Source organism: Colossoma macropomum, unplaced genomic scaffold (assembly GCF_904425465.1).
Source record: "Colossoma macropomum unplaced genomic scaffold, Colossoma_macropomum, whole genome shotgun sequence".
Classification (NCBI taxonomy): domain Eukaryota; kingdom Metazoa; phylum Chordata; class Actinopteri; order Characiformes; family Serrasalmidae; genus Colossoma; species Colossoma macropomum.
This window is the reverse complement of record NW_023494786.1, coordinates 3,453,179-3,525,267: the sequence shown is the minus strand read 5'-3', so window position 1 is coordinate 3,525,267 and position 72,089 is coordinate 3,453,179. Positions and strand designations below refer to the sequence as shown.

The 72,089-nt window shown below is 38.6% G+C and overlaps 1 protein-coding gene across 2 annotated transcripts; it reads left to right on the top strand.

The window, feature by feature from the left end:
- The first annotated feature begins 23,459 nt into the window (after positions 1-23,459).
- Positions 23,460-52,250, top strand: LOC118798349 (NACHT, LRR and PYD domains-containing protein 12-like). Of its 2 annotated transcripts, XM_036557790.1 has the most exons (11): positions 23,460-23,575; positions 24,054-24,153; positions 24,268-24,715; positions 28,874-30,838; positions 37,251-37,424; positions 37,913-38,086; positions 38,591-38,764; positions 38,983-39,156; positions 46,803-46,976; positions 51,061-51,107; positions 51,493-52,250. In XM_036557790.1, exons 3-11 carry the CDS (start codon positions 24,309-24,311, stop codon positions 52,029-52,031), a joined length of 3,828 nt encoding a protein of 1,275 aa, XP_036413683.1. In that variant the 5' UTR covers positions 23,460-23,575; positions 24,054-24,153; positions 24,268-24,308; the 3' UTR covers positions 52,032-52,250. The 2 variants fall into 2 exon arrangements, with proteins under 2 accessions (XP_036413683.1, XP_036413676.1); XM_036557783.1 differs by having other exon boundaries at positions 24,054-24,715.
- Positions 52,251-72,089: the final 19,839 nt, after the last annotated feature.

Sequence of the window (72,089 nt, the reverse complement as noted above, 5' to 3'; positions counted from 1 at the left end):
AGCAGTGAGTGTAACAAGACTTTCTTGTATTAAAAAGTAGTTCATATCATCTGAGCTGTTAGAAGAACACAGGTTTGGTTCCTGACTTCTCGCTGCACTCGAGCCTCCAGCACACCTGATTTAACTTAATGAAGTACTGATTTACCAAAATACACTCAAAAAAAAGCTTCACACTTAACACTTCAATTCAGTAAGGGGTTGTTAATTATCTGATTAGTTGGTTGATCACTTAAAGTGTGTTGGAAGCTTGGAAAACACTCAAATGTGCAGCGCAGGGGATACAACTGAAATACAGTTGGGAACCACTGGATTAGATTCAGCACAAAAGCTACCATCAACCCAAATCTAAATAAACCGTATGCGAAGGATTAATCCTGAACTTCTACAATTATAGGGTACAGAGATCTAAACTAATACACAGAGTGGGTGGCGTCCCAGGGACCCTCTTCCTTGCACACTACTACAGTTTCCCTGTTCACACGTGTTCCACTCAAGAAGGACCTGATAATCAGGTTATTTGTTGGATCAGGTGTGCTAAAGCAGTGGGGTCCTGACAATTTATGTGCTAAGAGCTGATGCTCAAGGTGGCAGACCATGTTTGTAATTTAAGGCCAGTGCCTTCCAAATTACTTATGCTTGGTACATATTCTGACCACACACACAGAAAAAAACAGACCAAAAAAAAACCAAACAAACCGTTAAGTGTGAAATAAAGGTTTGGCCACAAATCCACCTCTAAGAGGCACAACAGCACATTTCAGTACAAGATCAGAGACCTTGGCACATTTGAGGAAATCTGACGTGTGCGAAATTGTATAGATGTTTAAAAGGTCTGAGCTGAACAGAGACGTAAGGAAACAAGACTTCTCTGTAAATACTTTGTACACTACATTCACTCCATCACTACTTTCTTCAGTATTATGACAAATATCCTCTCCAATCATAAATACATTACCTCCTATAGATACATTTATAGGTTTTCACTATGATTTTCTGACTAGCCCTCCAACAACCTATTTCTCGGAGTGATCTGGGCTCTCTGGCAAACTCAACTGGTATATGTGAACACATCTCTGACAGACGAGCTAACATCCTTTCAACTACATCTGCAGGGACACAGAACTGTAGAGGACCCCTGAGTAAAGGTCTAACAATGGCCAAACAGACGCAATGCATGTAATCAACATGAAACCATTCCATGGAGCGGATGTGGTCCTTCATGATGATGATTTTCATCAAGCATGTTTTCAAATGATTCATCTGTCCTTAAAGCAGAGGTTGTACAAGGGTATGTCATACGGCCATTAGTGTAAAACCCAGGTTGTGGACATTTATCACAGCCATAGTAGCCACTGTGACTCTTTGTGTTTTTAACAAAGGCTCTGGCTGGTGTGTCACTAATTACTGTGTCCAACTTCAGCTTTAGCTTTTTACCATCCAAATCAAAACCCTGCTTAAGGTCTCGCAGCTCATTGACAAAATCCTTAAGGAATTCTTTAGCTGAGTCAGGTTTTCTTGTGCCACAACACAAACCTATCAATACTGGCTCTTTCATGGGAAACCTACTAGCCAAGGTTAGGCCACAGTTGCATGCCAGAACTCTAAAACAAAGGAAGTCCATCTACGTTTATTTGCAAATTTAAGATGCAATTATCAGCAAGAGAGTGACTGGACTGAGAAAGTGTATTTCTAAGCAATGATAGAATCCCAAAATAGTGGTCCTGTCCCGCAGCCCTTTCCACATTGGTGTAATTAGTTTTAGTCTTAAGGAGGGTCCTTGCATCCTTCAGGAGATCAAGATGGTAAATGCGAGGTATGCTTAGCAGCGCTGTCAACTGTACGGCCCAGCTAGCGATAGCGTCAGGGGGAGAACTTGACTCATTAAAGATTTCATCACCAGAACTTGGTTCTGAATCTGACCTCTCTTTTGGCCAGTTTACTCCACCCAAAAGAGAACCCACAGAAGGCTCTAAACCTATGCCCATGTCCTCTTCCCCTTCACTTTCTGAGACTGGAGTTGGACTTTCTGCAAAAGGTTCCCCAATAACAGTTCTAAGGTCCCTCTCTACACTTCGTCCACAGTCAACAGTGAAGTTTTTACAGTCACCCCTAATTTGTCCAGGACGTCTATTTAGATCTACATGGATCCTCTGTCTTATAGCTGAACTGGAGATTGGGTCAGACTTTCTATTCATTTTATCTAAAAAGGACAATTTCACAGACACACAAAACAGATACAATATGAATCTATGAGGCATGAATCTGAAAAATATGACAATTTGTATTTGTATTTAAGTCTTCTTTCCTCTATAAAATGTAACTCTGTAAAATGTATTTGTGATTAAATTAGTTCAGGTCAGTTTAAAAGCACACACTGGTCAAAGTCTGAAAAGAGTCACTGTAGCAGTTTTGCCACATTCTTTATTATTATTATTTTTTTTTGAAAATTTGGGAAAATGGGGGAAAAAACCACATGAGGTCACAACACAGTGTGTCGCTACATCTCTATAAGACAAGCCTCCCCTTGTGGCACATTTTGCCTGGCAATATATAAAAACAGTGACCCTGGACTGTCGAGCAGCTGAAGTGTTAAATCAAGCAAGAATGGGGAAGAAAATCTACAATTAGTGTCCTCAGTGTCCGAACAATTGCTGAACATTGTTAAAAGGAAAGTTCATGTAACACAGTGGTAAACATGCCCCTGTCCCGTCTTTTTTGGAACATGTTGCAGGCATCAGGTTTAGAACAAGGCTTTATTTTAAAAATACTGAGTAGAAAATTAAACATCTTGTCTTTGTACTGTTTTCAAATTGAATTGCATATCATTGCTGTTTTTTATTTACATTTGTCCTTCTGTCCCAACGTTTTTAGAATTGGGTTTGTAAATCTGTTGCTCAACACATCTACTAGGTTAAGGGTTCACATTAAGTCGATGTACCTTTTCATTCTCAAACCCGATTTGAAGGATGAAAAATAGTATAAACACATAGTAAGGTTTTAACTGTTGAACACTTTCATTCAGAAAAACTCTATTTAACGTTCTATAAACAAAAAAGAAGTACTTTGTCATTTTAAGTACTGTTCATTTCTGTCATTATCTTTTTTGTTTATGCCGTAGAATGAAATCTAATTGAAATACTACAAGATAATGAAAAAGCATCTTTAAAAAATAGGACTGCACCTACTGAATCGGTACCAGCGCTGATACTGGCTCTTAAACATGATGGTGGACACCGACTCCACAAGGCAACTTCTGACTCGCACGTGAGCTCCTGAGTGAGTAGACGGAACTCAACATGTCAGTGGTGTTGGCTGACAAGCAGCACTAAAAATGCCCGTATCAAAACTATACCAACATAAACACAGAACCAATCAGTGAATATCCTTGTTGTTATGTCCTGCTATCAAGCGGTTCTGTGACCCTGCACAAGGTCAGTTAACCGTGTTGAGAAAACCGCACTGAGTCTGGTTTTTAAGTGTTCCTTATCAAAGCCATAGACTGTATATAGACTTATATATAGTCTATGGTCGAACTGTGTCTGTGTGGAAATGCCACTGGAATGGTGACCCTCTGTGCTCAGAACTGTTCAGCCCTGCAGTGGAAAAGAGGCCTTCGTGTTTGTGTCTTTAACTGTGTGAGAGGCTGTTTAAATTTAACTGTCAAATAAAGTAACAGTAAATATCTGATTGTGTATGAAGTTATTATTATGATTACCAGGAGAATTTACACAGTAAAGAAAATCAACACTGGATAAATTACTGTAGTTGATGATGATTTTAATGGTAGAAATGTACTAAACAGGTATCAGATCATTTATACAGTTTGAAGGCTGTGAATGTAATGTTTACTGTCTTAGAGCTTCACAACTATGAGTTAATGTAAGCTAACATTTAAGGAGCTGATGGTCAGCAGGGCTGTCACTAAAAATGACATTATTAATGGAGTAATTTACCAGTAATTTTTACTACTAATCAATACATTTGTGTTTTTAAAGGCTAAACCAAAGAAACAGACCTAATGAAACAGTATTAAACTCTGCACAGCCTTTAAAGGATTCTAAACTACTTTATCAGAAACACATAAACTCAGAAGCCTCATATAATAATCTAATCATGAAAAGCACATAGTTTAACACATTTACTTTTGTTGATATTAATTTTATTCTAACTTGATTCTACTGTTATTATAACTTAATTCTACCACTTTCTCAGCTTCTTAGTGTCCTACTGATTATATGAAAGCTGTAATGTTGTACAGGACTAACATTAGAGAACAGTGAATCAAAACGTTTGAACAGTAGGTTATGAGGTATCTACATAAAGACCTGCACACAGTCAGTAAATGAATGTGAAGTAATACAGTCCACTTTACTGGGACACTGTTAGTTGTGAATTGAAGTGTTAAAGGATTAGCGGTTATTGTTAAAAATAAGTTTAATCAATTTAATTGATTCTTTATAATTGGTTGTTGGGTTTACTTTAACCCAGGTTCCTAGATAATGTGTGCACAATTTTAATATTGTTTTGATTATTTTACTTCTGTCTGTGAACAATAGGCTATAACCTCATGTCATGCCATAGGACACATTTGCAAAATATATTGATTGGCAATATACTATTGTCTTTATGTAACCAGGCAGGCCAACACATTTCCCCCTGGATAACATCAAATAAACAACTTTATCATATTTCACAATATAACTGAAATATTTAATTCAGGAAGTTTGTTTCCAGAACTACAGGTTATAGTTTTGTATGTAGCTCCAGACTATGAAGTTTGGTCATAACATTAAAAAAGGTCTATGTGATTTTTCCAACTGGACAGTACTTTCAATGAACATACAGAAAATAATGATTGCAAAAAGTTTATTTATAAGAAAAGTAAAGGGGTTTGGTGTGAATAAAAGAAAGCTGGTAAAGATTATTTCAGAAGGAGCTATAAAGAGAAAGGAAAAAGCAGGTGAAAAGGACAAATGATAAAAAGTGTAAGTGATTTAACAAAGACCTGTAGATAATTTAATAAAAGGCCAAAGGTTAAGTGTGCTGTTTATTTGGTTCCTCAAATAAGCTAAACTATATTACTCCTCAGCTTCACAGTGTGTTATTAAGGAAATTTCTTTGGAAGTTATTTTAATTGGAGTGATCATAAATCATCTGTTCCTCTTAATTCCAATATGCAGTCATCTACAACAGGAGCTCCACCACAAGACAGACAGTACTGAGTGATACTGAAGCAAATCGCAATTATGGATAAATATTTTTATATTGTAGTCTATGAACATCTTTAGATGAACTGCAGAACAAAGTTCCTGTTATATGAGGAGCTCAACATCTATAAGGATGGAGCTCAGCTCATATAAAGGCCTGAGATCAGCTGTAAATACACTGCACTCCATAAGAAATGACATAGTGAATAAAACCATGACTATGAGGTTGAAGTGCAGACTACCAGCTTTAGAAGAGCTGTAAATGTGCTTCAACCAGTCTAGATGTAAATACCCTCAAATTAAAGCTGACATTCTGCTCTTCATCATCATCATTTCATTTCATTCAGTGTTCTGGATCACAGAGCCAAATAAACAAAACTGTATCACTGTTACTGCCATAAAACGTTCAATTCTCAGAGTGAAGGCTGAGGGAAGAGTGAAGGAGGAACCATATACTGTTTGATCAGCACCCATTCTTACTGTATGAGTTATAAAACTGATTATAATGAACAAACTGTATAATTTAAGGGAAAGAGTGATGGAAGGAAAGGAGAAATAAAAATTTCAGAATGGGGAAAATTAATCAGCAGGGTGAATCTTGGTGTAGCAGCAACAGATGCAGGTCAGTTTGACTCTCTGCCACGCTCGTCTGAAGAAGGCACTGACTCGATTCTTCTTCTCCGGTTTTGGGCCTTTAAGTCAGAGGAAAGAATGAGAGATATTTAGATTCTGTTTTAAATCTCAGCTTAATGAATTATGCTAAGCAGTGTTTCCCAAATCCAGTTCTAGAGACCACCTCTTGTTTTAACCTCTTAGTTTCATTACACACTTGCCTGACTTTGATAGGAAATATCGTCCCCTTGGAATTATAAGGTTCTATGTGACATTTGTGTCTTCTTAACATCATGTGAGGTGTTGTTTTAAGTTCTATTTTTATCTATTTTTGGACTCTTTATCTAGCAAACAAAAAGGTTTTATCTCCAAAATCAAACTCTAACTTAGTTCTAGAAGGTTCTATCTGTGAGCCAATCAGCACTTGTAAATACACACAAGAGCACCAATCAGGTTCTGCTTCTTAGTCATGTCACCGCTCTGCTCTGTGACTGCAGAAGTTTATAGAACTGTATGAAACATGGAAACATGTTGCTGAAACACTGCCTGTATTTTGCAGTTCTTTAAAAAGTTTTACTGTCTTAAATTTTATAAACATTACGCCTTAAAGGTAATTAAATAGTGTACATTTGAACTGATGGGGTCTTAATTACAACATAAACATTACTTTCATTCATTCATCCATCTTTTCTTTTTCTTTCTTCTCCCAAAATGAGACATTTTGGTGCATTAAAGTCAACATTTCTGATATAAAACAAAACCTCACACTGCCTTTTATTGACCTGCTACACTTACTTGCTCAGACAGTTTATTACAGTAGCTTGTTGCTGTCTAACCTAAAGAAACTTACACTAATAGTTCCTACCTAAAACTGACCTCTGCACTGGACAAAACATTTATCATTGACCTTTATACTTGATCTGCAATGCTTTTTAAATAAAAAAAAGAATATTTGTCATAACAAGAAATAAATGTTATAAAATAAATAAATAATAAAAATAAATGTCATAAAAATGTCATAGAAAGCACTAAATTTAACGTTCTGATAATGTAGACACTCTTTTACAACACTTATTTTACATTTTAAGACAAATTATGAATATGAGTATTATATTATGAGTAAACTGCTTGTGTTCCTTGAAAATCATTGCTTCTTTTCATGCTTGTGAGGTAAAACTTTATAAACTTTATAACTTTATAATAAATGAGATCTTAGGATTAGAATGCAAAATCTTTGAAGCTCCATATCTGAAAACTGCTCAGTACATAGACAGAACCTTATCATTTCAAGGGAACAATATCTTCTAGAACCCAGAGTAAGGGTCCATTTCTGGATGGAAAGTCATGAATCTGAAGATTCAGTTTCTGACAGACGTTAAAAAGAATTTAAGGACTTCCTTTTTGTGTAAAATGGAAATGCTACATTATTTTCCTCACAGTTAAGATATGCAGCAGTAAAACAAGCATTGAGAAAACAGTGTAATCAGCCTGTGAAGCTGGTTAGAATCAATACAGTAATATGCAGCCAATACAGTGCTGCTCCATGTCCATCATGGTTCTGAGTTTCAGCTGTATAGTGCTCTGAGTAGTGATGGACATTTGGAGTAATTTTGTTCAGAACTCTAACATTAATAAATATGAACAGTCTGAAGCTGCATTTGGGGCTGTAGTCCTAGCTGTGTTTATGTTCTCGCTCACAGAATGGATTAAAAAAGGCGAATGTAAGACCCCAGTGTGAAGATGTTCCTGATTGGTGGGTTATCGTCAGATTTGGGGTTAATGTGATTGGTTAGGTTTTAGAATCAGCTCTTTCACTCTGTACAGATTATAGTCTGAATGTCTGGCTGTGTTATGTGTATCGGTGTGGTTATGTTATAGGCTAAGCTATTATGCTGTCATTGTTGTGAGCAGAGCTCAAGCTTCTTGTGAGCTGCATTCATGAATGAATAACAACTTATTTAAACAAACAAAAACAGAAAATAATAACAAGATAGAAACCCAGATCTTTACCAGTTGGAACAGGATTCTCCTCAGTCTGCTTCTCAGAAAGGACAGTCAGGGGTTCCTCACTGTTTTTCTGTTTCTGTAAAGAGAAGATAAAAGTTGCATTTCAACTGTTCTAAAAGATGTGGAGATGAAATCAATGAATGAACAGCTCAACTTTTCATCATCAAAGTGGAAATCAGTGTAGTTTTCCATCCATCATAAAAACCATAGAAAACAGCTGATAAGAAAATATGAGTGAAATGATTCATACCTTAAAACTGAGCTTCAGTGTTTTGATCTTAAAAAGTCTGGATCTCTTCTTGGATCTAGGATCCAGATTGTCCTCCACAGATTGTAGGAATTTTCTTCTTACTGGCCAGTTGATACCGTTCTCCACAGAGTCTGATAGTGCCTCCCTGACCCTCTGAACAACACTCTTCACAACCTTTTTCGATCCAGATCGAAGGCTGTTGTTCAGATCAGCATCGTCATGGACAGATGTGACTGTCTCAAGTATCGTGAGGATGTTCATCACTAAAATCTCCCTGAGTTTAGCTTTGGCAGAGTCCAGGATCATTTTAGAGACCAGCTTGAGCAGAGATGTGTACAAGGCTGGCTTAACAGAGGGGTCAGCTAACTTAAACACCTCTTCAGAATAGTTCTTTAATTTGAAGGTCAGCAGGTTTACTACTGCTGAGGATGCAGCTGATGTGTAGCTTTCCACACTAGAAGATATTACAGGAGTTGTCCTCAATTCTGTACATGGATCCTTGGTTGCTTTGGAAATGACCATCTCTGAGGCCTCATTCATCAAGATACTGCTGACCAGCTTTGAGGCCTCAACCTGGAAAGCCTCACGGGAGGCCGAGTCATCATCCTCATTGATGCGATTAGAGAGGACTGTTTCCAAGATCCTCTCACAGTGAGGTTTTCCTTTTCTATAACTCTGTATATCACCACAACAATGGGGAGAAACACCTGCCTTAGGTTCCCAGCTTGTCTTAAAGGACTGTCCAGTTAAACTTATCTGGCCTGGGGTCTCCACAGCATCAGTCTCTGTATCTGAAGGTGGCTGAATCCTCCACAGATCAGGTGGTGAAGATCTAACGCCCATTGCTTTGTCAGCTTGACTTTGCCAGGGTTCACTCCTAGCAGTATGAACAGTCATGCCATCAAGTGAATTAGCCAATTGATGGGGAGGTTCATCATCAGATGCGACGGCAACTGGGCTGCTCTCTTCTCTGGAGTGGCACGGCTGAGTCACCCCCAATTCAAGTGGCTGAGAAGTAATGCTCTTTACAGTTTCAGCCAGTTCCTCTTGATCTGTGCTGTCTATTTTCCAGTCCTGTCCTTGTAAGACAGCAGGTGTACTAATGGGTCTCTGCAGCTCCCCTGATGATGTTTCAGTGAAGTCCGCACTAGTTTTTAAGGTGTTTCTGGAATTCAGACGTGGCCAAGGCGAAAACTTCATATGAAGAGAAGTAAAAGATTCAAAATCATCTTCATCATCATCATCAGACGGGACACCAGTTGAGTCGTCCTCTCTGTCGGCCACATCAGAATCAGATTGTGGAGGTACAACAGAAGGAGGTTCTTCAACTGTGTTGGATCCAGTTGCTCTGGTGGACTCCGTTGGTGTGGCTGCTTTGGGGGAACTCTCTGCCTTAATGCTGTCAGCTACAGCTTTGAGGAAGTTACACAGAGGTGCATCTGAACTGAACTCCTGGAGATCCTCTGATGTTTCCTCACTGCAGATGCTCAGCAAACAGTCAATCACAGCTCTCACAGTCTCAGCTGTGATATGAGACAGTCTGTCTTCTAGAACCTCATGGATGTTGACATTTGAGTCTTGGGAGGCACTTAACCAGTCAGACACTAAGCACAGGCGCCAGAACTCCTGCATCTTGGTTGCAGTAGACAGGACGAGTTTTTCTGCAGTTTCTGTACTGGTACTTGCAGTCAGAGGAGAGCCATGCGGAGAGTTTGCATAAACAAAAAGATCCGTAAAAGTGGAGTTTATCTACAGAAACAGAGAAACAAGCACAGAACAGAACATTTAACCTCCTGAGTATCACAAAACATTCATTAACAGTATTTTACATCTTCAGAATTAATAAGCAAACAAAGAGTCAGTGATGCTGCATTTTAATGTATTAGCTGAATGTTAGCCAGTAATCACTGATGTAGGTATGAATTTAGGTTATTTTTATCTTACCTGATCCAGCAAATCGTCCAGTAGAGTGGAAGTGAAGGTAACAGTTGCTTTTGTACTGAGTACATCCTTCCTCTCTAGTGGCAAAGTCCTCAGGAATGCGGTGACCTCTGTATGGATTTGGTTGAAAACATCATCTGTGAGGCCAAACGATGTTCTGAGGTAGTGAGCACTAGCAGTCACTGAGCTCATATGGATGTCCTGACTATTCTGTTAAAGGCAGATTCATATGGTGTTTTAGTGAAAAGTTCATTTTAGCTATAAAGCAGTACAACTTTCCTGCACAGTTCATTCAGTCCTCTCCTAAAGCAGAAGTGCTTACAATCCATCCACTCATCATCCAATTTTCTCAAATTTGGCCTATTTGTACTGGATGAAGTATCTGTGCAAGTAGAGTTTAATATGACAATATTTCATCTTTATCGTGATGAATTACATCACAATAAGCCACAATATGCTTTTCTGGGCATATGATGGATATTATCAGTACTTAAAAATCACTTCCCAAATGGGTGTTTGATTAAGAATAGAGCATAATTAGTCCTGATTAATTGGATTTAGTGAAGCACAGTGTGTAAAATGCTGAATATATGTAACTGGATTCATAGATTTTCATAGTCTTTTTAATATGTGGCACTAATTTGTCTGTTATAACTTATCAAATGTCAAACAAATGTACACCATGATTGACTGTGTATCTTAAAAATGTCCTCAAGTACCGTGATCTCACATTTTGGTTTATCACCCACCTCCATGTGCAATCTCTCCAAATTATCAGACGTTGACTTCAGCATTAAGATTAGACGTAAATGGATCCAAAAAACAAACAGCTCTAACACCCAGTTAATACCAAATAGAACAGCATTAGACTAGTAAAGTGAACTCATTTAACTTAACAAACATCCAACAGGACAGAAACTGTACTGGTACTTTCAGATATTTCATTTCATTCTCCTTCTAATTAGCCCATCACTAAAATGCTTTACATTACAGTAGAACTGTTTTGAATTTAAGGATAAAGGAACTGTCGAGCTCCATTTTAGAGGTTAATCTTCTACATGTTGTTGTCTATTACTGGGATTTGTTAATACAGTATCATTAGGTGGATTTGAACAGGACTACTGTGACTGAAGGAGCTCCAGGTTTGATGAATTATAGAAAGTAATTCACTCTGGAATTTTTACTTAGCAGACGTGTAAAAATACAGATTTGTACTGGATTAAAATCACAGATCTCACTGATAATCACTCAAATTACAGCTCCTCTCCAGATTAAACTAATCCAGACCGAACAGGGCTTTAATCACAGTGACGTCACTTGGTAAATCAGTTTACATGCACTGTGAAATAGCTAAGAGCTAAAGCTAACACTGACTCACTGACTCTTTTAGAACCATTTCTCCAACATGGAAATCATTACTTACATAACTGAAGAGATTTTAGAGAAATTGGGGGGTAAAAACACAAAAACAGGAACAACGTCGAAAAGGGTGAAGATTTGTGCGAGTATTTGTGAGTAAAACTGATCATTTCAGGAGATGTTCTCTGTTTTCTAACCTGCCGCGCTGCCTCAGACCTCTCCTGACTAAGTTAGCTTTCTGAATAGATATTTAACAAGAGAAGCTTCATTTCATATGGAGACCTTTACTGACCACACACCGTCCACACAGATGTGTCCAGTCTTGTTTGTCTGCACTAACCTGGATTAACCCGCTCCGCGTCTCCTGTTTCTTTGCGGTTATTCATCGTTACCGATAGCGATAGGGAGTCGATTCCAAAAGAATCGGTTCTTCAATTTCAGCACGTCTAGGAGTTGGAGTCGACTCTTGGACAGTGAATCAAAGAGTCGACTCGTCAACTCGGTGTTTTTCCATTGTAATGTAGGAGTGAGTCTGTTTAATGAGCAGCTTTAGCGCTGCTCACCAGCCAGAACTAAACCGGCCTTCATTAGGATTCAATAAACAATCGGTACACGGAACGAAAACGAAACCCAGAAATAAACAACATTTTCACAGAACTTTGTGGAAAAGATTATGAAGCTGAGATTTGATATTTATTCTCCAGCTTCTTATTCAAGTTTCCGTTCCACCTTAAATGGCGCTGCCGTCACATTCTGGCGCCGCGCAACATTAAGGTAACTGGTACTCTCTTAAGGTGGACCGGAAAAGTGGAATAAGAAGCTGGAGAATACGAAACTTCAGCCTCGTGAAAAGAGGAACAGGATAAACATCCACCTGATTCCTTTCAGTAGTTTCTAACTGTAGTTCACTATTCTAATCTAAATTTCTGTAAAATTAATCTAATAATCTGCTTCAGTAATAAAATTTAGGCTTCTAAATCGCTCTCTTTTCCACTACCTGTCTTTTTATTTATCTCATTTCTCTCTTTATTTTATTATTTTAATATTTATTTCATTATTTAAGTCTCTCTTCCTCTCCACATCATTCTCTCTGTCCTTTTCTCTCTATCCTCTCTATTCCTGCACATCTATCACCTTTTCTCCATCTTCTAATTTTAGACTAAATAAAGTTTCTTAGTGATTTTTACTCACCTCGCCGTTCTTTTCAGACATTTTATACACATTTTGATAAAGAAAGTATTTTATATTAGTGAACATTAATAAACTGAGCTCTACTTACATCCTTCTTGTTCTCGTTCTGCTCCATTTTCAGTCTAAATGAAGTTGTAGTTTTTCTCCTGATTCTCTCGTTAAATGATCGATTGTGATGACGCGCTCAGCATTAATACTGTGGGCGGCTATGACGTCACAATGGAACACATGCCCCGCCCCTTAGTTACTGTTGCTAACTCAGTCTAGTTTTCAGTCTGGCTCCTGTTCTATTGGTGGATAATATGGAGAGAAGCTCTGATTAAGAGCAGAAGAGAAAAATGGGTTTAATATGTAAATCAAAGCAGACTGTTTACCTTTATGAGCTCTGACATCACACAGCCAGTAACATGTGACCTGTGTAAGATATATACCTGTTATATATGTACAGATTATAGATCTATGAGAGGATATAGACTAAAAACAACCTCACATTTAGTTATCAAACAGAATCTAAGTGAATAATTCAGACCCTGTAAAATCATTTTATAATAATCTGCAGTCTAAAGTCAAATTCAGTTCAGTTTATAGTACAGTTATAATGGGAGCTGCCATTGGCATTCTGCAGCTGTTAAGAATTTGCTTGTCAAGGTGTTATTACACTTCATAGCCATTAAGTGGCGCTGTTGCAGATTCATAGTAAAATAAAACAGCTCCAGTTGAAGATCCAGCTCTGGTAAATGACTGCATTAACACCATCCATACAAGATGCACAGCCGTCACATATAACTGCCAATAAGGTGTGTTGATGCTCATTCAGAGGATTATCTGCAGAACTTTTATTATATTTATATAATATATATTATATTTATATATTTATAAGGAATAGTTTATACTTGCTAAAAATAAGTTTCATACTTATTATTGATGGCGTGCCCCCCTGACATAAGTCTCAAATGTCACCCATGGTCACAAGTATTAGGTGCCCCTGCATGTTTTCTTTCCAGGCTGTGTCAATTTAGCATCTTGACTGTTTGTTGGATCCTACATCATACAAAACACAGTGCAGGTCATCAGGCACAGGTGTTGAGACAGAATTACTTCAAAAGTTTTAAATTAAAAAGATTTTTCCCACCTGGAAGTCAGAAACATCCCAGTTTCCACTTGATGAAGAATACAGTTTTATTCTTGATACAGTATTTGTGAAGGTTGTATAAACTAATTGCTTGTTGTGAGTCGCCTGCAACACAGTTTCTGTGCAACCTGACAGTTACACGAAGCAAATGCAAACAAAGTTACGCACAATACGTTTTGATTCCGTTCTGTACCGGAAAGAGCTGTTTACACATCGCCTTGTAGATTTTTTCCAGCTGTCACTGCTGTATGTTTTTTAATTTCAATATATCAGTGACGTTTTATCTTTTCTGTGATTTTAAGCCTTTAAAATTAATGTTTAAATTGCCATTATTGTTTTACTTGATATCTCTGTCATCTCTGTTAATAATAATGTAAAACACTCCAACCAGAGAATTTCTAGTGAGTAGAATTGCTACACAGTAGTGTCTCCCAGGTTGAACAGACACTAGAGGGCGCTCCTGAGAGACTCCAAAATGAATGGGTTTCTATGGAGCTTTTGTGGAAAACTGTCATTTGTAAATGAGGATTCACTCTCACATGCCCTCTATGTTTTGGTACAATCCGAGGAACAGGAAGTGACCAGGCTCCCCTTAAACTGACTCTGCTCCAGTCACAAGTGGTCAGTGGAGTGGACACAGCTAAGTCAGATCAGACTGAGACAGTTTGGGTAAGATAAAGTGCTAAAACAAGTGTGAAGTGTGAACAACAGCAAAGCAGTTCAGGTGCTGAACCACCTGAACAGAAAGAAACCAGCCCAAAAAATTAGGAGCTAAATGTGAAAACCGAAAGTGGAACTGAAGAAAAAGTAGATTCTTTCCTCATAAATATTCTTGATTAGCAGTAAAAGTTCTGCAGATAATCCTCTGAATGAGCATCAACACAACTTATAGGCAGTTATATGTGACGGCTGTTCATCTTGTATGGATGGTGTTAATGGAGTCATTTACCAGAGCTGGATCTTCAACTGGAGCTGTTTTATTTTACTATGAATCTGCAACAGCGCCACTTAGTGGCTATGAAGTGCCCCTCCAATAATATCTCTCTGCAGAGCCGCAGATTTACGCCAGTAGTTTCATGCCAACAGTTTCAGGCCAGCTGCATTCTACGCAAGCACTGACACTTGTTTTGGTTTCTCTTAGCGAGTGTTAGGCTAATTAAAATTTCTATCGTCTTAGGTGGGTTTCTGATATATCTGTGATCAATTTGCGTTGGGCAGGTGTTACATTTTAAGCTTTAGATTAAAATGAACTTTGGTTTGAACGCGTAAAGACATTCACAGTAAAGGTTACATAAACTTTAGCCAGCTTATGTTGCCTTGGTAAGCTGATGGGTTATGTGGACATATAACTCAATTCCCATTGAATTTAACCTCAGAGTTGATAGTTGGCATAACTGGGCTTTGTGTGTAAACTTAACACTGTAGCTATGTGCAGGTCTAAAACTTTACCTCAAACAGGCTTAAACTGAGCATAATATTAAGCCTAGAGCTTAAACAAACTTTCGTTTTGGAACACATACAGACATACACAGGGTAAATATGCACAAAGTGAAGCTACTGGGTTATGCAGACACCCCAAAATCGGAGATAAGTTGCCTAATTGAATAACTAACTGAAATAATGTGCAGCACAAAATATTGTCAGTTGTGCTTTAATTTGACCTCAAGGTTGAAAGTGGGCTTTAAATAATATGTGGGCTTTATGTATAAAGTTACACATGTGGAGGACTAAAACTCCATCAAACAGGCTTAAACTGAGCATAATATTTTATTGGAACAATAAAAATAAAATAATAAATAAAACAAATTACTGACATTTACCTAAAGAAACACCTAAAGAAACGAACAGAACGTTGATGTTCAGTGTGTTTCAGAACTCTCTGAACTGTGGACAGGGTTTTTAGGCTTTACCACGAGGTAAAGAAACTAATTAAATGTTGGGGTTGTAAAAGGATGATACCCTAACATTTCTCTCATGTCCCTAAATTCTGACATGAACAATGTGGAATAAAACAGGGCCCTTATTTCATCATCATCATCATCATCCAGAAGTGTCACACAGTGCGTCTGCAGTTGTGTAAGGGCGTTCAGTGCATTGTCCTCCTCCATGAAAAGAATCTGTGGTGTGAAGCATTTGTTCTTCAGTAGATGTTGATTTTCCTCCAGCCTTTCAACACCTGCTCTGATGTTTCTGATCACGTCGTTGTTCTTTGTGAGAAATATTCATAAAAAAACAATCAACAGTTTTACAATTTGAGGCAAACCTCATAAAATTTAAGGAGTAAATATCTAAACACTGTAAAGAACTGAACAACAACACAAATGTTTCCCATACCTCAAGTCTCTGTGGTGGCATGACCCCCTCCAGTGCTCCCCCATCATGCCTCATTTCTCCTGTTCCATTCTGTGACTGTAGAATAGCACAATGTGATGAACTGTATTTAAATTGTCCCACAACCACAATCATATTAACATAATGTAACATATTTAAAGGAGTTACTTGTTGCGTACATCATGTAGACCCAAGGCAAGCGCTGATATACTTTTAAATCACAAGCTTGAGCTTTGAACTATTCGTATCAGTCCACAGAAACCAAAAAACAAAGGTTATTAAAGGATATTTGAGATATCGCATGTCAAATTATATAATAATAAACAAATGAATCAACTTACCTAACTGTCAGTACGGCAGGTCCCAACTGCCATGGCCTCCTCAGCCCAATGTGCAAATCGCTGTCCATGTCTATGACGAAAAAAATGAAACTAAAATGAGGACATAAAGATTTACAGAATGACAGTAAAAGAATTGGAAATCCTTCAAGAGTAAAATTCTCCATGAGGAGTCGGCACCACCACCGTCTGATGGCTGGAATGTCATGCTGAGAAACAAGCAATATTTAAATGAATATTAATGCTTAAAATGAGAAAAGTGACAATAATTTAAGTTCAATGTGCCTGAATAAGACTCACAGCAGTGGAATCAAAGGGCTCGTTTAAGACGATGTGTCAGAGATACTGAAACATATTCATTTTGCAACATGTTATTTTTCATATTACAGACTCGATACAGACTGATGGGTCTAATACATTACCATAACAATGAAGATGCCACAGGATGTCACACCGAGTTGCCGTGGGATGTGCGGAAATGGCAATTAACATTTAAAAAGAAGTCCAACAGTCCACATGACAGGATGATGGTATATTACAATAAACCCTTACCTTGTTTTCCATCAGGATCCAGCGGCCGGGTGCTACTCTCATAGCCAGTTTGCTGCAATATGGAAGTATGGATATTCAAATTTTTCATTAGATAATTGAATCATACGCTTAATCTATCAGGTAATATATATATATATATATATATATATATATATATATATATATATATATATATATATATGTATTATCAGATAGATAATTTACTGATAATGTGTCATTTTTTAACTTATTACTTTTTGTCTGTAAAGTTGATTGACTTTACTGTTGTGTGTGAACGTTACTACATAAATACAGTAGGTTTGTCTCACAACACTGCAGAACTTTATAAAGACAATTCAACTTTTGAAACCTACTGAACACATGGGTAATATTTAACATTCCACATTCTTAACATACTAAGGCTCATTATTCAGTAAGTACAGGGACTTCAATGCAAACTGGTTGAGCTATTCTTAGGGTATAGTAGTGTGTAATAAAACTTTTAAGGGGTTAAAGAGCTTCAAACGTTTGTCCAACCCAGATGTGGTACAAACACATGCAAAGAACATTGAACAGCAAGCAAAAAGTTTATAAAGAACAGCAACCAATAAGCCAAACAGGCAAACAAATAACTTTTGAACAGTGGAACAGGAAACTTGCAAGGCCAACTTCAAACTTGGGTAAAATTTATAATGGGTATGTAAAACCTGAACAATGCCATATAGCGGCCGTTGCCATAGGCATGAGGGTTAATGGAGTCAAGGAAGTGCATCACCTGTGAAATACAGAGTCTACAGGCTTGTAATGTTCTATTTCATGACGTTTCCCTTGCATCAAAAGTAAAAAGGTTTTCTGATGAGCTGTTTGTGACTCATTACAAGGCAGATTAATTGTTCAGTACACAGTTGACACAGTATTTTACAATTCAGTAAAAAGCATAAACGTACACACAAAACCCAGAGCCCTTGTTTCCACACAGGAAGGAGAATCATGTCCTTAGATACTGTATCAACTTTAGGGATTAGATTGAAGAGAAAATGCATACAGAAAGTCAGAGTTTTAACATTAATGAGAGCCAAAGACAACAGTGTTTCACTAGTACAGCATCAAAGTGAATAAGAAAGAAAGTGATCACTTACTGGAAGAGACAGGATTGGATCTGCTTCCAGAGGGGGCTTCCAACTTGCTATAACATATGCATCAATGGCATGTTCATCCTTTCCCTGACAGTTAATCAATTCAGTAATTATTCTGACTGAAACAGTAGCTCATTTTTAGCATGTCAAATGCAATCAGTTGTGTCAAGAGACCTGATGCATTTCAATGTCACTTATCACTCTGAAACAGCAACTGACAATCTGTAATATTGTATCAGGCACACAGAAACAGAAGTAAATAGGGCGTGGCAAATTTATGTGTAGCGATATTTATGTGGTGGTAAAGTGAACTTACTGTTGCTTCTGCTTCTTCACATAAACCCAATACATGAAGTCAGAGCGTTTTAGTGTGGTTGTGCCAACGTCAACTACTGGCTCATCTGGAGTCCTCATTTTGTCCAACACATAATCAAGCTTGAAACAATGTTCAGATATTGAGATTTGTGATTACATTCATTTTTACTGAGTTTTTAAAATATATTTTATCTCTATATTTTTAAACAATCGTACCAGTGCCTTCTGACCAGGATGTAAAGTGAAGTTCCAAGCAGCTCTTGTGGCATGAATATTGTCCAGTGATGTCAGACGTCGACATTCCACAGTAAGTCGACATTCCAGCAGTAAAAAAAAAATCCAGCAGTAAAAAACCACAGTAAGCACATGATCCAGGACATCCCAGGCAAACATCCATCCAACGCCTCACTCACCAACTGAAAACGGCACTTGTGTGTGGGGCACTTCGGCAGGGATCTCAGAGGAAACTGCAGTTCCTGGAATAAGAATTGCATCAAATGAATCTTCAACAGAATGAAACAAAATGCTGCTGTAAGATTTAGTACAGCACTGATCGATGCAGTTCAGCTGCTCTGAAATAAAACAAATCATGTGTTTGTAGTGAAAGACATACATTTTTGGAAGACATTGCTGTAACAGCCTGACATTTCACTGGCAAACATGTTTGCAACCGATAAATGGGGTAATTTAGATGTGGTCAAACAAAACTCTAAAACCTCCCTTTCCACACATCTATGTAATTTCTGCATTTGCCAGGGATTTCCTTATATACTGGACATAATAAATAAATAAATAAATAGTACTATTTATTGTTAATGACACAAAAAAAATGTAATATGATTTGAAAATTGTATCCATGTTGCCCACCTATAACAGCTTGTCTAGAGATGTTCAGTGACACATCAACTCCAAAGGCCCTCTGGATTCTCTCCAACCTCGCTTTGTTTTTTTTGTGCATTCATGTGATGAACATTGTTCCTCATCAAGAATACGTGAGTAGAGGACTGGCTCATGTTCAGGAAGTGATTGTTTTTTCTTAATTTGGCAAAAAGTTGCTCTGCCACTTGGCTAATTACTTTGCCAGCCAGCTGTGGGACCAGGGAGATTTTCCGCAGCAGGTCCCCGTCATCCTTCGCATTTGCCTCATGAAACTTGTCATACAGGCAATAATGCTCTGTCGAGCCGGTCACTGGGTGAACCCCCTTGTCGGGGACGTCTTTGGGGCTCTCCAGCTAGTGTAGTGAAATCTTCACCTTTCCTTGTTTTGCTATTGTTTCCTTAGAAGGTGCCAATGGGCGACCGTCAAAGGGACTAAAGGGCATCATTTCTGGTTCCCTCAAGTTAGTATGGGCGGCCCATGCACAAAGTGATATATAGCCACATTCGGCATGTGCCTCCATGACAGAAGAATATCTGCAAAGTCACATGGACTCTCAGCTCCAATGTTGTGCCTCACACTGTACAAAATACCACAGGGGCACATGGTGACTGCCCTGAGAGAGAATATGTGTAAATGAGACGACAACAATGTCAGAGTTAAAAAAAAGAAAGATAGCCACTCCGCATAAAAATAAACAGTCATTCTGCTTGAGTACAAATAATATTTTACATTTCAAATGACCTCAGAGTGAATGCATCATAATATGGTTTCTACCGTTAAATCTCACACAAATTTAAAGTCATTTCTTTATACACTTTTCCAAACAGCATACTGTAATATGCACCATTCTCAAACAACACTGTGCTTTAGTCAAAAATGGGATTACCTGAGGTGGCTCAAATTTTCTCAAACACTTCGTCATAAGTGTGTCTTGATTTCATCTCAGTGGAAAGTGTGAGAAAGAGATCTTAAGGAGATCCTCTGAAGTCTAAACCACACTCTCTACGTAATTTTCGTATCACTCCTGCCCAGTCAACAAATTAGAAAAGAACTGCAAGGTAAAGTCGAGGTCAAGGTAAAGAAGTCCTATTAGGAGAAGATAAGATTGGATAAGATTAATTTAGATTTAGTCACTGTATGTTTACACAGTTAATAGACACCACAAAATAAAGTTCAGCATCTACCCTAAAGTGTAAGTAAGTTTGTTAGTTCAATACAGTCATATTTACCTTTGTTTAGAGCTCATCTGTCAGACGGTCCTCAGTGACAGTTAACTCTACTTCAGCAACCGATTTCAGAGCTGTGGCAAACTCAGCATTGAGCACAATATCAGACTTCCTTTTACGCGGACCAATCCATTGAGCTCAAAAGTGATAGGTTGGTGGGACAGCAAACGGATTGTGTTTTGAACCTTGAGAAAATGCCAAAAAGAGTAGTTTATTATATCTTGGTCTATTATGCATATGGAACTGATAGCATAAGGCCATTTTACCAATCCTGCTCCTGGAGTACCCCCTGCCCTCCATATTGGGCTGTTTTGCCTCTTCTAACACAACTGCTCGAATTAATCAGCTAAATAACAAGCCCTTCCTGAGATAAAGTGGCTGTGTTAGAGCTGGAACTACACACAAATGTATAAGGCAGGGATACTTCAGGACCAGGGTTGGGAAATGCTGGCATAAGGAATACTTTCTCAGGCTTTCATTTCTTTTTACAAAGCCACAACCAATCATCTCCATGGCATCCCAAAACCTTGCAATATCCACTTGTCTGGTGTAATTCTCTGGAGGTCCTTCCAGGTCACTTAACTAGTGAAGAAGAAAAAACTTAATAGCACATTCTTAAATAATTTCAATAATTTACAAAATGCAAAGAACAACTGCATCAGCATGTTCTGCCAAAACATTCTTATTTGACACATGAAAAGCACCCTTTTTATGCAAATCCATTATGACCACAGCAAGGTGATCACCACAGGTGACACAAGTATAGTGGTATTCATGGTCCGTGAGAGTCTCAAAATCAGATATGCATGGAGCACCATGTCTTTTGAGGGGAACTTTACCCCTGGTACTCTGCTGACTGTTGTATGGACAGAATGCCAATGTTGTTAGTTTGTGTGTCTGTATGTATATATATATATATATATATATATATATATATATATATATATATATATATATATATATGTGTGTGTGTGTGTGTGTGTGTTTATTTTTTTTTGATACACAAGGGCAGGTCAAGTAATATGCGGTCGCTGAAATTGTGCACACCATCATTCCACTCTTGATAGCGGTAACACAAGTCACAGACTGGGCAACGTTTACAGTAATAATAATAATAATAATCACTTTAATAAAGCAAGAGTGTCTCTCTTAGCGCTCACACTCCTTCCACCAGCTGCACGAGGCTGAATTTGGCTTCCTATTTGAATTTTCTTTTCACCTCAAATGGTGCAGCAGTTACATTCTGGTGCCCCAAGTGTTATAATAATAACTGCTGCACCATTTAAGGTAGAACGGGAAATTAGAAAAAGAAGCAGGTGAGTAAGAAGCGACTTCAGCTTCATATCAGCTAGAATAGAGTCTCATTTGTGTCTCATTAAACAATAATTTAATGAGACACTAATTAACTAATTTGATCATCAGGACTCGCCGCTGCAGAAAGGTAGTTAAGATAACTGGCTAATGTACGACATCATGGCTGACCAGCGTTCAGAGAATTACACCATATAAAGTCTGTACACATGAATTCAGTGCCACATTAACTCAAAACAGTAATAACTTATGCAAACTGACTTCTGCAAACTGTCTCTCTCTCTCTCGCTCTCTGTCTCTGTCTCTCTCTCACTCTCTCTTTCTCTCTCTTTCTCTCTGTCTCTCTGACTCTCTCTTTCTCTCTCTCTCTCTTTCTCTGTCTCTCTCTCTCTACATGTCGATTATATTCAGCATAACTTGGAAAAGATAAAAATATTGATTTGGGCTGAGTCTTTACTGTAGCTCCTGAAACTGATCAGTGTAATGACTCCTTTCTCAAATATTTTGGTCCATATTTACCAAAACTATTAAGGATATCTTGAAAATATAATTTGTTAATCAGCTGCTGATTCTTTTCGGGAAATAAACTGAAATAATAAATGCAAATTTAAGACAAAATGAACTGTTGGATTTATAGGCTTTTATTCTGGTGTGTCCAACGCAGTCAATCACTTTAGTGACACTCAGAGATTTTATTAAGGCAGTTTAGCTCTTTTATTATTCTGATATTTTCAGAGCCGCTGAATTATTTTTAGAGTGATAAAATCATCAGTAAAGGTGATCAATAAAGATATGGACAAATATAAACTATTTAAAAAACTGATTATTTTAATTTAATTCTCTGAAATTAATGATATAATAATCTGTTTGAGGTTCTCTGTATTTTTACAGATATTTACATATTTACAATTTTCCAGATCAGTTTCTAATCTTAAAATCTGATCTTATTATTCATAATTAACACTTAAAGAGGAAGTTTTTTAGAGATGGTGATAGGAACCAGGCGTCTCCCTGAAACACTGCCGGATGTCGGACACACTGCTGGTCTAAAATGTACTTAAGTCCATTCATAGAGAATCTCGGGAACAATCAGCCTATTAAAATGTACTCAGAGCGGAGGAAACTACGGCATGACAGCGGGGACAAAACGCAAAGCTGAACAGTCTCCACTCTGGCGACATCTACTGGATATTCAGGGAACAGCAGCTGTTCTGATAAACTAGCAGTGTTTCTCATTCTGAGCTGATCAGAATGAGCCTGACTCTGACTCTGATTACTGATGGAGTCTAACAGAGTCAGTCACAGCGCTCCTCTGCCATGGTGTGTGTTTCGGTGTCCATTATGGAGCTTCTCTTAGCTGTAAATGGCATATAGACCATCCTTCAGTCTGTATGACCCCAACAACACATCAGTGATGATACGCTGGAGTTAGACAGTAAAGCAGCGATTATTATGAACCTCATTTTTAATCAGACAGCAAATCTGCTATTTATTTATTTATTTACTCAGATAAACACGGCATCATTGAGATTCAGTGAAATACATTATTGTAATCCCACTAAACGTTAATCAATCATACTGATCAGTACTTTCTGTGCTGCTCGTGGCTGATTGGATGAACACACGCGGCCCTACAAACGTGTTTTGAACCTTTTCTCTTTCCGTAGTTCAGAGCTGTTGGGCATTGCTTGGTGCGCGCGCTCAGTCGAGGAGGAGCTGAATGGGATCAAAGCGGTTTAAAGTGAAAGTGAAAGTGGAGCAGCGTCTGTTCAGAGAAGAGAAGATCATAAACAGAGAAAAGCTCAGAGGTAATTACTGAAGATCAACACTCACAGTTTACTGAGGAGAACAATGAGAACCACACTAATCTGAGAGGAACAGCTGCTGGGTTCTGTTTTAGGTTCTACTGAAAGGGTCTGTTTGATAAAGTTAGATAACTGAAGCTAAGCTAAGCTAATGCTCAAGTAGCCAGTAAACCCAGAGAAATGTTAGAGCTTTTAGAGCATCAGAGCTTCTTTCTGTGAGGAGAATCTTTAATTTATGTAAATCACCGCATTTTGGTTCTAAATAGTTCAGAATGAGCTTCTTAAAGACTTTTATTCTGGAGAAAACGCTAACGGCTAACAGCTAAATGCTAACAGCTGGGTGACTTGTTCATGCTGTAGTTGAGCTGTGGGTGACTCGTTTGTTCATCCACCATAATTAATTTTTAACTCCACAATGCAGACTATCATATTTTCTTTACGTATGACTCCAGTATGATTTTTCTCCATTGTTCTGTTTCAGTCTGATTCAGAGAGATCAGACTCACCTGATCTCAGCTATGAGTCCATGAAGAGTCAGTGATTCACCATGAAGATCCAGAGAGGAGGACAGTTCTACTGAGGTAGAGAGAGTTTACAGTATTAATGGTGCAGTGAAGTGTTCCTCACTTCCAGCCTCACCTGATTAACCTCAGCAGGTAGAGCAGAGTAACCTGTGCAGAACTGTGGTTCTACAGAACATGGAGAGAGGAGTGTGTCTGTGAAGAGTGACTGGTCCATGGGGGAACCTCTTAATTTCAGCAGAGGAGGAGGAGATCCCAGCTGTGTGTCTATGAAGAGTGACTGGTCCATGGGGGAACCTCTGAATTTCAGCAGAGGAGGAGGAGAACCCAGCTGTGTGTCTAGAAAGAGTGACTGGTCCATGGGGGAACCTCTTAATTTCAGCAGAGGAGGAGGAGATCCCAGCTGTGTGTCTATGAAGAGTGACTGGTCCATGGGGGAACCTCTGAATTTCAGCAGAGGAGGAGAACCCAGCTGTGTGTCTATGAAGAGTGACTGGTCCATGGGGGAACCTCTGAATTTCAGCAGAGGAGGAGGAGAAACCAGCTGTGTGTCTGTGAAGAGTGACCGGTCCATGATGTTACCAGCACAGTCCAGTGGAGGGAGAGGAACCTCTGACTCAGGGTAAATAACTGCTAACAGTAAATAACAGTTCTGACAGTGAATCATTGTAAACATGTATCTGAGCTCTGGGCTGCATGTTGTAGATCAGTTTGTAAAGATCAGAGTAAAGAGTTTTTCACATATTTAATATTCAATAATGGTCAGTGCTTTCACACTGGCTGCAGATGCGAGGTGATGCTGCACTGAAGCATTGCGCTGTTTAGAGAATAGACCAGGAGACGTTTTTTCCAACTGCCACGCGCGTCAAAAGTCCTGAAAATCAATGAAAAGTAAACAGGAAACGGTGGACAAACATAAAAATGCTATTTTTAATTCTTTTAATTCATGACGAAATACTAGTTAAACATTCTGTGCTGCAAACAGATTTCCTGGTTGGTCTAAAGGCTTGAAACTTTTTCCTAATCAGAAGTCAGAACACTGTCCAGGATAAACAAACATACCGTGCACTTTTATGAATTGTATTTTTGTTGAGCAGAGTGACTGATGTGACCATTTAACTGCCTGGAAGAATGAATGGCTGTAAAGTTTCTCCTACTATGCTCTGAAGCTTGAACGGTATATGTATGAAGGCCAGCACTCACACCACACAGAGGTAGCATGTGTGAATCAGGCCTAATGCTGCTCCGACAGGGTAAAAGTGTTTTCTACCACTTCGTATTTTAGCCAACTAATGTTAGTATCATAATGTTTATTAGTTTACCCGTCGGAAAACAATGGGTGTGTTAGCTAAGAGAACACTAGCCAGCCTTACTCCAGAGCATGTCAACATGCTCACGTCCTGCACTGCATTTAAAGTTTTTGTAAACTATTGCTAATAGTTATTTTGGACTGGAAAAAGTTATTTTTTTACGTATGAAGTATTATTTAAACTGCTGGACTTCCAGACCCAGGAAGGTTTTATATAGGATGGACAATTTTTTCACTTTTACATACTTAAATGTCACTTTAAGCAGACTTACTATATAGTTTGTTTTTGTATTGCAGAGTTATGACTTCTGCAACTCAACAGCCCCTATGCTGGAGCAGAGGCGGCTATTTTGAGTTACATTTTTACACATTATCTTCATTTGAAAGCCTTCTAATGCTAATAAAATAATAAAATTTATATTATCAAATTAGTTTATTTCACTTTTATTAGGATTGCATTTATTAATGTTACAAATGTGTTTACTTAAGCTATGAAGCTTAAGTTTCATATTCATGTTTCATGGGTCATTATTTTAATTTGCTATGGGAACTTATGTTAAGGCAGAGACTGGACAACAGGGCGACATTCACATATTTGCAGACTTGAGCAGGTGAAGTAAAACAGGAACCGGAGCCACGCCCACAGGAAGCAGAGACATTAGGGTATCACTGACCAGAGCAGAGGGGGAGGATGACCTGCTCTTAACCTTTAGTCTGTTTAACAAGTGGTGTAGTGTGTATGTAGTTCATGAAACACATGCATGTTTCATCACACTGTTTATTTATTTTTACACTGAATACACTCTACATGTCAATACATCAGGTTGTATGTTTATTTTCAAAATAGGCCATTTTAATGAATTATGAGTTTATTTACAGTGAGTTAATTCAAAGCAGAAGAATTTTTGTGACTAACGGCTCCTTAAACCAGCACTAAATACTGTTTGATCTTTCAGGTCTACAATAAAGCCTAAATAGACCTGCTATGGTCACCTTTCATTTCCTTCTTCTTAATCCTAACAAAACTGACGTACTACTTCTTGGACCCAAAGCAGAGAGATCTCAACTCTCCAAATTTGAACTAAATTTAGAGGCCATACGGTCATTCCAAGCACTACTGTAAAAAATCTAGGAGTCATCTTCGATTCTAGGCCCTCTTTTGATACATGTTTGCAACATTGTTAGAACCACATTCTTTCACTTGCGTAACATCACTAAACTACATAATATTCCAGCCCTAAACGATGCGGAAAAGCTGGTGCCTTTATAACCTCCAGGCTGGACTACTGTAACACCAATTTAACTGGTTGCTCCAACACTTTACTAAATATGCTCCAACTGTCCAGAATGCAGCTGCTAGAGTCCTTACAAGGACCAAAAATTTGACCATGTATCCCCAATCCTGTGGTCATTACACTGGCTACCTGTTAAATTTCCTGTAGAGTAGAAGATTCTTCTCTTAATGTATAAATCATTAAATGGCCCCACAGTATCTTAGTGAATTAATTCAGTCATATGAACCCACATGTACGCTCCGCTCACAAAATAACGGCCTGCTGACAGTTGCTAGAATTAGAAAAACCACAGCAGGTGGTCAAGCATTTTCCATAAAATTGTGAGATCAACCTCCCAACCTTCGTTTGGGACTCAGACACACTCTCTACATTTAAAACTAGACTCAAAACTTTTCTGTTTGCACAAGCATTTTGCTAATATCAGTTGCACTATTAACTCACTAATGTCTCTCCATAAATGGACCTGTCCTGTTAATCTCTCTCTCTCTCTCTCTCTCTCTCTCTCTCTCTCTCTCTCTCTCTCTCTCTCTCTCCCTTTATTTGAGCCCCTGAGCAACGTTTGCCTGAGTCGCCATATGGGAGCCACCAGAGCTGCTAGAGTCACCAGAGCTCCATCTCTGTTGGCTGATCTGCACTGTATTGACCACCATGGAGTTTCATGCTGTACAAAGCTGTGCAAACCTCACCTGCATGAACTGACCCTCCTGATACTGCTGCTGCTGCATAAACTAATCTAATTAACCATTGCTCCACCTGTTTTTCCCGTTTTGTATTCTAATATTTTATACTAACACTGTTTGTTATCAGGTGTCAAACAGAGGAGGATGGGTTCCCCTTTTGTGTCTTGGTTCCTCTCAAGGTTTCTTGCTTTTGCTCTCAGGGAGTTTTTTCCTTCCCACTGTCGCCATTGGCGACGCTCATGGGGGCTCGCACCCGGATTTTTCTGTAAAGCTGCTTTGTGACGACACCAGTTGTAAAAAGCGCTATATAAATAAACTTTGACTTGACTTAACTATTTATTATTAAGGTTTAAAGAAAGCGAAAGGAAGTTCATAGATTATGTCTGTAAATATCCAGAACGTATGTTAACCAATAATTCATAACAATGTTAATTACTCAAAATTTTTTATTTCATGATGTTTATTGCAACAAAAACAATTTACCAGTAGAGACAGGAAATCAGAACACAATTTCAAGTGACTAAAGACTTTTTTATAAATGTTGTTTTTAATTAATCCATTGTTTATATGTAGTTTTTTTTCAGAATTTCTTTATTCATTAATGCATTAACTTAATTTGATTTGTGCTTTATTTTTATTCATATTGCTAATTATTATTATTATTATTAATAATAATAATAATAATAATAATATCACTTTCAACATGATCACAAACATTGTGATGAGCAGATTTTACAAACAGGTCAGTTATTTTCACTGTACACTGAGATTTGTGTTATTAAGATGCCTGTACCAGCTCATTGGCGTATCGTATCATCAGCTTAGTGAGCAGAACAGAGACCCAGATAGTGCCACATGCCTCAGTAAAGGTTTGATTCACAATGCGTGTTAGTGAACCTTTAACCATAAATAACCGCTTCTATAATATTTAAAACGTTTAATATTTAAAAAGTTTAACCTCAATTAATGTTAAGTAATTAAGTACAAACTCCAAAGATACTGTTTGTTTGTCAGCTGAAGAGCTGCTACTGGCTTCATTTCAGTCAAGAGAAGCTTTACTGCCTTTAATAACTATTCATTTACTGAAAGTGTTAGAAATGTAAAATTCATTCTTCATACGTAATGCTGTCAAAGTGTTTACCATGTGAAATGTATCTGAATGCATCCATTCTGAATATGTAATTTTACACAGTTAAAACTATAGTGTTCACATTTAAAGATTCACTTGAACTTTATTAATGAACTATATTTACTGTTATTATGCTTAAATGAAGAACATGTAAATAAGCTTTGTTTTATATTAAATATAATTGTTGATTCTTGATAAAGTCATCCAGATAAGCTTTGTTTTACATTCCTATAAACTACTACAAACAAAAAGTTTTTTGTTTCTTTTGTTTAACAAAATATCTCAAATCTAATTAAATAAATTATTACAAAACTTTAATGGGTATTTGTGTTAATGATGTTTGTTACTGTGTTTTGGTCCTGATTAGGCAGCACTCCACACAAACAGCACTGCAGATAAACACTCTGGAAGATGTTCACCAACCAGTGGATGACGTCCTTCACAGAGTCTTAGAGAGACACAAAACCAGCATGAAGAAGAAGTACGAGAGCATATTTGAGGGAATCAGAACAGAAGAGAATAAAACCCTCCTGAACAGGATTTACACACAGCTCTACATCATAGAGGGAGAGAGTGAAGGAGTGAATGAAGAACATGAGGTTCTACAGATGGAGAAAACTTTCAGGAGACGCTTAAAAGACTCTCCAATCAACTGCTTAGACATCTTTAAACCTCTAGAAGGTCCTGAAGGAGAAACACTAGAAGAGAACATTAGAGCTGTGAAGGCTGACAGTCTCAGACACAAAGAAAGAGAAGAAGATAACAGACCAAAAGAGCCAGAGCTCAGAAGTGTTCTGACTAAAGGCATCGCTGGAATTGGAAAAACTGTCTCTGTGCAGAAGTTCATTCTGGACTGGGCTGAAGGAAAAGCCAATCAGGATGTAGAGCTCATGTTTGTGCTTCCGTTCCGGGAGCTGAACCTGATTAAAGATGATCAATACAGTCTTCATGGACTTCTGTGTGACTTCCATCCTGAGCTCAAAGATCTGGACCCAGAGATTTATGATCAGCTCAAAGCTGTGTTTATATTTGATGGTCTGGATGAAAGTAGAATTCCACTGAACTTTGAACAGTGTGAGAAAGTATCTGACATCACTATGACATCATCAGTGGGTGTGTTGATGACAAACCTCATCAAAGGAGAGCAGCTTCCCTCTGCTCTGATCTGGATAACCTCCCGACCAGCAGCAGCCAATCAGATCCCTCCTAAATACATCAAGCGTGTGACAGAAATTCAGGGATTCAGTGACCCACAGAAGGAGGAGTACTTCAGGAGGAGGATCAGTGATGAAGACCAAGCCAAGAGAATCATCTCCCACATTAAGACAGTGAGGAGCCTTCACATCATGTGCCACATTCCAGTCTTCTGCTGGATCTCAGCCACTGTTCTTCAGCAAATCATGAAACAGCATCATACAGAAATCCCTAAAACTCTGACTGAAATGTACTCACACTTCCTGCTCACTCAGACAAACATGAAGAATGAGAAGTATGAGGAGAAAAAGAGGAGAAACCCAAAGAACGTGCTGGAGTCCAACAGAACCATTCTTCTGAAACTGGCTGAACTGGCTTTCAAACAGCTGGTGAAGGGCAATGTGATGTTCTATGAAGAGGACCTGAGAGAGAGCAGCATTAATGTCACTGAGGCCTCAGTGTATTCTGGGATTTTTACTGAGATCTTTAGGGAGGAATGTGTGCTTTACCAGAGGAAGGTCTACTGCTTTGTTCATCTGACCTTTCAGGAGTTCCTGGCTGCTGTTTATGTGTTTCACTGCTATGAGAGCAAAAACATGGAGGAACTGCAGAGATTTAACCCACAGAACAGTATGAGGACTAAGAAAGTTCTTCTGGATGAGGTGCTGATGGGAGCAGTGGATGAAGCTGTAGAGAGTCAGAATGGACACCTGGATCTTTTCCTCCGTTTCCTGCTGGGGATCTCACTGGAGTCCAATCAGAGACTCTTACAGGGTCTACTGACCCCAACACAGAGCAGCTCAGAGAGAACCAGAGAGCACATCAAGAGGTTAATCAAAGGAGAAGATAAATATCATATCTCCACTGAGAGCTCCATTATCTCCACTGAGAGATCCATCAATCTATTCCTCTGTCTGTCTGAAATGAATGACGAGTCTCTCTCCAGAGAGATTCAGGAGTATCTGAAATCAGGGAGACACTCAGAAGTGAAACTCTCTCCTGGACAGTGTTCAGCACTAGCCTGCATGCTTCTGACCTCAGAGGAGGTTCTGGATGAGCTGGACCTGAAGAAATACAACACATCAGAGGAGGGTTATAGGAGACTGATCCCAGCTCTGACTGTCTGCAGAAAAGCTCGGTGAGTGTTACATCTACATTAATACAGCAGATTAATATTGGATTATTGATGATTTATTAAGGCTGAAAACATTACATCTTCAGTTCAGATTAAAAATAAATTTTAATTATTATAGGTTTAGTAATTATGAAGAGCTGCAGGTTCACTGCTTGGCCACTTTAATAGAAACCCCTATTTTTGGAGTTATGACTCATTGTTATATTGTCAGTATATTCTGTGGTACATTGAGATATGGACATATTGTGATAGAGCTCTTCAGTTTTAGGAACAATAAGCATTAAATTATTAAATTTAATAATTGTAACTTATTAAATTTACACTGTAAATATTTGAAGTTTTTATAAAACATATAACTGAGTAAATCTTGAAGAAGCAATGTTAAACAGTAGCTTATATGGAAGCCATCATCTAAAATAAATAACATAAAACAAGGCTCATTTACATGTTCTTCAATTAAACATATTAACAGTGAATAGAATTTTTAAATAAAGTTCAAGTGATGCTAAGTATGGCTCTAGTTTTTATAGAGTTATAGTGTTAGGGGAGGGGTCACTCTAAGTATGGCTCTAGTTTTTATAGCGTTATAGTGTTACGGGAGGGGTCACGCTATGTATGGCTCTAGTTTTTATAGCGTTATAGTGTTAGGGGAGGGGTCACGCTAAGTATGACTCTAGTTTTTATACTGTTATAGTGTTAGGGGAGGGGTCACGCTAAGTATGGCTCTAGTTTTATATCGTTATAGTGTTAGGGGAGGGGTCACGCTAAGTATGGCTCTAGTTTTTATAGTGTTATAGTTTTAAGGGAGGGGTCACGCTAAGTATGACTCTAGTTTTTATACTGTTATAGTGTTAGGGGAGGGGTCACGCTAAGTATGGCTCTAGTTTTATATCGTTATAGTGTTAGGGGAGGGGTCACGCTAAGTATGACTCTAGTTTTTATACTGTTATAGTGTTAGGGGAGGGGTCACGCTAAGTATGACTCTAGTTTTATACCGTTATAGTGTTAGGGGAGGGGTCACGCTAAATATGACTCTAGTTTTTATACCGTTATAGTGTTAGTGGAGGGGTCACTTCCGGGTTCTCCAGTCTTCATGACGTCACCCTTTCCGCCAATCACAAGCATCTGCCTCGTTTGCAATCGCCTGATTATTAATGCAATTCACCTGTTTTTGTCTGCATCAGACTTTAAAAGGACTCTGGTTTGTCCTCCTCATTGCGAGGTATTGCCATTCACTATTTTACTGAACGTTTCTTTACTATTTTTCATGACTTGTGTTTTTGAACCCTTTGCCTGTTTTTGGATATTGCTCTTTTGTGTTTGCCCTTTTGCTCTGGTCGCTTGTACTTTTGTATTTTCCAGTTTTTGACTTTTTGCCTGGCTTTTGGATTCTGATTTTGGATTTGCCCTGAGTCTGTCTTTTTATCTTACTGTTCTCTCATTAAACCAACTTCCGTTTTTAAGATCCGCGAGTGTCTTTCTGTGCTTGGGCAACATTACATTAATAAAGTGGACAGTGAGCATCTGTAACCTTCTATATAAACTTGGGGGTGCAGGTGCTCCTGTTGCTCCATTGTTCATGTACATATGTGTAACCCAGACTCCCTCACAGCTCCACTCTGCGCTGTGTTGAATGAGTCAAACCACAATGGAATCTGCAGTGGTTTATTCTGTACAGCAGTTTTCACAGAGAAATGGATAGACAGTGGCAAGGAAAAACTTCCTAAGAGCAAAAAGAAGAAACCTTGAGATGAACCAAGACTTAGAAGGGAAACCTAGCCTCCTCTGGTCGACACCGGATAGCAAACAGCTTTAGTATAAAATATTATAGTATAAACAACAAACAAAACAAAACAGATAGAGCAATGGTTAATGCAGCAGCAGCAGCATCAGGAGGGTCAGTTCATGAGGGTGAGGTTTGCGCAGGTTTGTACAACGTGAAACTCCATGGTGGTTGAAACTCTGGTGGTGACTGTAGCAGGTCTGGTGGTTTGTCGCTCAGGGGCTCTAATAGAGAAAAAGAAAGAGATTGATTTCAGAGAGAGAAAAAGAGGGAGAGAGAGAGAGATTGATTAGCAGGACAGACAGGTATATTTTGTATATTGTCATAAGATTTATTGCTTGTAAATCCTGGAGAATAATTAATTCTGTGGGGCCATTTAATGATTTATACATTAAGAGAAGAATCTTCTACTCTACAGGAAATTTAACAGGTAGCCAGTGTAATGACCATAGGATTGGGGATATATAGTCAAATTTTTGGTCCTTGTAAGGACTCTAGCAGCTGCATTCTGGACCAGTTGGAGCATATTTAGTAAAGTGTTGGAGCATCCAGCTAAAATGGTGTTACAGTAGTCCAGCCTGGAGGTTATAAAGGCACCAGCTTTTCCGCATCATTTAGGGCTGGAATATTACGTAGTTTAGTGATGTTAGCAAATAAAAGAATGTGGTTCTAACAATGTTGCAAACATGTATCAAAAGAGAGACTAGAATCAAAGATGACACCTAGATATTTTACAGTAGTGCTTGGAATGACCGTATGGCCTCTAAATTTAGTTCAAATTTGGAGAGTTGAGATCTCTCTGCTTTGGGTCCAAGTAGTAGAACCTCAGTTTTGTTAGGATTAAGAAGAAGGAAAATGTTCATCATCCAGCTTCTGATATTTTTAACACATTCTTCAAGATTATTTAGATTCAGAGCCTCATTTGGTTTAGCAGGTATGTAGAGCTGCATGTCGTCAGCATAGCAGTGAAAACTAATGCTGAACCTGTGAATTATAGTAATCACACTGCAGATCTACATCATACATCAGTGTGGAAAAGAAAAAAGATGGAGTGATGCCGCTTTGTTATTTTAAACTCCAGTCGCCCAGCCAGTACAACCACTCTTTCAAAATAAAAGTCTCTTTCAGCTCATTGATTAAGTGGTGAATTAAGTACAGCAAAGACTAAACATGTATTATGTGGTATTAATTTATATTCACATTAGTAAAAATCTAGTGAAACATTCCAGTCAGTGTCAGTTCTGCTACATATGGTCATATTGTTAGTCAAACTGCTGTTTCTGATGCTCATTACTGTCCACTCTTATCCACAGAGGGACTGTGTGGCTGCAGGTTTTTCATTACCACCAAGCAGGATCTCAACTGATGTCCTCATTTGTTCTACTTGGTTTAGTCTTCGAACATTTGATCCAAGGGGAGTTTTTTATCAGCTAGCCTGATAACTTACACTCACAGTAAGCACTGTCCAATCAAAGGAGAGATGAGGGACGTTCCTACTGGACAGTTCTCACATTGGGCTTGAGTTCAGGGGTGATCCTGTGAAGACCTACAGCTACACTGGGCCTTTATAGATAAGACTTAAGATCCTTACTCTAAGGCTAAGATAACCTGAACTGTAATCTGGTCACTGAAAGCCTTGATGTCTGTCTGCAAGCTTTTATTAGTTATCGTTTAAAAAATACATTTGGTGTGAAGAGTTAGTGTTGTGAAAATAATGTTTTTTGTTTTGATATTATTGTTTTGAAAAAAGACTAAAATATCAGAAGTTTTTAAACTGTTGTATCAGACTATAAAAATTCAATATTGTGACAGAACTCATGAGAATTCATGCACCGTAAGTGACAGTCTTATACGTCTCATTTCAGCAGTGCTTTGGATTATTTTAAATTGGACTGTGGTTTAATGGTACTGTCTGTGTTGATAAAGTTCAAGATAAAGATACAAAAGTCTAGACACCCCTGGCCAAATTACAAACACAATTCCATAAAAAGTTGTGACACAGTGTGAAATGCCAATAACACAGAAAGCAGTGATGAGTGAATTCTGTTTGAGCTGATAAATTGAAAAACAGCCCAAAAACATTATCTTACCCCATGTTTTAACTTCTGACCTTTATTTTTTAAATATACACTCATTCCAAACATGATGCTTGAAACATGTTCCAAAAAGGTGGGACACAAGTAGGTTTATCACTTTACTACGTCATCTTTCCTTTTACCTGCATAAAATAATTGTATGTGGCCTGAAGACACAAACTGATCAGTTTTGAAAGTGATTTTTTTGGCCTTCTTCCATTATACCAGTCTTCAGCTGTGCAGTTGTATGGAGCCTTTATTGTTGTATTTTGCTCTTCATAATGTGTCACACATTTTCAGTAAGAGACCGCAGACCAGTCTAGAACCCGCACTCTCTGATTACGTAGTCATGCTGTTTTAATACAATTTGCTGATGCATTTTTGGCAGCGTGGTGAACCTTGACCCATCCTTGCTTATACAGAACTAGGCCTGTCCTGAATGCTCCTGTTATACCGAACATGTTTACATCTCCTCTTTTAAAATGTTTTCAGAACATTTAACGATGTTCATAGTGTTAATTCACCCCTGTCCCAACTTTTTGGAACGTGTTGCAGGCATCAGTTTCAGAATGAGCTTATATTTACAAAAGACTAAAGAAAAGTTGATAAGATAAAACATTAAGGGTGTGTCCCAAAACCTAGTGAGTACTCTTAGTAGCTGCTGTCTACATATGCAGCTGTTTAAATAGGCAGCATTCTAACCATTATTGAACCTTATAAGACAGATAAATGAGACGCTCTAGTTAAACAGTAATGTCATCACTGCTTGTTCCCGCCCACTGCACACGACCAGCGTTTACTTACCTCAGCTGTCAGAATCGCCTCAGTGTTTTACCACCAAGGGCCCTGATCTGGCGGTTTATATAGCAATTTAAATTGAATTTGCTCTGAATGAAACAGCAGAACAGACAGGACCCTGAAATTTAATAATTTTAGCGCTACTTGATGCTATTGAACTGTTAAAATTTACAAAAGTTGAACTTTCCTCTAAGTACTCTGGGGAGAAAAAAAAACAACTGTAAAGCCTTTTATCCACTTCATGTACAGTTCATTAATCAGCTAGCTACTTCATTTAGTCCACCTCCTTCTATATACACTCATACCACGGGCTGGTATGTAGAAGTTAGTAGAACCAAGTTGTGTTCCAGTCTTGCCAGTGGAGGAAAGGCAGATGAACAGTAAGCGTCCTCAACATTTGCATACAGAAGATCCAGCACTCTGTTCTCCCTGGTTGCACATTTACCAAACTGGTGGAACTTTGGTAAAGTGGTGAAGGTGAAACATGATTAAAAATTCCCAGAAATGGCAGTGAAAGAGTTCAGGTACCGAGTCTGAAGTCTCATGATAGCCAAGAGTATGATGCCACATGCCACTTTTGCGTCAGCTGCCGATGGGATGCAACCAATGACAGTAATGGCAATAGTGAATTCCCTCAGCAGATAGTATGGTAGCAAATGTGTCAGTTGTGAAATGGAAGCTGAAAAGAGGCTGGTGGCTGGTGCTGGCTTCTACTACAGGACGGTGATCCAAAACATACTTCCACAATCCATCATGAACTACTTTAAGAAACTGAAGCTGAACCTTTTGGAATGGCCTTCACAGTCCCAACAGTGCATGCAAGACAGATCAAGAATATCACAGAGCTAGAAGTGTCCTGTAAGGAAGAGTGGGGAAAAATTCCTAAAATGTGAACAGAAATACTACTAGCTGGACTAAAAAAAAAATTGGTATCTGGTAAAAGGGATGGTACTAAGTACTGACTTAGCATAGCATCCAACATTTAAACATTCTATATTTACTATTCATTTTTTTTCTATGTTTAGCATTAAATAAATATAAAGTAACTGCATTAGCGATATACTTTTGCTGTAGATGTTTTTTTTACTTCAAAAATCAACAAACTATGCTGTATATTGTAAAGTTACTGTGAAGCACAAACATTCTATTCTTTGATTTAGTCTTTCCTTTTGAGACACTTTTGCTACTTTTTCTACAAAAAGAGGTCTTATATGCTTGTGATTTGTTCGAAAAAATAGCAACATCCTTCCAGAAACAGCTGATTCCACAGAATTGATTTACTATTTAGATTTCTATTTCACTGTTGGTTTAACACTAAACTCTAGGTAAATATCAGTATACATTCTGATAATTAGGATCAGAAATTCTGATTAATAAATAATCTCATAATTAGGTCTATGAGGACCATAATTAGGTCATGTCTAAGTGAAAAGAATTTACTGTAACATGAAAAGGCTTGACACTGTCTTGCATTTTAATGTTCAATTACCATTTATTTGCTGAGCTCAAAATATTGAGAATAAAATTAAGTTAAAAACAAGTTCAATTATATCATATACTGGCTGAATTATTGTGGCCATTAACTATTTATGGTCCTAAACAGTTAGCTTCTACTTAAAGAGAAAAAAAACAAGCTATAAATATCTTTTCCACTTATTTCTAAAAGTAAAGACAAAGTAGAATATGGAGCAAGGTAAATTATTTATTATCTATTAAAGTTCTCCTGATTATATTATGTACTATATTCTTACTTTTACAGACTAGCTGGGTGTAGTCTCACCACAAATTCCTGTGAGAATCTATCATCAGCTCTACAATCCATAAACTCATCTCTGAAAGAGCTAGATCTGAGTAAGAATCACCTTCATGATTCAGGAGTGGAGCTGCTCTCTGCTGGACTGAAGAACTTGCACTGTAAACTGGAGACTCTCAGGTGAACTTTTTTTTAAAAAACGACAAACTATAATAAACTGCAATCTTACAGTAATTCATTTGTGTGCAGTTTTAATATTATTTCACATGAATTTAAACTTCTATTGAATCTCTTTCTCTAGCTATCTTTGAAATATAAAAACACACTAAAAATATAGTATGCTGCTGAAAAAACAACATTCTTTTTCTCTTTATTCAGAAATGCTTCTTTCTGTATATTGCAAGATCTGTTCTAAGTTTAATTATATCATATATTCATTGCATTTTTGTGGCAGTTAACTTTTTATGGTCTTAAACAGGGAGCTTCTACTTACAGAGAAAAAATTGATGTGTTTTTCTGTTTTAACTGGGATCACATGGATAAGTAATCAAGCTATAAATATCTTGTATACTTCCTTCTAAAAGACAAAGTAGAATGCAGAGAGTAAAGTAGTTCTATTACAGTTCCCCTGATTACACCATGTACTATATTTATTCTGACTTTTACAGACTAGCCAGGTGTGGTCTCACCACAAGTTCCTGTGAGAATCTATCATCAGCTCTACAATCCGTAAACTCATCTCTGAAAGAACTAGACCTAAGTAACAATGACCTTCAGGATTCAGGTGTTGAGCTGCTCTCTGCTGGACTGAAGAACTCACACTGTAAACTGGAGATACTCAGGTAAACTTTGTGTGAATAAATTTTTTATAAAGAAATGGCAGACTATAATAAATGGTAACCTTACAATAATAGATTTATGTGCAATTTTAATATTCATTTCACATGGTTTTATACTTCTACTGAATCTCTGTCTCTAGCCATCCTTGAAATATGAAAAGACACAAAGTATAATCTGCTGCCATAAAGCATAATATTTTTTTCTTAATCTATTCAAAAATGCTTCTTTCAGTATATTGCAAGGTCTGCTCTAAGTTTATTTATATCATATATTGGCTGTGTTGTTGTAGCAGTTAACTTTTTATGCCACGAAACAGGTAACCTCTGCTTAGAGAGAAAAACTATAAGCTATGTTTTCTGTTGTAAATGGGACGACATGAATAATTAACCTATGAGTATCTCATATTATATACATTCTGAAAGACAAAGTAGAATGCAGAGAGTAAAGTAATTCTATTACAGTTCTCCTGATTACACCATGTACTATATTTATTCTGACTTTTACAGACTAGCCAGGTGTGGTCTCACCACAAGTTCCTCTGAGAATCTTTCATCAGCTCTAAAGTCTGTAAACTCATCTCTGACAGAGCTAGATGTGAGTAACAATGACCTTCAGGATTCAGAAATGAAGCTGCTCTCTGCTGGACTGAAGAACTCGCACTGTAAACTGAAAACACTCAGGTGAACTTTATGTGAATCAATTCTTGAATGGAAATAAGCTGATAAGGCACAATAAAATGTAAACATAAAATACTAACATAATTAATTAGGTTTTGAATTTTGTATATATATATATATATATATATATATATATATATATATATATATATATACATACACAGTACATGTTACTGTATGAAGAAATCCTTCTTTGACTACATTGTATTGCCTGTTTGCAGACTACACATCTGTAGTCTTGGTGCAAAAGCTTGTGAAAATCTGGGATCAGCTCTACAATCACCAAACTCCTCCCTGAAAGAGCTGGACCTCAGTAACAATGATTTGCAGGATTCAGGAGTGGAGCTGCTCTCTGCTGGACTGAAGAGTTCATTTTGTAAACTGGAGACACTCAGGTGAGCTTTCTTTGAATTCAATCCTGAATTAAAAAAAGTTAAAGAATCAATGACCTGGCAAATCAGTAACTCAACATCATTTTTTATTGTCTCTCTGTCCTTATTCCTGTAATGAATGTGTAGTGAGCTGTCATGTAATATTCTCTCTCATTCAATTCAGAATTCTTCTTTGAGTTTCTTTGAGTCTGTTGCAAGAAACTAGACTAACCACCAGTAAAAATGAACACTAAATCTTTAGTTTTTTTTTTTCAATTTTCTTGTTTCTGCTATTAAGCTCATTGTAATTACATGCAAAACATTATTGTAATGACTAGTATTTAGCATGTGCTCTGATAAGCTAAATAGCAATTACAGACTAGAGGAAACAACTCTAAATATACACTATAATTGCCAAAAGTATTCGCTCGTCTGCCTTCACACGCATATGAACTTGAGTGATATCCCATTCTTAATCCATAGGGTTTAATATGATGTCTCCCCACCCTTTGCAGCTATAACAGCTTCAAGTCTTCTGGGAAGGCTTTCAACAAGTTTAGGAGTGTGTTTATGGGAATTTTTGACCATTCTTCCAGAAGCACATTTGTGAGGTCAGACACTGATGTTGAACAAGAAGGCCTGGCTGGCAGTTTCCACTCTAATTCATCCCAAAGGTGTTCTGTCAGGTTGATGTCAGGACTCTGTGCAGGGCAGTCAAGTTCTTCCACACCAAGGTTGTAAGGCTTGGATGCAGCTGCTCGGCCATGGCAACCCATTACACAAAGCTATCTACGCACGTTCATGAGCTAATCTGAAGGCCACATTAAGCTTGGAGGTCTGTAGTGATTGACTCTGCAGAAAGTATCTCAGCATCCGCTGACCCTGCTCTGTCATTTTACATGGCCTACCACTTCGTGGCTGGGTTGCTGTCGTTCCCAATTGCTTCCACTTCGTTATAATACCACTGACAGTTGACTGTGGAATATTTAGCAGCAAGGAAATTTCACAACTGGACTTGTTGCACAGGTGGCGTCCTATCACGGTACCATGCTGGAATTCATTGAGCTCCTGAGAGTGACCCATTCTCTCACAAATGTTTGTAGAAGCAGTCTGCATGCCTAGGTGCTTGGTGTTATACACCTGTGGCCATGGAAGTGATTGGAACACCTGAATTCAATGATTTGGATGGGTGAGTGAATACTTTTGGCAGTATAGTTTATTTGTATGGTGAAATGCATTTGCACTGAAACTTCAAGCCTACTTTAGTATAAAAGTGGAGCAGGCATACTTCCAAGGCTTGGTAATAGTGTCAGTCTTGAAATTAGAGGAAAAAGATTTGAAGACACTGTTGATAGCTTTACTTTTAAAACAGTCAAAGAAGTACATTTCCTAAGGAAATGATTTACAAACTATTTATTACCATATTGTTTAAATAGTTTTCTAATACTTTAATTGTAATTTATTTGATATTTATTTTTTTTTACAAGGTAAAAGTTTTTCCTCAGAAATCTCTTGGAAGTGCGGTCCCAGAATATTTTACAAGGTCATGAGATATTTGAAGTGGGAACTATACCTCCCACATGAAGTGGGAGATAAAAAATATTTTATATTGGCAAGTTGAACTTTTGTACCACCCTACACAATGTTTACTAAACATCATGGTCAGTATGCTGCTATTTCAGTGATGTAGTGAGCCTAGCAGCTTTAGCACGTAGTGTTAGAAATTCAGGAGGAAGAGTCAGAGACTGGATCTTCAGATTTTGACTTTTATTCACGTGTTTGCAGAGAATCATGCACAGACACAGCTTGGTTATCAGTCTGTCACCAGTCCAGTGAACACATACTCTGACATGATTTAAGTAGAGACACTGAGGGTCAGAGGAGGGAGCAAATAGGAAGGAGAAAAAGTTGAAGGGAGGATAAAAATTTAGAGGAGAAGGTGAAGGAGGGAGGTGAAGGAGTCAATGTCCTCAACTCAGGAGGAACAAAAACAAAAGGACATACAACTGTAAGTAAATACAGCTGACACAAGAAAAGAATAACACTTGTTGGAGAATAGAAGAAAACATGAAAGGACATATACTTTCTCTCCATAGCAAACCCAGACTATGGATATACATAGACATACAAAACATATAAGCACACATATAGACTGAAGCAGTGCTGTAAATGATGGAAGAAATCTAATGACTCAAAGGAACAGCAGTTGGTATCGCTGCTTATCTGCACAGTTTTGAGGTGTGGAAGGAATAAGAAATCGGTTTATGTTGGAACAGCTAACCAAAGATAATCCACTGTGTAACTTTCACAAACTCATAGCCTTATTGAATATATGTGATATAAGATATAAACAGGCCTCAGCTTTAAACTCTGGATAAAAGTCATAAGGTTTAGGGTGTGGCATATGTTTGGAGGCTTGTGGGTGCAGAGATACTTGAAGATACTGTGGTCCAATGTCTGTAATCTGTCAGCTATGATAGGAATGTATGGATAATCTATTCTGTACTTTCTCTGCTCATTAAGGTAGATGAGTGAGATAAGTCATAGTTTTGTGCTGAAATGTTTTGATGGAAAAGAAATAAAACAAATAATAACTTTTGATCACAAAAACAATATGGACAGGCTTGGCTTAATAATATTGTTCAGGGGCTGCTGCAGGGGGTGCTAAAAGATTTACATGTAACGGGGTTTCTTCAGCTGCTCAGGAATTGCAGAAAATATTCAGCTCTTGTGACTTGTCACATTCTTAAAGTTTTTACTGAGCTGAGAAAATCTGCTTTTAGTTTTAGTTCACCAGCGAACTATAATGCATTACAGAAAACTCTAAAGCTTCACTTAGGTTAACTCTAACCACCTCCACTCAGCCTGCAACTATTGATATGATGTTAGTTCTTTACTGTTCAATTTAATTTTATTATTAGTTGACACTTTATTTGGAGATCACATTGTCAATGCCTTGTAGATGCTTATCTTTCATTTAATTTACATTCAATTACATATAATAATTACATATTCATTTAATTTACATTCAAATAGATAAAAATTACCCTGACCCTAAACCTAACCATAATATCATCCCAAAGCCTAAAACTAACCCTCACCCTGGTGATGAACTTAACCCTGGTACTAATCCTCACCCAAATCCTAAGACTGTTGAGAATTCCGAGATGCTGAAGGTCTGTGAGAGCTGCAGTGATGTGTTCTTCATGTCATTGGCCCACTTTTTTTTTAATTACTGTCCTTCATTTATGTTCTGCTTTATAATAGTTGCACACAACAGACATTTAAAATGATCACAGCTTCACAATGTGAATAATGTCTGTTTACAGCATCTCAACAGCAGAGTAATTGGAGCACAATTAGGTCAAATATCCTAATGTAATGTGGCAGAAAGAGCGGTTACAAAGATCAAACGAGATGTAGTCTGAGTGTGTCTCAGAGCCACATGTAGGCGTGATGCCTAATAAGATCAGAAACATAACCCTCACTCATTTACAAATTACAAATGACCACCATATAAAGAATCTGTTAGACTGTTCAGTAAATCTTTAACATATTTGTGTAAAATAAGCTAAAAAAAAAGGAAATTATTAGAAACCTCTTGGTTTCTAACCCCAATTCACTGTAAAATGATTTGTTTTAACTTACATTATCGTGGCTGCCCTAAAACATATTTTATTACATTTCTATTAAAAAGCCAACAGGACCTAAGTTATAAAGAATTGATCTGTTAATTCACAGTTTGAGATACAGCACACTCAAAAAGGCAGTCATGCTACCTTCTTTTCAACATCATAGGAAAGTTTTATCACAGTATGATACTGGACAGTACATTCATTCAGTTTGCTGTAATTGACTACTTTGTTGCACCTCAGCTCTGTTTAAGCATTTATTTGCTATCAGTATAATAGCAACACAAAACATTTACATATGTACAGAGCTGTGGAAAAAGTGTTTTCTGATTTCCTCAATTTTGAATATTTGACACTAAACAGTTTTAGATAATCACAAGAAACATAAAACGGGGAACATGATTAAATGTAAAACTCTGTTTCCCTCATTTATTGAGGGAAAATAGTTATCCAACACCAACTGGCTCTATGTGAAAAAGTAATTGCTCACTGAGTTACTCATTAAGTCAATTAATGATATTTACTTGATATTTGGGATCAATTAAAATAGACACACCCAGGCTTGATTACTCCCAGCCCTGTTGAATTTAAACACCACTTAAATATAACTCCTCCAACAATGTTATTTAGGCCAAAATGTCTCAACAAGCAGCATACTACACCACGATCAATCACCTTGATGACCCCCAAGCCTTTTGAAATAGTGTTCTGTGGATTAATGAGTCAAAAGTGGAACATTTTGGAAAACAGGGGTGCCATTAAATCTGGTGTAAAGCATTCCACAGTAAGAAACATCATACCAACTGTGAAACATGGAGGTGGTAGTGTGATGATGTGGTGGTGCTTTGCTACTTTAGGGCCTCAGTGACTTGCCATAATTGATGGAACCATGGATTCTGCTTTTTACTACAGGATCCTGCAGGCAAATATTTAGTCATCAGTGATGATCTAAAGTTCAAGCATAATTGGGTTATGCAGCAAGACAAAAATCCCAAGCGCAAGAGTAAGTCCATCTTTGGATGGCTCAAACAAGATTAAGGTTATTGAGTGGCCTAGTCCTGATTTAAACCCATTGAGATGCTGTGACACCTTATGCTCAAAAGCCTTGGCTGAATTAAAGCAAAAAAAGAGTGGAACAAATGACTTGAGTGTTTGGTTACAGTTGTTCTTGTAAAAGGTGGCTCAACCAGTTATTTAAGTTTATGGGCAGTTACCTTTTTAAATGATCTTTTGAAAACTTTTTTTGTTTTTACCTCAAGTTCTCCTTGTCTTATATGACATTTAATCTGAGTATCCTAATCAATTTAGTGTGAAATATGCAAAATCAGAGAAAACAACAGTGTTCTCTTACCTCTCAATCACCTGGGCTGAGAATAGAGATGGGACATTTATAGGACATTAGATTAGAAGGAGAAGAAAGATATGAAAGAAAGTAATGAAAATACATTGTTTGAATTTGAACAGTGTTTGAACTTTATTTAAGTTAAATGTCTCAGTGCTCAGGCCAGCAGAGTGAGCTCCTGTTGTGGGGCTGACTGACCCTGTGTAAGAATGAAACAAGTGCAGAGCTGAACTCCAAAAATTATTAAATTAACAAAGAAAATTAGAGAAGGGAAAGGAGCAAACTTAAAACAGAAACTCATTCAGTCTGAGGTGGATGTGAACTATGGGTTTGAAAGCTGTCATGATACGGAGTGAATTGGAGGGAGGGGTGGAAATAGGTTTCAGAGTAACATACAAGTAAAGTATAGTGAGATCACTTATTCAGGTAGTAATAAGTAATGTAAGCACATTCAATTTTGAAAGAAGTAATTAGCGACTTATTCTTTTACTACCCCTACGTCGGTGGCCAAAGAGTTCCATTTTTCATCATTGATCAGCAAACAGCTCTTCCTTCAAAAATGCCTCTGGTTCATCTAGATGTTGTTTTAAATGTCTCAAACATTGATTTTTGTGATGAGGTCACAGGTTATGTTTCCCTTCTAATTAAAATTTGTTTTACTTTAATGGTGTTTATGTTTCCTGGATGCCTATTTATCTATATATTAACTCTGTGATGCTTCCAGGAGGAAAATGGTTTCTGCTTTGGAGTCTTGGAAGCTCTGAATCATAGTAAGATTTTTTTCATGTTTTAAGTAGTTGTGTGAAGATGTTGAGGCAGTTTGTGTTTTTGTTCCCTCCTGTTCAGGGTCAGAGTGTTGATATATATTGTGCTGATCCTCCAGGCTGTTTGGTTGTTTTGCCCTGAATGTGTTGCAGGTGAAATTGGGAGGACGAGCTTGGATCTAATTGGCTACAGAGACACACTGGTGTGCAGGTGTTTGGGTCTCTTTAAAAGGCTTTCCAATGTGGAGAGCTGGAGCCTCATCATCTCCCTCAACTGTTTGTTATGAACTGGCTGGTGGCTGTTCTGTAACAATGTGGGGACTGTGTTGTTTTTGGCTGTGCTTTTTCCTGGCTAATATACTTGCTGGGGTTTGCCAGCATTTTTCAGGGGGGGAGGGGTGATTGTGGTAAGGTTAAATTGAAAATATTTCCTGTTAGCATTGGGCTCTACGGAGCCCCGCTGGTGACTTCCTGTATAAATTAAAATATTGCGTGGCCACAACTTAGTAAGGCGTGGGAACGAGATCCTAATGCGTGGCCATGACTTAGTAAGCTGTGATCTCATTCCCATGCTTTACTAAGTCGTGGCCACGCTTTAGGATCTCGTTCCCACGTGTTAATAAGGCGTGGCCATGCATTATTTTTATTTATACAAGATGTCACCGGCGGGGCTCCATAGGGCTCATATGATTAGTTTGGCTTTGTTTTGGTGCCAGTTTGGTTCATATTTTGTGTATTGGAAGCCGTCTTCCTTGGTAGGTACAGCGGCTTGTCCATTTGGTCATGTAAGCCCTTTTTTGTTTTGGTTTGTTATTTTTGAATGATGGTTGTACATGAAGCAGTTGACTCAGGGGCACATCTGAGGTGCTTAGTGCGGCCTGTTATTTATTTATTTATTTGCACTATTGGGCTTCAGTGTATAAATACTTACCACTAGTAACTGTTTGAAGATCAGGGTCTACTTAGTTGTCTCCTATCAGTGTCAAGTAGCGAGGGGCTTTCACACACTTGTTTAACATCTTTTGTATCATTTTTGTATCCCTCCTTTCGTGGTTTAGCAATTTTTTGGTTCCACTGCATAGAGTTTCTTGTTTTTCAGACCACATTAAACTTGAGGCTCCCTGTGGATGGGGTCTTCAGTAATTTTGGGAAACAACCTGGCGGGCGGGGGGGGTTGCATAGTGTGATGTGTCACCACCTTTACTGGTAATGCCCACTCCTCCTTGTCTCAGGTTTGTGATGAGCTGGTGCCTTTTCTTGCACCCTTATGTTCTTGATATTTGTCAAAGTTACTTGGTGTTCTGTCCTGTTTTTGCTGTCTTTAAACTTCCCAGGGCCGGGGAAGTGCAAGGACGTATTGGATGGGACAATATTGATGAAAATCTAATATTGATGAAAATTGTAAAATGTTAATTTTTTTTTTTGCACATCTTAGTGGTTGGTGGTATATAAAGTGTATTTTTTTATGTGGGGTTATGTCAGTACTTTTTTTGAGGGAGAAAGTGTGATGACCCTGCGGGCTGTTAAGTTTGTTTGGCCATGAGTGTGTTGCAGGTGGAATTGAGAGGGGGAGCTTTGACCTAATTGGCTACTGAGACACACTGGTGTGCAGGTTTTCCTTTTAAAGGCTTTCCAGTGTGGAGAGCTGGAGCCTGTTTTCTGTTTCTCTTTACTGCAGGTTCATTTTCTGGCCATCATGGGGCTAATGCTGTCAGGAATCCAGTGGGTGGGCTTCAGTAGGGCTATCTTTGTGGTTTGCAACCCACTTTTAAATAGATTAATTTGTAAATAGAAACAAGATTTTACTTCAACTTTCACTCATTTTCTCCATCAGTTGTTTGTTATGAACTGGCTGCAGTCCAATTCTGTACGGCAGCTGGGTTTTACTGTATGTAAATGCCATCTGTCTCTATTTTACCTTCCTTTCTGTAGATTGTCTGGCTGTATGGTTACAGTTGAAGGTTGTTCTTCTCTGGCTTCAGCTTTGAAATCAAACCCCTCCCACCTGAGAGAACTGGATCTGACTTATAATCACCCAGGAGAGTCTGGATTGAAGCTGCTGTCTGATCTACTGGAGGATCCACACTGTAAACTGGAGAAACTAGAGTGAGTTACTGACTTACTGTCTCTGTACACAGATAGTAATTATCCACATTACTGACCGTAATGTTTGACGGTATATGTGTTTGTTTTTGAATTGCGACTGAACACATCTTACACGCTGAGTTTAACTTCATACAGACTGAACACATCTTACACACTGAGTTTAACTTCTTACAGGCTGAACGTCTTACACACTGAGTTTAACTTCTTACAGACTGAACACGTCTTACACGCTGAGTTTAACTTTTTACAGACTGAACACATCTTACTCACTGACTTTAACTTCATATATACTGAACACATGTTACACACTGAGTTTAACTTCTTACAGACTTTGGCTATTTAGGCCGAAATTCTAACTTACCTCTCACACTCACTATCAAACTCGCTATCAAACTCTCACACTTGCTATCAAACTCTCTCACACTCGCTATCAAACTCTCTCACACTCGCTATCAAACTCTCTAACACTCACTATCAAACTCTCACACGTGCTATCAAACTCTCACACAATCAAACTCACTCACACTCACTATCAAACCGTTGCACACTCGCTATCAACTCTCACACTATCAAACTCACTCACACTCACTATCAAACTCTTTCAAACTCACTATCAAACTCTTTCACACTTGCTATCAAACTCTCTCACACTCTCTGTCAAACTCTCACACTTGCTATCAAACTCTCTCACACTTGCTATCAAACTCTCGCACACTCGCTATCAAACTCTCTCACACTCGCTATTAAACTCTCTCACACTCACTATCAAACTCTCACACTAGATATCACTCACACACACTATCAAACTCTCACACTCACTATCAAACTCTCACACTTGCTATCAAACTCTCACACTTGCTATCAAACTCTCACACTCACTATCAAACTCACACTCGCCATCAAACTCTTTCACACTCACTATCAAACTCTCACACTTGCTATCAAACTCTCCCACACTCACTGTCAAACTCTCTCATGTTCACTATCAAACTCTTTCATACTTGCTATCAAACTCTTTCACACTCTCTATCAAACCCTCTCACACTCTCTATCAAACTCTCTCACACTCACTATCAAACTCTCACACTTGCTATCAAACTCTCCCACACTCACTATCAAACTCTCACACTTGCTATCAAACTCTCACACTATCAAACTCACTCACACTCACTATCAAACTCTTTCAAACTCACTATCAAACTCTTTCACACTTGCTATCAAACTCTCTCACACTCTCTGTCAAACTCTCACACTTGCTATCAAATTCTCTCACACTTGCTATCAAACTCTCGCACACTCGCTATCAAACTCTCTCACACTCGTTATTAAACTCTCTCACACTCACTATCAAACTCTCACACTAGATATCACTCACACACTATCAAACTCTCACACTCACTATCAAACTCTCACACTTGCTATCAAACTCTCACACTTGCTATCAAACTCTCACACTCACTATCAAACTCACACTCGCCATCAAACTCTTTCACACTCACTATCAAACTCTCACACTCGCTATCAAACTCTCCCACACTCACTGTCAAACTCTCTCATGTTCACTATCAAACTCTTTCATACTTGCTATCAAACTCTTTCACACTCTCTATCAAACCCTCTCACACTCTCTATCAAACCCTCTCACACTCTCTATCAAACTCTCTCACACTCACTATCAAACTCTCACACTTGCTATCAAACTCTCCCACACTCACTATCAAACTCTCACACTTGCTATCAAACTCTCACACTATCAAACTCACTCACACTCACTATCAAACTCTTTCAAACTCACTATCAAACTCTTTCACACTTGCTATCAAACTCTCTCACACTCTGTCAAACTCTCACACTTGCTATCAAACTCTCTCACACTTGCTATCAAACTCTCGCACACTCGCTATCAAACTCTCTCACACTCACTATTAAACTCTCTCACACTTACTATCAAACTCTCACACTAGATATCACTCACACACACTATCAAACTCTCACACTCACTATCAAACTCTCACGCTTGCTATCAAACTCTCACACTTGCTATCAAACTCTCACACTCACTATCAAACTCACACTCGCCATCAAACCCTCTCACACTCACTATCAAACTCTCACACTCGCTATCAAACTCTCCCACACTCACTGTCAAACTCTCTCATGTTCACTATCAAACTCTTTCATACTTGCTATCAAACTCTTTCGCACTCTCTATCAAACCCTCTCACACTCTCTATCAAACTCTCTCACACTCGCTATCAAACTCTCACACTATCAAACTCACTCACACTCACGATCAAACTCTTTCAAGCTCACTATCAAACTCTCACACTTGCTATCAAACTCTCCCACACTCACTATCAAACTCTCTCACGTTCACTATCAAACTCTTTCACACTTGCTATTAAACTCTCTCACACTCTCTGTCAAACTCTCACACTTGCTATCAATCTCTCACACTCACTATCAAACTCTCACACTCGCTATCAAACTCTCCCACACTCACTATCAAACTCTGTCACACTTGCTGTCAAACTCTCTCACACTCTCTATCAAACCCTCTCAAACTCTCTATCAAACTCTCTCACACTCGCTATCAAACTCTCACACTTGCTGTCAAACTCTCTCACACTCTGTCTTACTCTCACACTTGCTATCAAACTCTCACTCGCTATCAAACTCTCACACTCGCTATCAAACTCTCTCACACGCTATCAAACTCTCTCACACACGCTATCAAACACATTATCAAACTCTCTCACACTCGCTATCAAACTCTCGCACACTCGTTATTAAACTCTCTCACACTCGCTATCAAACTCTTGCACACTCACTATCAAACTCTCTCACACTAGATATCACTCACACACACTATCAAACTCTCACACTCACTATCAAACTCTCACACTTGCTATCAAACTCTCACACTTACTATCAAACTCTCACACTCACTATCAAACTCACACTCGCCATCAAACTCTTTCACACTCACTATCAAACTCTCACACTTGCTATCAAACACTCCCACACTCACTGTCAAACTCTCTCATGTTCACTATCAAACTCACTCTCACTCACTTTCAAACTCTATCACACTCGCGATCACTCTTTCACACTCACTATCAAACTCTCACACTTGCTATCAAACTCTCCCACACTCACTATCAAACTCTCTCATGTTCACTATCAAACTCTCACACACTTGCTATCAAACTCTCTTACACTCACTATCAAACTCTCTCACACTCACTATCAAACTCTAAGGCATTCTTGATAGTGAATGTGAGAGAGTTTGATAGAGTGTGTGAGAGAACATGGTCACATTTTCTGATTGGCCCAGGGAGCTTTCATTTAAATTAGCAGTTTCTGATTTGCTCACACTGTGTAATTTAGGATTTAATAGGCGATTATTAAAAATAGAACTAAATTATTAAAATAAAAATAAAAATTGTGTCTGTTGTCATAAATAAGTTTTGAGTAGTATTTCTGTTTTTCTGTTCCTATTACGTTGTTATAAATATTAATACAATTTTTACGAATTTCATAATAAATAGTTAGTTTAATTTTCCTCCATTTCTGTTCTGCTTTGCGTCCTGGGACTTCAGGGACTTCTTTTTAGTCTTTTAGCCTAGCAGTGTGGTTTGGTGCTAACTGGCCTAGCAGTGTGATTTACAGCTAACTAGTCTAGCAGTGTGATTTGGTGCTAACTAGCCTAACAATGTGATTTAGAGCTAACTAGCTCAGCCATGTGATTTAGAGCTAACTAGCCTATCATTGTGATTTAGCGCTAACTTGCCTATCAGTGTGATTTAATGCTAGCTACCCCACCACTGTGATTTTGCGCTATCTAGCCTAGCATTGTGATTTAGTGCTAACTAGACCTGCGATGTGATTTAGAGCCAAGCATCCTAACTGGGTGATTTTGTTTGATCAGTTTAATGTTTTACTCTTTATTTTAGTTTAGTTTCATCTGGACTGTAAGGTCTGAAGGGTATTTTATAGTGTAATGATCTGTTTTAGTCTTTATTTTAGTTTTGATTTGATATGAAGTTTATTGAATGTATAAATGTGTGTGTTTGTTCTTCAGGGTGGATCATGGAGGGAAGATCAGGATCAAACCAGGACTGAAGAAATGTAACACACACACACAAACCATACAAACACACACACAAATTATACAGACCCACACACATTACACTCACAATATACTATACACACAAATACATATGATATACATATCACACAACCACACATACACACTCATATCTTACAGAGACACACACACAATTTTTTTCTGTATTGTATCTCCTCTGTGTGTATATATGTGTGTGTGTGGTGTGAGTGTATCTGTGTGCATGTGTGGGTGTGTGTGTATCTGTGTGTGTGTGTGTGTGTGTGGTGTGTGTGTATCTGTGTGCATGTGTGTGTCTGTGTGTGTATCTATCTGTATGTGTGACTGTGCATCTGTGTGTGTGTGTGTGTGTGTGTGTGGTGTGTGTGTGTGTGTGTGTGTGTACAGATGCTGTTAATCTCACTCTGGATCCAAACACAGTGAACAGACGTCTCTCTCTGTCTGAGAGGAACAGAAAGGTGGAGATTGTGGGAGGAGTTCAGTTGTATCCAGATCATCCAGAAAGATTTGATTACTGTCCTCAGGTTCTGAGTGTGGAGAGTCTGACTGGACGCTGTTACTGGGAGGTTCAGTGGAGCGGATGGGTTTATATATCAGTATCATACAGAGGAATCAGGAGGAAAGGAGGCAGTTATGACTGTGTTTTTGGATTCAATAATCACTCCTGGACTCTGAACTGCACTAATAACAGTTACTCTGTCATACACAATAATCAAGTAACTGACCTACCTGCCCCCCCCTCCCCCTCTAACAGAGTAGGAGTGTATCTGGACTGGGGGTCCGGCACTCTGTCCTTCTATACCATCTCCCCTAACACACACACACTGACCCACCTTCACACATTGACCACCACATTCACTGAACCGCTCTACGCTGGATTCTGGATTATTTATGACTCCTTGGTGAGTCTGTGTGAGATAGAATAACCAGAGAGAGAGAGAGAGAGAGAGAGAGAGAGAGAGAGAGGTTGGGGGGTCATTGAAAATGTATTTGTTGTTCATCAGTTTGATATCAGACTGTAAATATGAAAGAAATCAAAACTTTCTGTGTTTAAATTCATCAGAATAAATAAAGAGAATAAAAATAAAGTTTTCTCGAAAATGTGATTCAACACACAAACACACACATTTATCACACACACTATACAAACACACACACGCTAATATATATACACACTCACACTCACAAACACACACATACACACACACTATACACACATAAATCTCTGTCACCAGAGAAATGTTATTGTTTTATTAATAATCTTAACCAATTATAAATTAAAGTCAGTAATAAAGTATTTTGAAGGGAATACACTCAGTATTTACTGGTATTCACTATCAGCCCACTGTGAGAGAGATCAGAGTAGGTGCTGTTTATGGTGCAGAAAACTTTAATAAATTTGTTCTTTAGGCTCGTGTTTCATACAGAACTCACAGATTTACACCTGAAACTGGACCTAAAAGCTCAGAACATCAGGTCCTCTGTTTACTCCAGATCACCCAGAGAAGGTCGGGGCTGATTCCTCTTAAAACATCTACTGCATTAAGAGTCTGCTGGTGTGTTTGAGTTCAGTCTGTAATGAACCCTGAAAGCCACACCCCCTACCAAAGTCTGATCTCTGATCACTGAATTCTCAGAAAGTAATTCAGGCTTCTGTTTTTAGCTTCATGCTAATGATCTTTAGTCCATGTTTATAATAACAGTGAGTCATACAGAGTCAGAAACCACATAATCAAGACTATCAGAGACACTGAAGACCTCCACACAGGAACTTCAGGGGTTTTAGCTGCATTGTGTCCTCAGTGTGGAGGGCTGCACTCCCGCAGGACCCGACATGATATCTTGTGTTTCAACACACAAACACACACATTTATCACACACACTATACAAACACACACACGCTAATATATATACACACAAACACTCACAAACACAAACACACACACACACACTATACACACATAAATCTCTGTCACCAGAGAAATGTTATTGTTTTATTAAATAATCTTAACCAATTATAAATTAAAGTCAGTAATAAAGTATTTTGAAGGGAATATAAACCTACACTGTATAAAGAAATTGTGAGATAAAGCTCACATGACTGTGTTGGTTCAGTGGTGACTGGTGTTATGGTAAATTCAGTCCACCTGTTTCCCCTCATTGTGCATATCTAAATCATGACGTCTTCAGCTGACGCTGCGCTGCAGGGCTTAGATGATCCTCTGACTGTCTGAACTGAGTGAGGAGGATGTCATCCGATCTTTAATGTTCTACACATCGCGCGGGGGTAATTTTCAGTGTTGCTCGCAGGAGCAGGCGGGAAAAAAGCACACATGAAGAGAAATCCCGCAAATTAATGAACAGCCTAAATAAAGTCGAACGATCACTAACATCATATATATAAACAATATAGAAGGAAAACGTAAAACAGTTAAAATGTCATTCTAAAGAGCTGTGAAGCAGCCAATCATGTGAACAACACGCAGATTCATTCTCCCAGAGGAAACCACCTCAAAACATTAAGAACAGACAGACATTAACATCACCCAGTAAACAAAGAGCTAACAGTGACAGTGACGACAGTAACAGCCATCAGAACAGTGTAGTTAAGAGCTGATAGATCAAACAAGCAAAGTTTACTAATAAAGTCATTTACTAATAAATAGAGCAGCATAACCACCGCCAGCCAAACGAGGGAGCCGAGAGGCTGCAGCACGAAGTCCCATCCCTCTTGGTCTGCTCGGGCTCTCTGTTTGGTCAAAAGGAGACTATCAGTCCACTATCAGACTGAAAAGATGAGAGAGAGTAAATCATGCCCACAGCGCTCACAGTAACACTGTGGTTTAATTCCTGTTCTTAAATGGTGAAATAAACGCTGTTTGGTGAAGTTACTCACAGTGAGCCTGATGACCGTGACTGCCGTGTTATTTCAGCAGAGATCTGTATCTGTGATTAGACTGTGTCAGATACTAGATGTCAATTCACCTTGACGAGACTGCATGGGCAGGAGTGGAACAAAACGTTAAGTTGCGGGCGGGTGCGGGACAAACGATTCCGATTTTCTGCTGGACTGAAAATACAGTCCCGCACAGACCTCAACTCCAGTGCAGCAGACTGGAATGTGTTCTGACCGGTTCCTGCCATTTAGAAAGCTTATCAGATAATCATTGGGACTGGACAGGGTGAAGCACAGACTGTGTGTATGTAAGAGAACAGAGAGGTCTGATGAGAGCTGTTCTGAGCTGTTCTCTCTAAACTAATCCTGCTCATCCTGATGAAAACAGACCGGAACTTCCTTCTTTACTGAGGACTGAAACCACAACAGCTGACTCTGCTCTGAGGTACTGTGTGTGTACATTAGCCTAGTTTACTGTAGTTCAGTGTGGAAAGACTGCACACTGTTCAGGCTGAGTGTGTGTGTGTGTGTGCGTGTGTGTGTGTGTGTGTGTGTGTATGTGTATGTGTGTGTGTGTGTGTGTGTGTGTGTGTGTTAATTTACCCATTTCATTATCTAGTAGGATGAAGTAAACACTTTTGCTAGACACTTTTTATGCATTTATTATTCATATCACTGCTGTCGGAACAAAACCTCATATCTCCAAAATGAGAACTACAGGAGAAGGAAAAAACATACTCTACTTTTAATGTAAGTCAATGGAACCAGACTTTTCTCCAAGTCATTTTGGGTTTTTTCTTTTGGTCCATTCATCATGAAATTTACACACAATATAAAAGACAACAGGTATTTTCAAATCATGTCAAAAAAATAGAGATACGAGGTTTTGTTCTGACAGCAGTGATATATTAACCATTTAATTATAAAATAGTTTATTATATGATTAAAAATTATTAAAAGGCAGTGGTCATCTGACACTCTGACACAGGACTGAGATGGAAATGCAGAGTTTAATTAAAGGATGATAAACTCTGTCTGCTGTTAACCTGGACAATAGACTTGAGCAGTGCATTGTGGGAGGTCACTAGATGAGAGAAGTGTTTAAAAATCTGAATATTTAGTGTTTCTGGTTTTAATTAATAAGATCACAGAAAACTCTCCATTAAACTTGAGTCTGTTGTGCCTCTTCATGTTCAGTGATGAACGATGGTGAACATTACATGTCACTGACTCAGCGCTCTAAAAGAGCTGCAAATCTGATCAAAGGAGTGGAGGGTTTTAAAAGCGTTCTGAAGGGTCTGATGGAGAACCCTGACAAACATGGCACTGTGGACAGGATGGTGGAGAGTTACGGCCTGAATGGAGCTGTGGAGATCACCCTGAAGATCCTGGAGAAGATAAACCAGAACCAGCTCACTGAGGACCTCAGACAGAGGATCAGCCTCAGAGAGAGCAGCACAGGTAAAACCACATTTACCCAATTAATAAAAGATACTTTTCCTCCATGATGTACAATCTTTTTCATTCTCTTTACATTTTCAACCAGCAGAGTCCACTGTTCTAATAATACATTTATTATTTACTATTCATTTTTTTTTTTTCCATGTAAGGTATGTACATATTTGTACATACAATGTTTTTATATTTTTACAAATGATCATTGTTAAATAAAACTCAGTAATTACTCAAAACATTACAGCTCAGTTATATTCACAAAAGACATCATCAAATTCTCTGTTCATGTTGTTTTGCAAGAGTTTCACAAAAAACATCTTTTCACTGTCAGAAACCAAAGACTGGAACAGTAATATTTATTATTCCTTAAATAAGTTTTATATAAAACAGTCTGTTTATATGTTTGAAATGTTAAGCATTTCAGTTAAAACTGAGAAAACAAATGATCTGAAATGATCTATGATCTTAGCAACATTTACAGCAAACCTCCTAAATTTGCTTTGAGCCCACTACAGTATCATTTTGAAGCTCTGGGCTGGTAATGCGTTCCCAAACCATACAAGCAAAGGTGGCTGGACTTTGAGCTTTGTTGTCTTCTCTGCTACCCTCTTACCCCTCAGAGAGGACTGTAGTGGTCAGCTGTAGTGGTCAGCTACACACCTCACTGAAGGTAAAGGGAAGATCAAAGGTCCCTTACGCTGTTTTATGCAAATGTCCAGAGTCCAGTCCAGCTCAGAATAACCCAGTCCAGACCATTACAGCTCAGACAGTAACACTTTCTGCACAACATTCTTATTAATCCTTCATGACTTCAATATAGCAAAGTTAATAAAACATCAAGGTAAAGAAACATTTGTAAGATACATGACAACTGAATAAATGATATAGTATTTAATACATAATAAATATGAATACATTATTTAACAGATAAAAAAAAACTTTAGAATAAAACCCAACCAATCAACTAAAACAAGCATAAACAGAAGTAAAATAAATGGAAATAGGTAGTAATGCATTAGTAACACTGGAATACATAATCATGCCATAGTGATGTCATAGCAGATCATGTCATGTCATATGCTGTCATTAGCTGTCATGACGGAGATGTTCAGTAGTATAACAGTGTCATGTTACCTTTACTGGTAAAAATGCACAGCAAAAACTGTCATGTGACATAAACTGTTATGAATTATGCATTAGTTCAGTTAATACATAAAGAAAGTATAAATATATTCTGATCACGATAATCAATAACATAAACTTTCATGAAAGTTTGATTAATAACAAATAATTTTCAAAATATAATTAAAGGAATTATTCCTAGATAGTGACAAAGTGTACTGTTGTCTACTCACCCCAGACGTAAGCTATCAGCCAAGACCAGTTTGGTGTCCAAATTCAGCTTCTTTAGCTTAGAACTGGAGCTACAAGGCTAATCTAGCTAACAAACACTAGGAGTGAATAGTCACCCAAATCTTTTCTGTAAATCCATCTCCAAAACTTCTCTCAACCCCTTCAAACCTCATCCAGGTCTTCATGAAGGTGGTACAAGTTTGTAGCTGTGGTTTGGAACACAGTGTGATTTACTGTGAGATATAAACATGAACTAAACTCCACTGTGTAGCTGAACTCAGTCATTCAGACCCTTCAGATAAACAGGAGTTGTGCTGGACTCATAGCTGGACTCATCACTTGATATATATCAAGTGAACCGGATGATAAAATTAAACTTAGCAAGATTGAGGACTGTATAAAAGACATAAAAGACTGGATGTCGAGTAACTTTCTCCTACTTAACTCAAATAAAACAGAGGTTCTGCTTCTTAGTCCAAAAGCTGCTAGAAACAAACTGTCTAATTTTACACTTAAACTTAACAATATCTCAGTTGCATCAGGTTCGTCTGTAAAAAATCTTGGTGTCATGATAGACCCTGATCTTTCCTTCGACGCACATATAACTAATATTACTAGGGACAGCCTTTCTGCATCTCCGCAATATTGCTAAATTAAGAAATGCATTGTCTCTACAGGATGCAGAAAAGTTAGTTGCATTTATTACCTCAAGGCTAGATTACTGTAATGCCCTGCTGTCTGGATGTTCCAGCAAAAGCCTTAACAAGCTTAAGCTAGTCCAGAACGCTGCAGCCAGAGTCTCACAAGAAACAGGAAGTTTGACCATATCAGCCCAGTTTTATCAACCCTACACTAGTTGCCAGTTAAATTCCGCATTGATTATAAAATTCTCTTACTGACTTACAAAGCTCTAAATAGACTCGCCCCTCAGTACCTGAGTGAACTTCTCTCCTACTATGAACCATCGCGCCTACTTAGATCACAAAGTGCTGCTCACTATTAGTACCTAGAATTAATAAAGATACATCAAGGGGGTGGAGCCTTTTCATACAAAGCCTCCCAGCTTTGGAATAATCTTCCAGTCAATGTTCGGGACTCAAACACAGCCTCAGTCTTTAAGTCTAGGCTAAAAACCCACTTGTTTAGTTGAGCCTTTGGTAATTAGTTTTCCCTGTTAGATAAAAGGTGCAGATCTGGGGGGTTTTGGTCATAGAGTATTATGTTAAACTGGGAGTGTTGGTGCTGTAGTCCCGCTACCTCACGTGTTCACTCAGGTTTGCTGATGATGGAACGGAGGGGCGCTGACATCTCAGGGAGCCTCATGTCTCTGTTACCTTTCTGGTTTCTCCCTTTTTAGTTAGGCTGTAATAACTAGACTGGAGTCTCTGCTGGAGTTTCTGCTGCTCTGTTAATCCTGTAATCTGTGATCAGTCACTCTTTACAGAACTGACTCTCTGTGTGTTTCCTTTTCTTTGAACAGCTGAACAGCTGAACAGCTGCCCATCCTGTGCGTCTGATGCTGTTGCTTCTTCTGCCTTGATCGGGTGTCGACTGCTCGCCAGCCTTCTGGACCGGCTTGACCACCATTGAGCTTCATGCTGTACAACGCTGTGCAAACCTCACTCTCATGAACTGACCCTCCCGATGATGCTGCTGCTGCATAAACTAAAACTAGTCTAATTAGCCATTGCTCCACCTGTTTTCCCCCCGTTTTGTATTATAATATTTTATACTAACACTGTTTGCTCTCCTGTGACGATGCAACAGAATTCAGACGCTCGCGGATGAAAAATGTAAACATTTACGTTCGACAAAGGCGTGGTCAAAAAACATGCGTGGGTTGTAACCAGAAAGCAGCAAAATATCACCGAAGTGATCATAACCAAAGTCAAAGCGAAAGCAAGGGAGTGATCAGATATCGTCGTCAAAAACCAGGCCAAAAAGTCAAAACACAGATCCAAAAACAGTCAGCAAAGGTACAAGAAGGGACAGGCAAAAATCAAGGTCAGTTAAACAAAACGGAGGTCATAAAGGCAGTCGCAAATAGATCATAGAAATGCTCAGCAAGTTCAAATAGAAACAATACCTCGCAACGACTAAGACTAAAGCCCGGGCTTATAAACTATACTAGATGAGTCATATGACAACAAACACAGGTGCATGTATTTAGTACTCAGGTGATTGTGAGCGCTGATAGGTGCGTGCACGACCATCCAAAATCATATGATCACCCGAGGGATTGTGGGCAATGGAGTCCGTTATGGACTCTGCGTCCGAGGGAAGTTGCTCAGTCACATGATCTCCTAATGCATTGTGGGAAATGTAGTCTGAGTCCGCCTGAGGCGTGACATCTCCGGTGTCAACCAGAGGAGGATGGGTTCCCCTTTTGAGTCTTGCTTCTTCTCAAGGTTTCTTCCTCTTGCTCTTAGGGAGATTTTCCTTGCCACTGTCACCACTGGCAATGCTCATGGGGGCTTGGACCCGGATTTTTCTGTAAAGCTGCTTTGTAAGAACACTTGTTGTAAAAAGCGCAATATAAATAAAGTTTGAATTGACTTTGACTCTGTCATCTACTGATATATTCTGCCGCTCTACTCTGCTTTTTCTCTCTAATGGTCAGTGTAGTTCTAACTAACATATCTTGTCTTTCTTTCTCAGCAGTTACTTGATGTTGCTAGGAAGCAACAGCGAGACGTCTACCTATGTGATCATAACAGATGCGCCTCGAGAGGTTGAGAGCACCGTGGGGCAACTGAGGTGCGTACAGGTTTTTGCCAAATGCAGGCTCGGCTTGGGGGGTTTGGGGGGAGGTGGTGGTTGGATACATTTTTCATGATTGCTGTGGCAGTATGCTTTAGCTTAGCCTGCTTGATGTTCCTCATGAGTTTATATGGGTTCTTTTGATACAACAGTGGTCAAAATAATTTATGTCAGTGTTTAACCTTCTTACATCGAGGTGTTTTAATATGATCGCAATCACAGCATCCAGCTATACGTAACTGCAGTAAGGTGTTTTGTCCATATTGTGTAGCTGTGCTCTCTATAGTTCTGTCACTCTCTGTCAGGAGGTCTGGATCATATATTCTGAACATTCTGTGTTGTAACTGAAGATCCAATCGAATTCACACTTTATGACAAAGGTAGAAAACCTGAAATGAAGCACGGAGCTCTGCAGGGGAAAACCACATACAGAAGGAGCTTGCAGCTGTTCTCTGTGTGAGTATATGCAGTCACACATGCACATGTTCTCCATGTAGGAGACCAATATGCTGGGACTCAGAAAGTTACAGAAGATGTCTGTCATCATTCCTCGCATAGACATGGACCTGAAGCGGATTCCTGTTTATGTTCACAGTGCTGATGTAAGTTACAGTTTTACAGATGAGCACAGATTATCTCACACGGTCTCTCTTCCACTCACTGCTTATGAGCTCTTAGCTGTTTTAGGTCATAATGTAATAAAATGTAGTAAAACTCAATTATGTAATAATGTTTTAACTGATAATTTAACACTTTATTGTATTATTTGGAATGTATTAAATTTCAATCTGATTATATCTAATACCTCATTACTGTACTGTGAATTTATTTTTATTTGAAATATTTTATCATTGACTGATATCACACTGAGATTTAAGTTATGTTCACCTATCTTGTACCTTTGGTGGTCCCTTTCTGTTGATGGACAGTGTAGGGGGCGCTGATAAATTGTGTTACAACAGATGTATAAACCTACAAAGTGCACCTACATGGTAGCTGTTTCTGAAAAAATGACCAGTGTGTAGGAATATTTCATGTGGTGCTTTCATTGTTTTGTACAACCTGTGAACAGATGACTGAAATATTTTATTCATAACAAATATGGACAATCAACTACAAGTAGCTGCAGCTAATAAATAAGAAATTGTGCAATTATCACACATCTTACAGGCCCATTTGTTGTGATTATTATTATTAATGATATATTTAATTATTTATTGGTGTATTTTATCATATTGCATTCATAAAAAACAGTAAGCCACAAGAGTCAGTTGGTTACAGTGATTTTACAGTTGGTTAAAGGGCTACAATACTCTGTGTTTTATTATCAGACAGAATTATTAGACCATCCATTTGGAAAATGCCATATCAATGTAAATATTATTATATTGTCAGTCAAGACATTGTACTAAAGTCTTAGGAAGGTTGTTACACTTTTGTTTTATTAGCAAAATATTTTACATTTGACATTAATTTCATCATAAATGATTATTTTCTAATATCTGTGTGTTTTTATTTTCAACAGGGATCTTTATTAAAGAGGCTACATAATAAGAAGTGTGAGAACTTGATTGGACTTGAAGAACTTTCAGCTCATCTGTCCTGAAGTTCACCAGCATTTACTCTCAGCATGTCTTTGAATGGATGTTTTGCTCTGATTCTGTCTTTTTCTTCCTCCTCCATCTCTCTTTTTCTTACACTTCCACTGCTGTTTATCTGTCTTCCAGTCTTTGTAGTCTCTTTTTCTCTTGTTGAGTCTGTTTATCTGCTCGTGTTTCCATAGCAAACGAGATTGTGATGCTGTTTGGTCACCTGAATGAAGACAGGTTTGCACTGGACTACAGTTTTCCCATGTGCGCACTGCAAGCCTTCGCCATTGCCCTGTCCTGGTTCAACAGCCTCATATGACCCAACAGCCTCACATGTCTTCCCCCTGTTCCTATTCTCTCTCTCTCTCTCTCTCTCTCTCATTCACACTTCTCAACACATGATATCTCTTTCACTTCCTCTCCAGCTTGAAACACCAAAGCAATAAAAGTAAAACAACTACAAACCACATTAGTGATAATTATTTGGTTTATCCTCATGTGTTGGGTGTCTAATAAGAGAATATCTGTGTTTGTGCACTCAAACAAATAAAAATGTAGCACAAAAACAAACAAGCAATCAAGGGACACTTTTCTACTATCGAGCCAAATGGTTCTCAGCGTCGCTAAATCAGAGCCAGTGGCTGGTTGCACTAGCTGTGTGTAAGTTCAAACGTAGGCTAGTTGTACCGTAAGTGTTTAGTAAGTTGAGGTTTATGCACAGCTGTGTTCCATTATTGATGTTAATTGTGCTGTCACTCTCTAAAGGTATAAATAAAGTGTGTAAGACCTCCAAATATCTCCCCACAGCCTTTTATTCTGTGGTTGTGGGTAATCTTCCCTCTCATATCTCTCCCTCTGTCCCATGGAACAGCTCCATAAACAGTAGTATTTAATGCTAGTATAGTTTACTGTATTGAGAAGCAGTCCAATGTTTCACCCTGCCAAAATGTATGTTACAAGATTGGCCCTGATCTCAATAAGGTTTTCCGTGCTTTCTGTGTGGCTGGGCTCTGGTTGCTGATCCATTGGTTCGGATTAAACTCTGGCAAATATTGTTTCTCTGTACTATGATGTCTTCACTTCCAAGCTTCCTTGAATATTATTCTTTTTTACTTTTCTGTGTTTCGCAAAGAGACTTGTGAAACTATGGCATTTGGAAAAGACATACAATCAAAATCAGTATCTGAAATTCAATACAGCCTCACTCTTTACCTTAAGAGTCTTTTAATAGTTAACGTTGACAAAGTTAATATATCAGAAACCTGACATATCATAAAATAAAATGTTAGCAAGAACGTCAGCTATTTCTGTGTTACATAGAACCTTTGACGTCCAGCTGTTCCATGATTCGAGGGGCACAATATCCGTGGTTACCTGAGAACATTACATAAACAATGATGAAAATTCCTTTTAGTCATTAATTAGTTACTTAGTCAAGTCAAGTCAAATTTATTTATATAGCGCCTTTTACAACAGATGTTGTCACAAAGCAGCATTACAAAGAATCCGGGTCCACGCCCCCAGTGAGCAAGCCTTGGCGACAGTGGCAAGGAAAAACTCCCTCAACAGGAGGAAGAAACCTTGAGAGGAACCAGACTCAAAAGGGGAACCCATCCTCCTCTGGTCGACACTGGATAACAGCACAGACACAAAACAGTATAAGTGGATACAGTTTAACACCACCGTGCAGTGCGCCGGCTGCATCAGTCACGTCAGACCCTCTCAGGACAGGCAGCCGCTCAGCTCAGGAAAAGAGAGGGGGAGGGGGAAAGAGGGGGGGGAGGGGGGGGATAAGAGGGACATAGTTAGGAAAACAAATTAACCAAAGGCTCGACTGAACAGGTAAGTTTTTAGCCTAGACTTAAAGATGGAGGCTGTGTCTGAGTCCCGAACACAGACTGGTAGGCTATTCCAAAGCTGGGGGGCTTTGTATGAAAAGGCTCTTCCCCTCTGACGTAACTTTATTTATTCTGGGTAGTAATAATGAGCCTGCACCTTGTGATCTAAGTGGGCGTGTCGGTTGATAATAGGAAATAAGGTCACTGATGTACTGAGGAGCAAGGCCGTTCAAAGCTTTATATGTCAGTAGAAGAATTTTGTACTCAATGCGGAATTTAACTGGCAACCAATGTAACGTACACAAAATTGGGCTAATGTGGTCAAATTTCCTGGTTTTGCTGGGAACTCTGGCTGCAGCGTTCTGGACTAACTGAAGCTTGTTAAGGTTTTGGCTGGAACAACCAGAAAGCAGAGCATTACAGTAATCTAACCTAGACGTGATAAAGGCGTGAACTAAAGTTTCTGCATCCTGTAGCGACAGTGCATTTCTTAATTTAGCGATATTACGCAGGTGGAGGAAAGCTCCACCTTCTGGTAACATTGGTAATATGCTCATCGAAGGCCAGACTGGGATCAATCGTGACACCAAGGCTTTTTACAGATGTGCCTGGTGCAGTTGAGAAACTATCGAGATTAAGAGTAAACATAGGCAGACTATCCCTAGCAGCTTTTGGACCAGGAAGAAGAACTTCTGTTTTGTCTGAATTTAATAAGAGGAAGTTACTTGACATCCATTCTTTAATGTCTTTGACACAGTCCTCTATCTTATTAAGTTCAATTTTGTCCTCTGGATCAGCTGAAATATATAATTGTGTATCATCTGCATAGCAGTGGAAGCTGATGCCATGTTTTCTAATGATGGTACCTAGTGGTAGCATATATAAGGTAAATAATATGGGTCCTAAGACAGAACCCTGTGGAACACCATACTTTACTCTTGTGAGAGCTGATGGTTCACCATTTACATTAACAAACTCAAAGCAATCACTAAGGTAAGATTTGAACCACGAAAGAGCTTTACCTGTCACACCTACTAGTTTCTCAAGCCTGTCTAATAGAATGGAATGGTCTATTGTGTCAAATCCTGCACTAAGGTCGAGTAAAACCAGTAAGGATATGTTTCCTTTGTCAGCGGATAATAAAAGATCATTTACAATTTTCACTAACGCTGTTTCGGTACTATGGTGAGGCCTGAAGCCAGACTGAAATTTTTCATGTATATTACTCCTATGCAAATGGGAACATAATTGTTTTGTCACAGCTTTCTCTAAAATTTTTTATAAAAAGGGAAGATTTGAAATAGGTCTATAGTTTGATAGCTCAGAGGGGTCAAGACTAGGTTTCTTTATTAGGGGTTTAATTACACCTAATTTAAGAGATTTTGGAACATACCCGAGGCTGAGAGAAGAGTTTATTGTAGATAGAAAAGGCTTGGTTATTTCTGGCAAAACGTCTTTAAGTAAACCTGTAGGAATAGGATCTAGTATATAAGTTGTTGTTTTTGAAGATGAAATAATTTGGACAAGCTTTGTTTGTTGGAGTAAAGACTCCAGCATCTCTCTAGTGGTTATACTGCACTCTAGATCTAGATTAGGTTTATAGGACACTGCACTGCAATGCTGCGCATTTTGAATTTTGTGCCTTATCAATTCAATTTTATTATTGAAGAAGTTCATGAAGTCAATACTGCTGTATGCTGATGGTATCTGGGCTTCAGTATCTGCTTGATTATTAGTTAATTTAGAGATAGTACTGAATTGTAGCCTAGGATTATTCTTGTTATTTTCAATCAATGACGAGAGATAGGCTGAACGTGCTGACTTTAGTGCTCTTCTATAGTCTATAAGACTCTCCTTCCAGGCAGATTGGAAAACCTCAAGTTTAGTCTGATGCCATTTTCGCTCTAATCACCTAACATTCTGTTTCATAGCTCGAGTATGGTCATTGTACCATGGAGCGAGCCTTTTCTGCCTTATTCTTTTACTTTTTAATGGAGCCACATTATCTAAAGTAGAGCGAAAAGTGTCTTCCAAACATTTAGTCAGCATATCTAATTCATTAGGTTCAGACGGACAACTAATTAAGGACGAAAGATCTGGAAGGTTTTCAATAAAGCTATTACTTAGTCAAATCAATTGACTAAAGCAGTGTTTCTCAATCCTGGTCAGGGACGCCCACTGACCTGTACACTATAGTGCTTTTCCTGCTTTAACACACTCACTCTTCCTTAATAATGGGCTGTTGATGAGCTGATTAGTTGGGTCAGGTGTGTTGAGAGTACTAAAACCTCCAGGATAACAGTGAAGAAACTGAGGAGTAAAGCACCCAACATCTGGAAAGCCTTCTATTTTCTCTGAGAACTGAGAAATTATACTGATCATTCCATCTGCCAAGTCTGGCTCAGTGAGTCTTCCTCTGGCCCACTGAACACTCCTCGCCTCCTCAACTCAACTTACCGGGGTGTCCGTGTATGCGGTTCTATATAGAACCTTTATGAAAATGATTCAATACAGCACCATCTTCTGCTATTGTTATAATGTCAAGCTTGTAACAATGAAAAAATCCCTTTTGGCGCCGTTTAAAACCACTTTCAAAAGGTTTGGTAACTCTTTACATTAAGAGAATACGATCTGCCAGTAATTAAGACGTTTACTAATGAATAATTAAACAGAACATTAATCAGGAACAAATGAATAACATATATTAAGAACAACAAGATTAAACTGCTAATGCATGTACTAATGAATGAAGATGAAGGTAATAAAAGCTTTTCTTCAACATCTGAATTTATCAGGATTTCCTGTGTTAATTAATGTTTGTTGTCACAAGATCCTCCTGAGACACAGTGTTCTGGAATATTGTGTCTATCAAAGTCAACTGTAGCTCCATCCTCTCATCATCTTGTCCTTCTGCTTCATCTTCCTGTGTAAGCAGCTCTTGTATTTGCCTGTCTCTGTCTGTCAGGTCTTGAGTTTATTATGTTACCGTGTCTGTTTCTACCTACTGAGTGTCTGTTGATGTAATAAAATCAAAAACTTACACTGACATCTTTTTACAGTTACCATAATTTTAATTAATCTTTAATGTTAATATTGTGACACGTTTTAACTCCTATGCTGATACTCAGAGCTGCATGAGGGAACGGTTTATCCTACAGTGACCACTGAACTCAGAAATTAGTTAATAATTGATAGGGAAAGTGCAGCGTCTTTCTCCTAGGATCATAAGAATCCTTCATTCAGAGGGTCCCAGTCCCAGTTCTGGACCCCACACTATGGACATTTTTGTGCTTTCCCTCATCTAGAACACCCAACTGAGTCAATTCTCAATTCATTATAAAGAAAGTAATGATTACTGATCATTCATGATGAATTTATAACACAGGACCCGTGAATATGTCAGTGTAGTGCACTGAAAATTATGAGGAGTCAATACATACTGGTTCCACAAACATCTGTAAAACAGACAGAACTACTTAACTTCACGAATATATTCATATTGTAGTGTGTGGTGTTTCCAAAGACTCACACAAGCTGAAGATCGAGTCCAGACTCAGCTTTACTGAAAAACTCAGAACTGCGTACAAAAGAAAAGAGGATGATACAGCTGGAGGCTCTGATTGGCACCCTAACGGCATCTGATTCAAAGAATCAGACATGGGAAGAATACTGAGAGATCACTAAAGCACTAAAACATACAATGAACTGGTCACGCTGATGAAGGAACATTTTAACCCAAAGCCGAGTGAAGCTGTACAGTGATATAAATTTGATTCACGCTCTCGTGAACCCACTGAGACCGTAACGGAATGTGTTGCAGAGCTGAAGCATTTCACACAAGATTGCAACTATGGGAGCCACTGGATCAAACACTGAGAACCTTTCTAATTTAGAACCAAACAGAACAGACGAGTCTGACAACACATACCCAGATAGCAAGCGACTCCGATCCGGATCCGCTTTTCCCCCCGGAGGATCCGCATAACAGTCACGTCCTTTTGCAGATTTGGTCCGGCTTTGGAACGGGTTCGGTTCACAACTCGTTTCTTTGTGCCGTATAGATTGATTCACTGCCGATGCTCGCGCTCGAGCTGCATTTAAATTTTTTCCGTTTAACGGTTTCAGCAGCCAGTCAGTCGTTTGAGGTGAGTTATCTTAATCTGTAGCTATATTAATTCATATTTGCAATTCATTAAGCTGTACTGTCTATATGTTTTGTGTTTCTATGAAAAGTGGTACAACTAATATCTCTGCCTGTTCCTTTCGAAGGTAAGTTAATACTAGCTGTTGATCTTGCTAACGCGAGCTAACTAGGTTAGGTTTCTGAGCTGAGCGCTATTTGGGATTTTTATGTCAGCTCTAGTTTAAATTCAGACGTCTTTAGCTCATCGTTAACAGACATGTAGGTTAAGGAACACTCATATGTGTACGTTTTTTAAAGTTAACGCTTTTTTAACGGCTTGAACTTTAAGTCGGTCTTTTATTAATGTAGCATTAGCCTGTTAGCCAGCTAGCTAGATTGTTGCTACCTGCTGAGCTTGCTAGCTGGTGAGTGAACAGTAATATAGAGGCCATTGTTAACTGTAGCTGTGCTCCCAAACAAGGAAGCTAGTTTTTATTAGCTGCTGCATCAGCTGGATAATGTGGAGCAGGTTCTGTGACTTATATCTAAGATCTTGGAAAAAGTTGTAGCAAAACAGTTAAGCTCCTTTTTACATAGGAATCAAATACATGAAAAATTCCAATCTGGTTTTAGGCCACATCATAGTACAGAAACAGCACTAGTAAAAATTGTAAATGATCTATTATTATTTTCTGACCAAGATCATGTGTCCTTGTTAGTCCTCCTCGATCTTAGTGCGGCATTTGACACAATAGACCACACTATCTTACTAGACAGACTAGAAAACCTTGTAGGGGTAACAGGAACAGCTCTTTCCTGGTTCCGGTCCTACCTCACTGATCGGTATCAGTTTGTTAATATAAACGGTGAATCATCTGTTCTCACAAAAGTAAAATATGGTGTTCCACAAGGCTCTGTTTTAGGACCTGTATTATTCACTTTATATATGCTACCACTGGGCACCATTATCAGTAGACACGGCATAAACTTCCACTGCTATGCCGATGACACTCAGTTATATTTAGCAAGCGACCCAGATGATAGAATTAAACTTAGCAAGATTGAAGACTGTATACAAGACATAAAGGACTGGATGTCGAGTAACTTTCTCCTTCTAAACTCAGATAAAACAGAGGTTCTGCTTCTTGGTCCAAAAGCAGCTAGAAACAAACTGTCTAATTTAACACTTAAACTTAACAATTTCTCAGTTGCATCAAGCTCATCTGTAAAAAGCCTTGGTGTCATTATAGACCCTGATCTGTCCTTCGACACACATATAACTAATATTACTAGAACAGCCTTCCTGCATCTTCGCAATATTGCTAAATTGAGAAATGCATTATCTCTACAGGATGCAGAAAAGTTAGTTCATGCATTTATTACTTCAAGGCTAGATTACTGTAATGCCCTGCTGGCTGGATGTCCCAGCAAAAGCATTAACAAGCTTCAGCTAGTCCAGAACGCTGCAGCCAGAGTTCTTACTAGAACCAGAAAGTTTGACCATATCAGCCCAGTTTTATCAGCCCTACACTGGTTGCCAGTAAAATTTCGGATTGATTATAAAATTCTCTTACTGACTTATAAAGCACTAAACGGACTCGCCCCGCTGTACCTGAGTGAACTTCTCTCTCACTATGAACCATCCCGCCTACTTAGATCACAAGGTGCTGGCTTACTATTAGTACCCAGAATTAATAAAGTTACGTCAGGGGGGAGAGCTTTCTCATACAAAGCCCCCCAGCTTTGGAATAGTCTTCCTGTTAATGTTCGGGACTCAGACACAGCCTCAGTCTTTAAGTCTAGGCTAAAAACCTACTTGTATATTCAAGCCTTTGGTAATTAGTTTTCCCTGTTAGTTCTATACCTGCCAGAGTCTCTGCTAATTTGTGATCGGTCACCCATTACAGAACTAACTCTGTGTGTTTTCCTCTCTGTGTGTTTTCCTTTCTTTTCCTCGCCGAGTTGAACAGCTGCCCATCCTGTGCGTTCTGATGCTGCTGCCTTTTCTGCCTCGATCGGGTGCCACTGCTCGCCAGCCCTCTGGACCGGGTTACCAACATTGAGCCTCCTGCTGTACAACGCCGTGCAAACCTCACCCTCACAACCTGACCCCACTGATACTACTGCTGTTGCTGCATGAACTATTCAAAATTATTCACTTGAACCAATCAATCATTCAAACTAATTCAAATTAATCAATCACCCATTGACTGTGTTTTTCCTCTTTTTCTTTGCCGAGTTGAACAGCTGCCCATCCTGCTGCTGATGCTGCTGCCTCTGCTGCCTTGATCGGGTGCCACTGCTCACCGTGCAAACCTCACCCTCACAACCTGACCCCACTGATGCTGCTGCTTCTGCTGCATGAACTGAACTATTCAAATTAATTGTTTCCTTCACGTTTTACCCTGTTTTTTGTACTATAATACTTTATACTAACAATGTTTACTATCCGGTGTCGACCAGAGGAGGATGGGTTCCCCTTCTGAGTCCTGGTTCCTCTCAAGGTTTCTTCCTGTTTCTCTTAGGGAGTTTTTCCTTGCCACTGTCGCCACTGGCTTGCTCATGGGGGCTCGGACCCGGACTTCTTTTTGTAATGCTCATTTCCTTGTAAAGCTGCTTTGTGACAACACCTGTTGTAAAAAGCGCTATATAAATAAACTTTACTTACTTACTTACTATTTACAGCATGGCAGTGATTTCTGTGACATAAACGCAAACAAAAACTTTTATATGTAAAGTCTGTTTGACAGACCTCAGTTAAACTCTCTTTTAGCTCATGGTAGGCTAGCAGGCTAGCAGGCTACAGTCGCTAATTAGCAAGCCTACCATTAGCAGTTTAAGAAGCACCAACTTCATATGAGTAGCAAACTTTAAAGCTAGCTGGCTAGCTATGTTAGCGATCTGCCAAACAGCATCTTTCTTTTAGTTTCATGGCGATTTTTGAAGCACTACTTCAGAAAACATCCACTTTTCACTGCTCAGTCAAAAACGCGTCTTCTAGCTAACTTGTATCTCAGCGTCGCGGTTTTGCTGTGGCGTTTTGATTTCCATTTTCTAGCATAGCTAGCTAGTTGTTTGGGATCTGGGAAGAGCCACGTAAGGTCTCTGATATAATGTGCCAGCTAACCTTAGCTGTTTGTACCAAGCTGATCCTGTAAGAATGATTTCATTGATGGTTTATTGCCTGCATTCGTTTTTAAAGAGGAGTTCAAAATTAACTGGTGATGCTGCTTTATGTTAGCCGGGTAATCTAGTTTGGGATGACAGCTACTGTTAGCAATAGCTTCTAGCCAACTTAGCTAGCATAATATAAACAGAGTTCATCAAAGTCATGCTACATATAAAAGTTCTTCTTTCTTTTGAAAACAGAAATATTACAGAAATGGCTGGCATGTTGTACAAAGACACAGAGACTGCTTGATGTAAGAAGCTGCAGCAGACTGCAGTAAAAACAAGGCTGTCCCACACATTTTAGCTCTGTTTAAAGTTAAATCAGCGCTTCCATCCACTTCTTATTCTCACTGTTTGTCACAACAGTGCAGGAAAACTAAAATATAGCTGTTATAGCTCAGTGTTTGAGCATTATATTTCACTACTATAACATTTTGTCATCACTTCTGCAATAGTTATATTGAGCGGCCGTGAGTTTTACCCTGCTAACTTAAACCGGAAGTAATCACGATCCTTTGTGAAAAGGGCCCATGGTGTTGCGCTGGTCTGAGTAGATCAGACACAGCAGTGCTGCTGGACACCTCAGTGTCACTGCTGGACTGAGAATAGTCCACCAACCAAAAATATCCAGCCAACATCATCCTGTGGGCAGCGCCCGTGACCACTGATGAAGGACCAGAGGATGACCAACACAAACTGTGCAGCAGCAGATGAGCTATCGTCTCTGACTTTACATCTACAAGGTGGTCTGACAAGGTAGGAGTGTCTAATAGAGGGGACAGTGAGCGGACACAGTGTTTAAAAACTCCAGCAGCACTGCTGTGTCTGATCCACTTGTACCAGCACAACACACACTAACACACCACCACCACGCCAGTGTCTCTGCAGTGCTGAGAATGATGCAACACCCAAACAGTACCTGCTCTGTGAGGGTCCATGGGGGTCCTGACCACTGAAGACCTTGTTTTTCTGGATTTCAAAGTGAGCATCATGCTTGTTTAGATTACTCAACAAATCCCAAAGCTGTGAGGACAGTGTTTGTGTTCTTGTCTTTTGTGGCCTTACAAGAATGATTGACACTGTATTTTCATTATGTGTGTATCTGTGTTGCTCTATTATTTTTTTGAAATAAGAGTAAAAACAAAAGAAAACACTGAGGTCCCATAACTGGAGCTCAAAAGTGCTCAAAATACACCAATCAGACATAACATTATGAGCACCTCCTTGTTTCTACACTCATTGTCCATTTTATCAGCACCACTTACTATATAGGTGTACTTTGTAGTTCTACAATTACAGACTGTAGTCCATCTGTTTCTCTGCATACTTTGTTAGCCCCCTTTTACCCTGTTCTTCAGTGGTCAGGACCCCCATGGACCCTCACAGATATATTTTGGTTTGTCCATCTGAATTTACACGACCAAATCGTGAGGCAGATTATTGAGAATCTGCATGGAATAAATGTAATTTTTTATTTTATTCTATTGATTTATTTTTGGTAAAAGCTCCCCTCAAATTAACAGAAAATGTGTTTTATGATCTACACATATTGCTATATGCTTACAATTTACTGCTGAAAGCCAAAAATCTTAATATAAAAATGATTTTTACAGAGCAGATCATCTGTTTATAGTTTATAGCCCAGATTTGTGGAAAAATGGGTCGACTTTCAGTAGAAAAAAAAATTGTGAGTTCAGCTTCTTTTATTATAAGGGTTAAAATTACATCACCCATCTATTTGACTGGAAAGAAGACAGTTACAGCCTCATATGACACCCACCTTTTGAATGTAGCTTATG

Bases quoted from the DNA above. Each gene is read 5' to 3' on its own strand.
- LOC118798349 (XM_036557790.1), top strand. From the start codon at position 24,309: ATGGGGGAACCTCTTAATTTCAGCAGAGGAGGAGGAGATCCCAGCTGT. The intron at 39,157-46,802 runs GTGAGCTTTCTT...TCCTTTCTGTAG, and splicing joins TGTAAACTGGAGACACTCAG to ATTGTCTGGCTGTATGGTTA. The intron at 46,977-51,060 runs GTGAGTTACTGA...TTTGTTCTTCAG, and splicing joins TGTAAACTGGAGAAACTAGA to GGTGGATCATGGAGGGAAGA.